This window comes from Dreissena polymorpha, chromosome 11 (assembly GCF_020536995.1).
Source record: "Dreissena polymorpha isolate Duluth1 chromosome 11, UMN_Dpol_1.0, whole genome shotgun sequence".
Classification (NCBI taxonomy): Eukaryota; Metazoa; Mollusca; class Bivalvia; order Myida; family Dreissenidae; genus Dreissena; species Dreissena polymorpha.
In genome coordinates, this window is record NC_068365.1 from 27,451,931 (window position 1) to 27,524,019 (window position 72,089).

The 72,089-nt window shown below is 35.9% G+C and overlaps 1 protein-coding gene and 2 long non-coding RNA genes across 3 annotated transcripts; 2 read left to right on the forward strand and 1 right to left on the reverse strand.

Moving 5' to 3' along the window:
* Positions 1–31,642: 31,642 nt before the first annotated feature.
* LOC127850512 (uncharacterized) lies at positions 31,643–33,543 on the forward strand. Its single transcript, XR_008035329.1, has 3 exons — positions 31,643–32,278; positions 33,008–33,147; positions 33,363–33,543. It is a non-coding gene; the product is annotated as an uncharacterized LOC127850512 (long non-coding RNA).
* A 352-nt stretch (positions 33,544–33,895) lies between these two features.
* On the forward strand, positions 33,896–37,045 carry LOC127850511 (uncharacterized). Its single transcript, XR_008035328.1, has 3 exons — positions 33,896–33,987; positions 35,068–35,249; positions 35,899–37,045. It is a non-coding gene; the product is annotated as an uncharacterized LOC127850511 (long non-coding RNA).
* Positions 36,984–41,409, reverse strand: LOC127850510 (nuclear apoptosis-inducing factor 1-like). The gene is made up of 8 exons (XM_052383598.1): positions 41,196–41,409; positions 40,330–40,396; positions 39,755–39,850; positions 39,360–39,423; positions 38,601–38,645; positions 38,189–38,239; positions 37,938–37,994; positions 36,984–37,433 (listed from the first exon to the last, which is right to left on the reverse strand). Exons 1-8 carry the CDS (start codon positions 41,351–41,353, stop codon positions 37,249–37,251), a joined length of 723 nt encoding a protein of 240 aa, XP_052239558.1. The 5' UTR covers positions 41,354–41,409; the 3' UTR covers positions 36,984–37,248.
* Between the last annotated feature and the right edge of the window lie 30,680 nt (positions 41,410–72,089).

The window sequence follows — 72,089 nt, forward strand, 5'->3', positions numbered from 1 at the left end:
GTGGTTGCTCAAGTATTGAGTTCCACCAGTTTGCTCCACAAATCCTATAACCAAGTACGGGTGTTTGCCTCAAAAAGGTTACTACGTCTTGTCTAAGCGTTTATTCCGACCTATGTATTCCATACAGGCGTAGGTGATATGAAACAGCTGCAAACTGACAGTTTCCGTTCCCAATAGGATCCATTACGACGGGCAATCCGAATTCCGATCTCAAGTTTTCAAGCTGAGACAATTTTGTTGCAGCTATGCAATATTGTTTTCGATGTAACCGTTTCTTGTTGGATGCACCAGTTGATGTACACGTATATTGTGTGAGGTTGCTTACGTGGTACCATTTTTCTTCCGAACGGGCAGATTGTCCTGCTCGAGCAGATTCGGGGACACGATATTTAATTTTGTACATGTTTGTTTTCATAGATCGCTTCTGTATCACCCCATCTACTGCCCATATTCTCCTATTTAATAAACCTTTTTTCTTATAGCGTAACACCACTGAGTCTCCAATATTATAAATCGGTGTTTTGTTTGCCTTCTCTTGAGCTCTGTCGTTTCGCCTATTACACTGTAGTGTGGCGACTTTTGCGGCATCTCTTAGTTTCTTTATTTAGCTTTGAATTGTCATTATAAGGATCCCTTCCATAGTAAACTTCATGCGGTGACTTCCATGCTAGACATTCTTTTGGGTCATTGTTTAGTATACGTTAATACTCTGGTAGCTGTTTTGCCCAGTTTATACCAAAGCTATTCGCATGCGTCAAATCGTAGGCAATCTTTTGCTTCAATGTTTTATGCATCCTTTCAACTTTCCCCTGACTTTGAGGGTGATAAGGGCGACTTTTGGTATTCTTTATATTGAGAACTTTCAACAACCGTTTTACTTCCCCATCGAATTCACGTTCTCTATCATGCTGAATTATTTTTGGTTTACCGAATTCTGCAAATATGCGACTAAAATGTTTAGTGATTACATCGGCTGATTTGCTAGGTATAGCTCGTAACCACACAACCCGACTAAATATATCCATTACGCTTAGAATGAATTTACACTTTTCTTTATTGTATATACATGTAACTGCATGTCTCTGCATATCGACGAGATCGATTTGAAGTATATCGTGCACAGAACTGCTGCACACATGCTTTAGATGGGCTTTGTTCAAAAACTTTGCTTTTCTGTTCTGATAATCCGGCAGTTTAGAAATAACTTGCTTTATCTTTGCCTCTGAAACTCCAGTATATCTTCGTTTTAACAGATGATATAACCTTCTCACACCAATGCCTTTACTTTTATGGTAATTATGAGTTATAACTTTGCTGCATTTTGATTCACACAAAAGCTCTTTTCCCTTATAGTACAGTCGATTATTTTCAATCGAATAAAACTCTTTGTTTCTGTGAAATCTTCGCAGTGTAGATCGTTCTAAGGGTGTCCTTTCTGCAACCGGTACATAATAGGTCCCTTCCGATACCGCTTCGAACATGATCCTATACTCTGTATCGGACATTAGCCCGCACGTCCTCCAGCCCTTTGCTAGCGCCATCACAATCGGCAACAGCAAACATATCGACCTGAAATAAAGCGTTATTTTTATGTTAGTTAACAACAATAAACTAAAACTCTGTTAATGGTTCTATTATCTTATTACTTTTACTAATGTGTTTTATCAACGTTAAACTGTTGTAATATTTTTAGAATACCTTTTTTTTCGAAAAATCGCAAAATACGGAAATTTCAATAATTATTATAAGACCTCAATCAACAAACAATAGAGCTCACTGTTTACCAAGCTTGACATAAAAGTACACTGCTGACATTATTCCAATTAAAACGTTATGGTTACGACGTCATTTCCCCTGACCTGCACCGGCCGATTATATGAGACATTAATTGTGCGTTCCCTGATTCCATAGCAAGCGAAACATATTTTCCCCATGCGATCGCACATGTAATAAGCATTTGGTAATACGATGGATGGACAAAGTGTCAAGTAAATTCGTCAAGTACTTTTATAATGATTGAAACACTCTAGATGCTTTGGGGCTGACCCTCGTACCCCCTTATCTCAACATTTTACAGTATTGTTTAAATTAATGTATCGCGAGCCACGCGCACTGAGTTAAAGGGCGAATACTCTTATGATTTTGTCGGAGCAGAAGTCAAAATCTGCCTCCGGGGTGAATACTATCGATTGTTTCCATTGGCTTATTTAATACAGAGCGTGTGATAACGAATTGCGACGGCACGTGCGCTTCATTAAATTAGCCAATGAAAAAACTCGAAGTATTCAGTCCGGTGGCAGCATTATACTTCTGCTCCGACAAATTCATTTAGAGTAGTCGCCCTTTAACGCTCGCGATACGTTAATTGGCGACGTCGACGGCTTTTGATTTGACGTCATGGATGTCGCAAAATTTCCGCTAGAAAATTGAATAATAACAATATATGCATTCATTAATTAAAATATATTCCGCCATAGAAAAGTGATATTTCACCGTGGAGTAGGCAGGCGATGCAAAGATGTTCCATTTCTGAATTTAAGATTTCTAATTTTCGCATATAAACTTTATTAGAGTATGTTGAATCCAAATAGGAAATAGATAATGAAATCGGTCCTGGTCTCGATGTTTTAAGGAAAATACTAGTTGCGACAATCATACGTTTTTCTGATACATATACTTTTCATGTTAAATGCATTTTATAATAATAGTTAAACCATTTAGTAAATAGACGGGATTTATGTACCAATTTGAATATTTCGTTTAAAGACTATTAGCAACGTCTTAAAGATACAAGAAAATGAACAACCAATAATATTGCACCCGTGTCCTACGTTTTGAAGAAATAAAATGTTCGCCTCGGACAACAACAAATAATTTTTAGCGTCATTGTTTTTTATTTTTGTAATCGCCTTTCAAAATAAAATATCTTCTTTAACATTTAAAAAAAGTCAAAATTCACCAACAAAGGCCATGCAAATGACGTTTACTTTATGTATATGACTTTGCAAAGCTTTTAATGAAATCAGGGTATATAAAGGTATGCTATAGTTACCATGGTTTAATCACACAAGCGATCGTATATATATTCATGCCTAGTCCATATAAACGGACTCCCAGAGCCTTTGATAATTTTTGCTATGGCGGCTCTGACAGTCCATATGCACCCCTTCATAAACATGGGTGCAGTTCAGCGCAGCGAATCCGTGCGCTTCACTAAACAGACGTCGTTCGAGACAAATTGAGGAAAATAATGAATAAACTTCATAAACATGTTAAATTTACCTGAATGGCAACCTACGGATGTTATCCTTTGCATGCACCCTATAAAAACACGACGATGTTTCAACACACTTTGCTCGCTGACATGTTTATGTTTAAATTTGAAACAGTGTATTCTGTATCGAATACCACATCGTTATCGACTTTATAGGCTGGAGCACATAACCCGACGTGCAAAATATTATGTACTGCGACCTAACCAATATTGGGTCAATTTTCCAATATGGCGGATACAGCGTACAAAACAAAACCTAAGTCAATAATATCAATTATTTCTTGCTTTAATGGTACCATTTAGATAAGTTTGTGGTTTAAATAGGTAAACTTTAATAAGTTCTTGCAGTTTCAGTGTTCCTTAACCCTTGCATTGTTGATAACATTTTGCACCCATGGACAAGAGAGAGCGCATTGCAACTCGAAGCAGCCTATTGGGCTATAAAGCTTAGAGTTGAATTATTGCAACTATATTCATGCCCTAATAAAATCAAACATAAAAATAATTACCTCAAAATCAGCATCGCTGTCTTCATGGTTCTTTCTCTAGTAAGTGTGCCAAAATGAAATCCCAGATAAGTTGGATAAGAAGACTTCATGCAATTAAATTATAATCGCGAATAATGTTCGCATCTTGTAGAAACATGAATAGTCTAAACTAAATGTCAACCGTATGGACGATCTCATTTTGCTGCCATTTTAAGACCTTCGTACCGTGGCTGACATCTGACATCTGTCAATTCGTGATTTCATGTTTGTGACATCAAAGCAGGTGCGGTTCCAGGGTTTTCGAATAGGGGGGGGGGGGGCGTAGGTAAAGTTTTACAGGGGGTGGATACTTTAGTGAAAAATTGACAACCCTAAAACGGTTGATAGTAGCTTATGATATCCAATTCCATGCGCCGCAGGCAATTTTTTGGGGTTAACCAACCCTTGGCATTGATTTTAAGGCCCCAAATTTGCACATTTTAATAAAAAAAATCTTGGATAATTTTAGGGGGGGGGGGCGCACGCCGCTTCCGCCCTCCTAAATCCGCCCTTGCCAAGGTCCCAAAATGTTCAGGGGAACACCAAAACGACACATTTGTTTCACAACTGAGAATATTGGAAAATAATCTGGTGAAATTAACATAAATGGAATTAAGAAAAATGACATAAATATATTCAACTGTGCAAATATGCACATTTTAATTAAAAAAAATCTTGGATAATTTTAGGGGGGGGGGGGCGCACGCCGCTTCCGCCCTCCTAAATCCGCCCTTGCCAAGGTCCCAAAATGTTCAGGGGAACACCAAAACGACACATTTGTTTCACAACTGAGAATATTGAAAAATAATCTGGTGAAATTAACATAAATGGAATTAAGAAAAATGACATAAATATATTCCGATTTCTATGAAGAATTGTCGTTTGTATCTTATTTTTGTCAATGACAACAGTAATGTATGTGTCGCTTAAGAGACTTTTTTCAGCTACTGAACTTATCTTATCGCCGTACAAGAATATTGAATGGACACAGACCCTAGTGCAAGCCTTTCTTCAAATTTAGGTAGGAAAATCGGATAGCATGTTCAGTTAACTGGTAATTACGACCGACACGGAGTCCTTGTCATTTGAGCCTGATTACTGACGTTGGGTGTAAAGCCGTTCACAGAGTAAAGTGAGCTGTATTCGGCGATAATTTGATTATGGGTTTAGTACCTGATGCATTGCGCAGCTGCACCCGAACGACCACCCGTTTAAGAAGAGAACCCGCAATTCCTGGCAGTTTTCATAGAAAGGCATTTTCCTTTGCCGGCCCCATAATTACCCAAAGAGCTGAGCACAGATGTTGGGACCAGAGGTCCCGGTGTGATCCTGGATCGATGAATTTATCCAAGAATATTCGCCTTCTATCGCTGATTCAAAGATGGCAAAGCTGTCAGTCTCCAGCAGAAATACCGAGGCATTCACATGTTGTTCTACCCAGACGGTTCCTGTCAGACTGACCTTATATAACCAAAGTTGTCGAAACGGCCTTAAACCCAAAGCAAAAACTTACGGGCCCCTCGCTTTTCCGATTTCCGACCAATTTAAAACAAGGATTTTGTCATTTTTGACTACAGCTTAACGTTTTTGGTCGAAAATGAATAAATATCACCGCATCGGTCGATCTTCACCGCAGCTGACAATGATGGACAATACTGACCACAACTGACCATTTCGGACAATACTAACTAAAAACTGACCATTCTGGTGGAAGTCGGCCCAAATAAACCTCGTCGGTTAATCTAGATCTAACCTGAAAGTTTTAATCATTTTTACTTTAACTTTTCATTTTAACTTGACTTACAAAGGTGTGCGACATTTATCGTTAATGTTGCGACATATATCGGCAGTTGAAATTTTTAAGACATTTATCGTTAAAGTTGCGACATATATCGTCAGTAGGATTTTGCGACATTTATCGTTCCTTGCGACATTTATCGTCAACGTTGCGACAAATCTCGTAGCCTGCGACATATAACGGCGATGCGACATTTAACGGCGCTACAATGTGTTTCTCACAACCGGCACCAATACTTCCAAACGCTTATGACTTAATGTTCGCAACTTGACGTATGTAACGTTACTTATAGTAATTTATAATATTTGTGAACATAAGTTGCAGTTCTGAATCTGGTGACACCCTTTGAATACCTGTTTCATCTTTTAAATCTTTGCTTCTCGGGATGGTGTAACTATATACTTACATCATTCTTAGACTTACGTACATCTGTTATATATTATATGTATATAATAGTATGTTTTTACTGAAGAACTCTAATTTACTAGTTTATTGGAATATATTTAATGAATTTTAGACGCGCTGCATTGCTTTAAACCTATTTGAGTTTAGCCCAGAATCTACAATGAATTAAGATTGTGTGCGTATAGTTAGTTTAGTTTAAGAATTACATCAGCTAGTTAAACGGGACCCAGATTAATGTGAGAAAAAAAGACAAACTCAATAAAGTTCATTCCACGACTTAATCGACGGTGATTTCCTGAAAACATTGTTTATGAATGTATTCAAATTGGTTTTTTACGAAATATTGTACCACCAATAGTTGGTAATCAAAAAATGCAAATACCCATTTTTAATAAAAAAAGTGTTTACCTAATTCTTTATGATTAATCTCCTCATCGTCTGTGTATCCTCTTTCGGATACCCCGTCAAAAAATATTAAACAAGCCAACTTACTGCACTATTCCTACTCCCCGCTCGCTGTACGTTTGTACTCATATTCACATAGTATTAAAGAAGAACTAGTAAATAACTGTTTTGGAAGTTGTTCACTTTCTATTCTATAATTGAATTAAATGCCTCAATTACAAACTCAATAATTGGCACTGGCTTATATGTTTATATGTTTGTTGCATCAAACCTTGCAATCAATGAAAAAAACAAGATCCTAACAAAGCCTCTGTTACAACACCAACAGCGTCTTTTAAGTTGAACAAGTTATGAAGCGTTTCAATTTGTTCACTTTCAATGTCAATTACATTTAAAGTGTGTCAAACGCAACAATTTAACAGCTACCAAATGTTTAACTAAAATCATGAGTAAATTCTCACTTGAATTTCTTTAGTGGTACCAGAGATATAAACGTGTTGCACACAAACTTTTGACTTAATTTCATCTCGCAATACAACCCTTAACTGAACGTGTATACGTTCGAAAGGAATCATGATACCAGTAAATATCTTATCAAAGTTATTGATGTTCGTTAGTGAATTAAAATTAAGACCCTGAACATACATATTAATTTTGTATTCAATATCTTATGTAACCATAAGGCGTAGTTTAACCAAACATTTATCAAAATCTTGTTAGTACGAAAAGGGAATAATTCTGCGAAATTGTGGGTCAGTTTCATAGAACTTGGTAATTACCCAATGGGGGAAATCATGTGGCCATAACTGAGAAAACATGGCCGCCGATGCCTCGCTTAGATTGAAAAATTGACTGTTCAAACAGGTACATCTTCCTTAGTACTAGTACTAGTTTTTAATCGGATAACGCCTATCATAGGGCCAGCCGGAAGCGGTTTCATAGAGTATCAACCGTTTCTCTCTGGTTGGTCGGAGTGTGGAGATTACTTATGGAATATTTTGCGATTTCTTGAACCGTCAATTGCTGTTGTACACGGACTAACAATACTATCACTGTTTTCACAATAATTAGCACTTTAAGTACCAGTTGTGCATGTGGACGCATTGTAACTTACAAAAAAATGGATACATCGATTGCTAATGGCGTTATTTTCAAGGTAAAGTTGAGTTTCGATTGGTTTAAACGATTGCTGTTGAGCACGCACATGGCTGTTATACACGGACAACTTCTAGAACAACTGTTGTTGAGCACGCACATGTCAAGGAATACCGTTTTCTCCGCCGAATACGTTAAAAACAACGTCGCATGGGCATGTTCTGGTACATGTAGCGGTACATATCTTACGTGAAGGCACTGAAAATTTTAATTCGTATACGAAATTGGCTATCTGGATCATCAAAATTTTATTTTCAATAGGAATTTTATTGCTAGCCTCTTTCGGCGTAGCTTATTTTTTGTTATGGGATGCGAGTATTTTAAAATGTTTTTGTTTTTTCCACATGTATGTACATTAAAGGCTCGATATTTCGAAGATATTCGTGTTTTTTTTAAATGCAGTCTGAAACAAAAAGAATTGCATTGGTTTCTAGTAATGTATTGTCAACTCTTAATATATCGAAATCGAATATACATATCGAAATCTATGTCTCGATTTTGTTGGATATCCCGATTGTTATTATGTAAACAATACCAATTTTCCTATGTTTGTACCCGTATCCTAGTGGATACATATTTTTACAAGTTCGAATTACCAGAAGTGAAATTAAAGTTACACTCGAGTTATTGGTATTTTTTACGTAACATCCATACAACATTGAGATAACCAGTGTAGACTGTATTCGTCCGTTTGTTTGCCGGATTATGTGGGCTACCAAATTAGCACAAAAGCCAAGAAAACTGTCGTATGTAACATTTTTTAAGCATGTATATTCGTTATGTAAATTATAAATAACGAACGCGAACTACTGTTGAATAAACGATGATACCAAAAGTAAAGATTAACTTATTTATCATGCCCCTCTTTTGAAGACGAGGGGGTTAATTTTTGGCACATGTAGGTCGGGCCGTCGGTCCGTCCACCAAATGGTTTCCGGATTATAACTCAAGAACGCTTAGGCATAGGAGCATGAAAATTCATAGGTACATTAATCTTGACTGGCAGCTGACCTCTATTGATTTTTAGGTCACTAGGTCAAGGTCAATGTCACAGTGACTCGAAACAGTAAAATGGTTTCTGGATGATAACTCAAGAATGCTCAGGCCGAGGATCATGAAGTTTCAAAGGTTCATTGATCATAACTGGCAGATGACCCCTATTGACAAGGGCAAAGGTCAAAGCCACAGTGACCTGAATCAGTAAGATGGAAACTATATATATGTATGTATGTATGTATGTATGTATGTATGTATGTATGTATGTATGAATGTATGTATGTATGTATGTATGTATGTGTGTGTGTGTGTGTGTGTGTGTGTGTGTGTGTGTGTGTGTGTGTGTGTGTGTGTGTGTGTGTGTGTGTGTGTGTGTGTGTGTGTGTGTGTGTGTGTGTGTGTGTGTGTGTGTGTGTGTGTGTGTGTGTGTGTGTGTGTGTGTGTGTGTGTGTGTGTGTGTGTGTGTGTGTGTGTGTGTGTGTGTGTGTGTTGTGTGTGTGTGTGTGTGTGTGTGTGTGTGTGTGGTGTGTGTGTGTGTGTGTGTGTGTGTGTGTGTGTGTGTGTGTGTGTGTGTGTGTGTGTGTGTGTGTGTGTGTGTGTGTGTGTGTGTGTGTGTGTGTGTGTGTGTGTGTGTGTGTGTGTGTGGTGTGTGTGTGTTGGTTTCTCTCCCCCCTCGAGGTACTTCATAGAAGTACACAGCCACACTTCGAGGTACCAAAAAATAGCGAGGTACTTTTCCCTAGACCTCGGTACGTGTACCTCGCCAACCGCTTGTAAAAACCATTGTACACAATTTCCGCTCGTTTCTACGGGTACCTCGGTATAACGTTGTAGTACTGGTTTGTGTGTCAGAGTGTGACCCCACACACTTGACATCCATCTCAGAAGCTTTTTTGGTTCCCGTTTCGAAAACGAGCGCGCGCAGATAAATCTGGAAACCAGTTACTAACCTATTTACCGAGTAGATTGGTTACCTCCCCTTATCTATCGTTAATCCCTATATAGAGAGGACCTCTGTGAATCGGTCAGCAACTGGTTTAGGTGAGTTACGAGCACACAGTTATTTTCAACAGTATTTTTTCTTAACATAAAAGAAATAAATAATGACATCGTGTTTTTATGTAATAATAAATAACAGTTAATTACTCGTCATTTAGTAGATTTTCTCCTTACTTTAATCGATCATTATTTACTGCAATTCTTACAAGAAATAAACAGGACAGTCGTTTCGCGCTAGTTTTTATACGTTCAGTTGTTTACATTTTTTCTTACACAAAAGAATGTTTCTTTCAGTGTTTCTAGTGTGTTAAATTTAATAATACTCTAACACTTTGTTCTACAGTGATGTATGTTCCAGCTGGTAACAGTGAATTTATGAAGAAAATAAGGACTTTGGTCGCCCAGGAAGAAAGTGGTTTTAAAGGTGAAAATATGTGATTATTTACTCTTTTTGAAAGATTTCATTACAACTGGTTCATGTATCACTGAAGTATATGCTATTTTAATTATGCATATAGCTCCAAACTTAATATAGAATGCTTTTATAAGGAATTATTCTTTAACATTACCCCACCCACTTTGACCATTTCAGGAAGTGATATGTCCTTAAGCCTTGGGCTAGTTCTGGGTACCATAACTTAGGATTTTCGCATTTTATTAATTTTGACTGGCGCGACTTTAAAGTTATGGATCAAACCCATAAGGAAAGTCAACCAGAAATTCCCGTAAAGTTGACAGTTAACAAAGACCGGTCCAAAACAGCTTTTAAAAGCAGTTATTGGCCCAAATCAACCACATTATCAGAAAGATCCACATTTTTCACATTTAACTGATATATTCTTTCACAAAATACTATCTTAAACATTTAAAACTTATTCTCTGCTCAACATATCGAGAAAAACAGTGATGCAACAGACATTTTCCAAATGTGAATCCAGAGCTCCAGATAAGGATTTGTGAAATTAGTAACGGTACTGCCACTGACAGAAAGAAAAGGAGTAACGCTTAAAATCAATTAGTACCTGTACTACCATATCCAAAAATACAGGTAGTACCGAACTACCCGTGTTCTTGAATATTGAAGGGTGTATAACTGACTTTACAGAAACATTTGCAGCAATTATAATAAATATATGTAGCTTCTTAAACAGTTACTGTATAAGGTTTTCCATTCTGAATTATGATGCAAATACAACTACACATTAAAACTCATGACTAATACTATTTCTTCATTTTTCTTGACAAGAAAACACAAGCCACCTAGTAAGCTAAGTAAATGAACACTTATTTCACTGTCTCCTCCATTTCCATCGTGTTTTCTAACGTTTAAAGCCACCGATGCAATCAAATCGTTTAATATTGGAGCGACAATGTCTTTTTCTGGGTTTACAGATTTAATGTCAGGATGATTAGACGACACCGTATGTAGTCATTATATGACAACAAAGTGTTGTTTTGAACTCCTTTCGGTTAAACCAGCATTACATTGCGCGCAGACATATTGTTTTTGACGGATTTATAAGTTACAGGAAATCACGCGACAGAATAGGCATTAATATATGAACCAAGTCTACAACTTTTCGGAAATTTAAATTAACGAAAAGCGCCGTTAGGTTAGAGACCAACAAATAAGCCTCGCAGACGTATCGGTACGGCCAGATTGTTTTTGTAAATGCGTAAAACAGATATTAATGTCGTAATTGTACGTCCAGTTTATAAAAATAAATGCGTAACTCTTCATGAAAAAGGCGTATTTCCGGCTGTTCGGCCTTTATCTGGAGCTCTGGTGAATCTCCCGAGATTTCACGGTCATATGACGTTATTTCTATTTTTAGTAATATACCATGTGCTCAAGTGTTTTCAAATTCAGATAGACATTTCCCGGTATTTTGAATTATTCTTGCTTGTTTTGTTAAAGCGGGTATATACGATTTTGTCAAATATTTATGAATTTATATAAAATGTTTAAAAAAACTTATTATATATATATTTCAATATAAATTAAAAAAAAAGTTAAGAAGAACATGTGTCGAAAAATGCGAACTAAGCCAGATATTTAATCCTGAAATTGAAAACGGCTGTACAGCCGAATTCACCAGCATGTATACCAGACATGTACGACGAGGTGAATCTAAACTTAGTTTAACGGTTTATTTGAATTCCTGCAACGATATCTATTCATACTACACACGAACACTAACTCCGATCCTAATACAAAGACGAATGCTTCGGTTATTTTAGGAAAATATGTACGTCACAATCTGCTCGGGGCGCTTATTGTCTTTGCTGCATTTTATGAAATTCGGCTTTAATGTATAATTTGTCTTACCTATTTTGTGTTATTGTCACATATTTTATCAGTATATTACAATTAAACACAAAAAAAAATGTAAATACCCGCTTTAACAAATTGTAGTGTAAATTCAAACTCAAAAGTAAAATATTTAAAATTACCTGATTCACTTTGAAATCAGTACTTTAATCCACCAGACATAAGTTGTTATTCACAAATAATAAATATCAGAAAACGAATGTAATGTTTACCATTTCAGAAAAAATTACAAGGTCGATCTAAACGTATCCAAATGAAAACTCGTCACGTGACAAAGCGACAATGGCGTCAAAATTGTGAATTTCAGGCTGATGATAGTTATTTTCATCTATTGTAAGATGCATTTGAAACATTTGTACCTTAAAATATGCCTCCATGCAGTAATTTATATTCATTCACCAATATATGTAGAAAGTATCCAAGAAAATGAATTGTCTTTGATTTATAGCATGACATAAATATGTTACGACTCTGGTTGACTTTTGATATGGGGTCAGCTTCAGCGTACAGGTCTGTCAATACTATATAAACTGTACGCTTTTCTTTAGCAAGCCTTGGGCAAGATCGGAGTGAATCAGATGCGATGTTTTCACTCCCTAAATCAGACATGGCTAAAGTTCGTTGCATGTCGGACATTGCCAACAAAAAAGTTAAAGATGCCAACTGTGAAATCCATTATCATCTGACTTACTGTCCGGTAATTTATAAAGTGTTAAACCTCTGTTGTTTTCACAACAAGCCAGTTACCAGTTCCTGTTTTTAGCTCGGCATTTTCGGAGAAAACCCGAGGTATTGTCATAGCCAGCTTGTCGTGTCGTCTGCCATCCGCCGTCCACGTCGTGCTAAAACCTTAACATTTTGTTAAGGTTTTGAACATTGGCCCTAAAATCAAATTGCTTCCACCTACAACTTTGAAACTTCATATGTAGATGCATCTTGATGAGTTCTACACGCCACTCATTTTTGGGTCACTAGGTCAAAGGTCAAGGTCACTGTGACCTTTAAAAAAGATATAATCTGACAACCTTTCATTTATTCAAAACTTCACCCGTAGCCAAGCGTGGCACCGGTTATGCGGTGCTCTTGTTTTGGATTCGTTGCCATATGTAAACAAGTGAGTTTTTAATACCAACATTGTGTGTTGCTCAAAAAATATTTTTTGAAAATGACGCGATGTGTTAAACAATTTTACATTTTCGGTGAAATTTGGTATGAGTACTACCCATGAGTGCCTTTGACAAATTAAAATAACAACTGCTCAGTCAGATTGAACGCATTCCCCACCACCAGTCTGAAAATAAGAACATAAATTTCAATCTTCATGGTGTGAAGAGCGCCCCAATGTTTGTCACAAACTTGTGATACCTCATTGCACTGGAGTAGTTCTGTAGTCCATAAAGCGATGAAAAATGTTCAATTTTGTGGTTGTCATCATATTGAAAATGTAATAGTTAAGTTTAAATATAACCAGAAAAGATCTTGGACAAATGCACAGATGTCCTTAAATATTTCATTCAGAAACATCTATGTTACAAAAAAATGTATGCCCTCTATAACGATATTAATTAAGTCTTAGTTGACGGTGTTAAAGTTAATATTTAAGCCATAGTATTCTGTTACTTTAAAGAGGTTTACATGCCAACCCATACATGCTATTCTAGTCACAAAAACGAAAACTCGCGATTAAATCATGCAGCTGGATATTTAAGTTGAAAATGTTAAAGAAAATGGTTAATGTAAAAAAAAACACGTTTTACTATAAGCGTATGAATATTCCATACTTAAAAAAAACACACGGAACCTACTTCAGTGTACAGGTACCTACTTCTGAATGTTATCGACATAAATGCCACATGGGGGTAATAGAATATTCGATTTCTGCGAATTTTAACAATTTTATGGGTTAAAAAATTAATTTCACCACATGGTAATTGTGCATGTTGCAACAAACCACGTGCAGTAATTAAGTATAGATGTTTAACTCAGTACATGTAGTATTTTAGAATAATAAAATATATCAGAATTAATGCACAATGTGACATACGGTGTAATGGGAAAGTATTTATCCATTATTTAAAAAAGTATGTCGCTCTATGACTTACACATCGTAGAGCATGTATTTGAAAAGAGCAAAAAAGCACCAGACTCCGTTGTTTGACAAATACATTCGTAAAAAATATTGGTGAGAGGAGCTTGGGTGGGGGGGGGGGAGGGTATGGCAACACCCTCCTTGCAAGGACCTGGGCCTCGTAAGGAAAGGCTCTCACATTGTATATTGTTAGTGTCAATGCATGAAAATAAATAAAAATCAAATGAACAAACATTAAATGAAGCACTGAATTTGAGGCGAAAAATACTTTATTTAAATGCGGTTTGATTGATTATTAAATAAGATTCTTGTGGATACTAATACATTTATGATAATAATTATATTCTTCATTCTTTCTTTGTTTGTTACACACACAAATAAACGTCTACACTCATATTTCCAGAAAATTATCAGAGTTATGTGGGTTATCATCTTAACGCTGAAATTTGGCTTCTGCTTTTTTTTCTTAACACTAACCTAGTACATGTTTTACAAAGTGAGCTTTAGTGGATGGTGAGATTATAATGATCTGAGATTCTTAGGTCGGAAAGCATACAAGTTGAAAATTTTGAATATTTGTCACACAGGTTTAAAATTATATCCCTGTTAAGTCAAATGCCTGTTAAGTCTATGCTGTACTGATTATAGTCAGGTCTTGAAAACATAATTGCATAGGAATAAGAAGAGTTTACGTTTTTAGACATGTTCCTTAGATGTGCCATATAGAGCTGTGATGGCTCTCTTGTTTTTGTTAGATATGTTGTTAAAACAAACCTGGCTCATCAAAGTGCAAAACAAATTTTCAAAGGGTCTGTTACACGAATTAACTTAGAAAACAGCTTTCTAAGTAATTGTTTTTAATACTGATATTGATATTTGGGTGTTTCTTTACTAGCAGATGATGATGGGGTTGGTTCTAGAAATGAGCCAATCATTATTTCCTGAAAACAATTCTTCAAGCTCTCCTGGTTCCAAAATGAGCCCAAAGGCCAAAGCTTCAGTGGTCTGTCTGAATATTATATTAAAAGAGGTCATAGATCATGAAATTTTGCCCGATGAGCTGGCTTTGCAGACCTTTAAGACATTTCTGGTCTTTCTTCCATGTATTTCATTCATATATTTTTCATTACCTTTACAATAGACTATGGATACCTCTGTCTGTATGTATTCAGTTGAGTCCATAGCATTCTACTGTGTGTGTGTGTGTGCCTGGTACCTCACAGTGTATTAGCATGTCAAGATGTCAATCCTTATCAACTTAAAGTTTTACAATTTTTGTGAATTTGGTGGGTTTAAACCCTTATTAGGCGGTAAAACCAGTCGGTGTCCTCTGAGAAGGTGGTTACTTCAGTTATGCCTTATGAATGATCCTTTTGCATACATGCCATAATTTTTCAGACCAATTCCGGGACATTGAGTTAAATTGTCCGGGACTTTTGCCGATTTTCCGGGACATGTATAAAATGTAGCGATATTTATAGACATATGCATTTTTGGTACCTTTTTTTTCTGTTTCGCATCGTTAATTGCAAAGTTCGAAAGCCTATCCGAAATACACTTGATCTATTAACGTCAAATTAGACATTACTACTTCTGTTTAGATACAAGCCACGTGTTTTCAGTGTAAGCGTTCTAAACATAGATGGTGACGTCTGTGACTGCGTTATTGTCATTAAAACCGGTGTGTAACGCGTAGTTGTTGACACGCCTTTATTCATTTATAACATTTATATAATAATGACGTTTTTATATGCTTACTGTTTTACTCAACTTCTTTGTTGGTTGAACATGCGAACATAAACTGCTTTCAATTTTTTTCTCAGCGATGTTGGACTTCAGATGTGTGAAAAACTATCCTTTGCCCTTACACAGCGGGAAATAATGACGTAGTAGATTAAAGTCTATTAACAACCACATTAAACAATGCCGCCTTTTCGGTTTGACCGCGAACGTGAGACAATCGATATGATAACAGGACCCCTGTTAATTGATCGATTTTGACACGTAGCGTAGTCTGCCTATTCGGGTAGGCATTGTCATGGAGACGCTGCAGATATACATAGATTCGAGGTACAGTTAAGCCTAAGATAAGGTACATGTATATATGGATTTTGTAAATTCCGGGACATTTGACAGATTTCCGGGACAGCGGGACAAGTTCTTCATTTCCGGGACTGTCCCGGACAATCCGGGACGTATGGCATGTATGCCTTTTGTGAACTTCTTGATTTAAAAAAACGGTTTGCAGGAGCAGAACTCAATTAATAAACGATACAATTCAGTAACATGGCAGATAAAGAATTGAGTGATTCTAGAAATGACCCATCCAAATTGATCCAATATGCTGAAAAGAACTCTTCATTCAAACTCTCCTGGTTCCAAAAGAGCACCAGAGGTCAAAGTCTTAGAGGGGCGTCTGATTATTGACGATGCTGGAACAGCAGCGTCCAAGGTTTGATAACCAGTAAAAAAAATCTTCACAATGGCGACCTATGTAAAAGACCGAGCCAGTCCGATTGAGATAATTCGATTTTTCAGTTACTTCCCTTGGCATTCGCCACTGCGTAGGAGATTGCTCGTTGATTTTCATTGATAACATTTTCCTAGCAGAGTTGTCGTTCGTGTTGATAAAGGTAAATATCAATAGAACAGCATATCCTGGGGAAACAGATTCAATAAGTGTATCAGAACATTAATTTCAAATTAGTATTTTTACATCCATTTTATTTTTATGGACCAATCAAACAACTATATATTTTTATAGAAAACGATTTCAAACCTGCAAATTGTAAACGCTGCACTGCTATGATATATAAAGATAAAACAAATTTTTTTTTGCGTAATTGTCCGTCCCGCTAGCGCAGTGGTAAGGACGTTCGCTTTTTCACCTTTACGACACCGGTTCGATTCCCGCTGCCGGCGCAATGTTATATTTTGTATGTTTTGTGGTCACCATTCCTGACAGTTGTTTTTTTTACAGAAAATCTCATCCCCCCCCCCGCAGCATTTGACCATATAAAAAATTAAAAAGTATTTCAGTACAAAAAAAATAGCTGGAAATTGCAGCTATCATTCAAAATTCGTCACAACTGTCATCAATCTAATCTTATTAGGTAAGAGTGCTGGACACACTCCGGGTCCCAACATTATGCAGCCTCAGCGCGGAGGTAACTCATTACCTTGGAAAAACACAAATACACACACTGGGTGCAGCCTAGGCGCGTATAGACTCAAACAAGGCAACAAACTCAAGTGCGGGCACACTCATTTAAAATTTACATATTGAATATGATATTCTAACAGAAATTACACAACCACCTAAGTGTACATACCATGTTTGATATTTCGTTTGATTGTTAGATTTCAGCATATACATGTATAAGGTCATTTTGCTATTTGTTAACTTATCAATATGTTCGTGGGCGAACTCGGATAGTCAAGTGCTCATACGATTGAGCTCACATGGTCCGGCTATGTGCTCATACCTACTTTCGAGAATCATCATGAATGTATTGCCATACTTAATGAACAAGAATGTGACCCGCCTCCCAGTTTCGCTCAATGGGTCAAGTTACCCACGAGTACTACTTCCCCGTACCCCTAAACTTTTTTTTGTACCAAAAATGTTTCGTACGCAAAAAATTTTCGTACCAAATTTTTTTTCGTACCCAAAATTTTAGTACCCAAATTTTTTATCGTACCCAAATGTTCGTATCAACATACACAATTGTGGTGATATAGATAAACTTAAATTGATGTTTTATATCCATCCTCTTCAAAAGCATCGTCACACCAGTACTGCCAGTACTTTGATTATAATAAGTGAGATCAACGACCATGATAATTTGGCCTGATGAGCTGGCTTTGCTGACCTTTAAGACATTTCTGGTCATTATTTGCTCCATGTCTTTTACTGATATTCTTGTTACCTTTACGGTAGACTATGGATACCTTTGTCTGTATGTAATCAGTTGAGTACATAGCATTACTCTGCATGTGTGTTTGCCTTGTACCTCACAGCGTATTAACATTTCCAGATGTCAATCCTTAAAAATTGCATAAATATTCCAGTAGTGTGTTTGTTAGTTTAAACCTATTTAATTTAGCTTGATGGCATAGAAAGCCACAGGCTTATTGAAACGCTCTTGAGTCCGTTTCCTGGGCCTAGAACCAGTACTTGGTGTCTTTGGGGAAAATCTAAAGAACACTCCCATTGTTTGGATCGAACTTGTGACCTCCCTGTTGATAGGCAGACACCATATCCATTACACCATGGTGACCTAGTATGTATTTCTTTTGACCTTGCAGTCAAGGATATCCCATGAAAGTGCAACCACTTATTTCTAATGGGGTCCTTTGGTTTTTGCTGAAGAGACAGCAAGCAGAAGAGACAGTATTGGGATACAAGGGATCCGGTTGCGATACCATAGCTCTTTGCGAATAGATCCCTTGGTTCTTTTACGTGCTCAGTGTATAGCACCAATACACGCGAGAATTACCTGGGTTTCATACCAGTACATCTCTAGTTGGGTGGGAAACACTTGAAGCATTTCTGAAATTTCCAGTGCCCCGGCCGGAAATTGAACTGGGGACCTCTGGAATGGTAGACCAGAGTGTTACCACTCGACCACCGCACCATCTTAGTGTGTTTGTTAATCAGGGTCTCTGCTGTGGGTTTGAGTCCCACTGAAAACAGAAAATCATGTTAAAACGTTCTTTGCTTACTTAAGATGGTAGTGATATAGCACAACTGGCGAAAGACTTCGGACCGCGGACAATACGACAATAGGTATATGTAAAATAATACAGACTGTTTTTGCCTTTATTTTACTTTGATAGTTTTTTAAACTTTTAAATAAAATGGATTTAAACGGCTATTTTTGCTGGTAATGTAACAAACTCCAAGCGCGAATCTTAAAATCACTGCTTCCGCATAGAAGAAAGTTGGAAGTGAGTTAAGTCGAGGTATAACACAAACATTAATAGGAAATAAGCGCTAATCACTTTCTTTCTGATATGGCTGGAAATTGAACAGAATTTACAAATTTAACAAAAGTAACAAACAGGCATACAACAGCGAAAAATACCTGTTTCCGTACGGACATCACCATCTTGATTGTCACTATAAAGGAGGAACTAGTGTTGAATATTGCTGTATAAAATTACTTGTAATGTGTAAACAAAATCTAAACCAGGTTTTTTTTAAGAATGTGCGTATACATATTTCAAATATGTACAGATTCTTTCGTGTCTAGCCAGTTGACTTTTATTTGATCATTTACATTGTATTTCGATTCAACACTCTGTCATTGATTTGCGTGTGATGCAGCTAAGAACTGCACAGAAAAAGGCATTCATTACTTTTTATCTAATTGATACAGCTTTTGATCTTTCATCAACACCAACCACAATCTTTTTAGCTCGACTATTATGTATGAAATATATATAGTGGAACTATCCTACTCACCCCGGCGTCGGCGTCTCGTTAGCGTGAGTGTGCAAATGTTAAAGTTTGCGTACCACCCCAAATATTTTCTATGTCCCTTGTTATATTGCTTTAATAATTTGCATACTTCTTTACCAACATGACAACACCCTATTAACAAGAGCAGACATCTGTATCAAGCATTTTGTAAGAATAATGGCCCTTTTTTCACCTAGAATATGCAAATATTGATATATCTATGTTAAAGTTTGCGTACCACCTCAAATATTTTCAATGTCCCTTGACATATTGCTTTCATATTTTGCAAACTTCTTTATCAATATGAACCCAATCGTTTAGGTTTCGAAAAATGCTCATAACATATATGTCGCTTCAGATAGCAACTTGATATTTGGCATGCATGTGTTTCTTATGGAACTGCACATTTTAAGTGATGAAAGGTCAAGGTCATCCTTCAAGGTCAAAGCTCAAATATATGGCTTCAAAGCGGCGCAGAAGGGGGCATTGTGTTTCTGGCCAACACATCTCTTGTTGATTCATATACTTGTTACCTTTACAATAGACTATGGATACCTCTGTCTGTATGTGATCAGTTGAGTCCATAGAATTATACTGTGTGTGTGTGTGTGTGTGTTTCTAGTACCTCACAGCGTTTCAAAATGTCCAGATATCAATCCTTTCAGTTAAAGATTTCAATACCTCTATCTGTATGTAATGTGCTTATAGTGTGTGTTTGTGTGCCTTGTACCTCACAATTTCTTAACAGTAAATGTGTCTGGTACCTCACAGCGTTTTAATATTTCTGAATATCATTCCACATACATCGCATATACATGTACATTACAGCAGTGTGTTTGTTAACAAGGGGTTCTTTCTGCTTTGGGTTTGAGTCCCACTGAATACAGAAAATCATGTAAATGTAGGGGTATATGCTTACTTAAGATGGTAGTGATACAGCACTACCAGTATTCCCAGAAACAGAGGTAATGTAAATGGTGTGTATGTATATCTGTGAAATGAAGTGCAAGAGCTAAAGCACATTAAAAGCCAAATACAAATAATTTGTCACAGTTTACAGAGAGTGCTTTATTTCATACAGATAATGATGATGATGATGATGATGATGATGATGAGTTCGAAGAAGCTGGCTTTGAACCTTCCAGTTCTAAAAATGCCGAAAAGGACTCATCTACAGGCACATCTTGTTTCAAGAACAGACTAGAAAGTGCAAGTTTAAGGGATACGGCTGGTTTTATAATAAATGATCAGCTCTTTTGCGGGTTTTGTGGAGATTTGTTTGTGATTCCTTATCAGCTTACTTAAAAAATTACATTTTGGTGAATACCTCTATCTGTATTTAGTGTGTTTCTAGTGTGTGTGTGCCTCGTACCTCACAATGTGTGAACAGTTAATGTTATATTACACCTTTGGATTGCATTACTGAACTTTTTGATTACAATGATTAAATGCTGTGCGTTTTTATCCTTATTATGTCGTACAACCGGTTGGTGGTCTCTGAAAAGGTAGTTACTTCAGTTATGACTTATGAACAATAATTTTGTGAACTGCTTAAAAAAACATGTTTATCTGTTTGGAGGTACAAAATCCAATTGATTCAATATACAATACATTTACATGAGATGTTTCTTTTCTGGAAGATGTTGACGGGCATTATTCTAGAAATGAGCCATCATTCCAGTATGCTGAAAACATCCCCTCAAGCTCTCCTGGTCCTAAAAATGAGCACCAAAGGCCAAAGTGTCAGAGGTGGGTCTGATTATAAAAATTAATATTAAATAAGGTCAAAGATCACGACAATTTGGCCTGATGAGCTGGCTTTGCAAACATTCAAGACTTTTCTGGTCATTATTTGCTCCATGTTTGTAAGTCATATATTTGTTTCCTTTACGATAGACTATGGATACCTCTGTATGTATGTGTTCAGTTGAGTACATAGCACTCTACTGTGTGTGTGTGTGTGTGTTTCTAGTACCTCACAGCGTTTCAAAATTTCCAGATATCAATCCTTTCAGTTAAAGATTTCAATACCTCTATCCGTATGTAATGTGCTTCTAGTGTGTGTTTGTGTGCCTTGTACCTCACAATGTCTTAACAGTAAATGTTATATTACAACTTTGAATTGCATTACTGCTTTTTTGGACCACAATAAGTAAATGCGGTGGGTATGAACCCAACTTAAGCCTTAAAACCAGTCTTGGCCTCTGAGGTTGTTAATTCAGTTATTACTTATTTATGATAATTTTTATTAACTGCATGCTTTAAAAAAAACGTTTGCAGGAGCAAAACCCAATTAATTACAGAAAAAATACATTAACAAGGGATGTTTCTTTTTTTGCAGATAATGATTGAACTGATTCTAAAAATGAGCCATCCAGTATTGGTGAAATCGTCTCCTTCAAGCATTCCTGGTTTCAAAATCAGCATCAAGGCCAAAGAGTCAGAGGTGAGTCTGATTATTATAATAAATGAGATCAAAGATCACGATAATTTGGCCTGATGAGCTGGCTTTTCAGACCTTTAAGACATTTCGGGTCATTATTTCCTCCATGTCTTTGATTTATATTTGTGTTTTTTTTACAATAGACTATGGATACCTCTGTCTGTATGTGTTCAGTTGAGTACATAGCATTCTACTGCGTGTGTGTGTGTGTGTGCCTGGTACCTCACAGCGTTTCAAAATTTCCATATGTCAATTCTTATGCATTGCATATACATTACAGCAGTGTGTTTGTTAACCAGGGTCTCTGGCTGCTGTGGGTTTGAGTCCCACTGAATACAGAAAATAATGTAAAAATCTAGGGGTGTCTGCTTACTTGAGATGGTAGTGATAATCACTACCGGTATTCCCAGAAACAGAGGTTTTGTAAATACATGTAAGATGTTTTGTTTATCAGTGAAATGCAGTGCAAGAGGTAAAAACTTAATGATAGGCAAATACAAATACTTTGTCACAGTTGACAATGAGTGCTTTATTTCATACAGATAATGATGATGATGATGATGACGAAGAAGCTGGCTTTGAACCTTCGAGTTCTGACGGTGCGGAAATGGACTTGGCTACAGGCACATCTTGTTTCAAGAACAGACAAGAAAGGGCAAGCTTAAAGGGTAAGGCTGGTATTATAATAAATGACCAGCTCTCTTTTGGTTGTTGTGCAGATTTGTTTGTGATCCCTTACCAACTTACTTAAAGAATTACATTTGGTTAATACCTCTATCTGTATGTACTATGTTTCTAGTGTTTATGTGACTCGAACCTCACAATGTCTGTACCGTTAATGTTATATTAAACCTTGGATTGTATTAATGCACTTTTTTACCACAATAACTAAATCCTGTGGGTTTCAACCCTTATTAGGCTGTACAACCAGTTGGTGGCCTCTGAAAAGGTTGGTTAGTTCAGTTATGACTTATGAATGATATTTTTATGAATTGCTTGTTTAAAAAAAATGTAAAAAACAGTTTGGAGGTGCAAAATCCAATTGATTCAAGATAAAATTCATTTACATGGGATGTTTCTTTTCTGGCAGATGACGCTGGGAGTGTTTCTAGAAATGAGCCATCCAGTTGTGCTGAAAACAACTCCTCTTCAAGCTCTCCTGGTTCCAAAATGAGCACCAATAGCCAAAGTACAGAGGTGGGTCTGAATATAATATTTAATGAGGTCAAAGATCACGATAATTTGGCCTGATGAGCTGGCTTTGCAGACCTTCAAGACATTTCTGGTCATTATTTCCTCCATGTCTTTGATTCATATTTGTGTTACCTTTACAATAGACTATGGATACCTCTGTCTGTATGCATTCAGTTGAGTAAATAGCATTCTACTGCGTGTGTGTGTTGCTGGTACCTCACAGCGTTTCAAAATTTCCAGATATCAATCCTTTCAGTTAAAGATTTCAGTGAATACCTCTATCCGTATGTAATGTGCTTCTAATGTGTGTTTGTGTGCCTTGTACCTCACAATGTCTTTACAGTAAATGTTATATTACACCTTTTGATTGCATTACTGCATTTTTGGACCACAATAAGTGAATGCGGTGGGTATGAACCCAACTTAAGCCTTAAAACCAGTATTGGCCTCTGAGGAGGTTGTTAATTCAGTTATTACTTATTTATGATAATGTTTATGTACTGCATGCTTTAAAAAAAACTGTTTTCAGGAGCAAAACCTAATTTATGTCAGAAAAAATACATTAACAAGGGAAGTTTCTTTTTTTGCAGATAAAGAATGAACTGATTCTAAAAATGAGCCATCCAGTATTGGTGAAATGTCTCCTTCAAGCATTCCTGGTTCCAAAATCAGCATCAAAGGCCAAAGCGTCAGAGGTGAGTCTATTATAATAAATGAGATCATAGGCCATGATAATTTGGCCTGATGAGCTGGCTTTTCAGACCTTTAAGACATTTCTGGTCATTACTTCCTCCATGTCATTAATTCATATTTGTTTGTTTTTTACAATAGACTCGGTCTGTATGCGTTCAGTTGAGTACATAGCATTCTACTGTTTGTGTGTGTGCCTGGTACCTCACAGCCTTTCAAAATGTCCACATGTCAATTCTTATACATTGCATATACATTACAGCAGTGTGTTTGTTAACCAGGGTCTCTTGCTGCTGTAGGTTTGAGTCCCACTGAATACAGAAAATTATGTAAAAATCTAGGGGTGTCTGCTTACTTAAGATGGTAGTAATATAGCACTACCTGTATTCCCAGAAACAGAGGTAACGTAAATAGAGTGTTGGTTAATCAATGAAATGCAGTGCAAGAGGTAAAAAAAATGAAAGGAAAATACAAATACTTTGTCACTGTTGACAGTGAGTGCTTTATTTCATACAGATAATGATGATGATGACGAAGAAGCTGGCATTGAACCTTCCAGTTCTAACTGCAGAAATGGACTCAGCTACAAGCACATCTTGTTTCAAAAACAGACAAGAAAGGGCAAGCTTAAGGATAAGGCTGGTATGATAATAAATGACCAGCTCTCTTTTGGTTGTTGTGGATATTTATTTGTGATCCCTTAACAATGTACTTAAATAATTACATTTTGGTGATTACCTTTTTCTGTCTGTACTATGTTTCTAGTGTGTGTGTGTCTCGTACCTCACAATGTCTTTACAGTTAATGCTACATTGAACCTTTGGAATGCATCAATGTACTTTTTTACCACAACTAAATGCTGAGGGTTTGAACCCTTCTGAGTGTGTTCAAGCAGTTGTTGGCCTCTGAAGAGACTGTAAGTAAGGATATGACCTATGAATTATCATTTTGTGAATTGCTTGATAAAAAAAAGAAAACTGTTTCGATGAGTAAAACCCAATTAATGAAAGATAAAATATTTTATTCATAACAACCACCAAAGCTAAAGCGTCAGAGGTGGGTCTTGTTATTATAATACATGTGCTCATAGACCTTGATAATATGGCCTTATGAGCTGACTTGGCAGACCATCAAGACATTTTTGGTCATTAATAACCTGTCGTTGTTTCATTTTTATGCCCCCCTATGAAGAAGAGGGGGTATATTGCTTTGCACATGTCGGTCGGCCTGTCGATCGGTCCGTCCACCAGGTGGTTTCCGGATAACTCAAAAACGCTTGGGGCTAGGATCATGAAACTTCATAGGTACATTGATCATGACTTGCAGATGACCCCTATTGATTTTAAGGTCACTAGGTCAAAGGTCAAGGTCACGGTGACCCGAAATAGTAAAAAGGTTTCCGGATGATAAGTCAAGAACGCATACGCCTAGGATCATGAAACTTCATGGGTAGATTGATCATGACTCGCAGATGACCCCTATTGATTTTGAGGTCACTAGGTCAAAGGTCAAGGTCACGGTGACCCGAAATAGTAAAATGGTTTCCGGATGATAACTCAAGAGCGCATACGCCTAGGATCATGAAACTTATTTGGTATATTGATCATGACTCGCAGATGACCCCTATTGATTTTGAGGTCACTAGGTCAAAGGTCAAGGTCACGGTGACCTGAAATAGTAAAATGGTTTCCGGATGATAAGTCAAAAACGCATACGCCTAGGATCATGAAACTTCATGGGTAGATTGATCATGACTCGCAGATGACCCCTATTGATTTTGAGGTCACTAGGTCAAAGGTCAAGGTCACGGTGACCCGAAATAGTAAAATGGTTTCCGGATGATAACTCAAGATTGCATACGCCTAGGATCATGAAACTTATTTGGTAGATTGATCATGACTCGCAGATGACCCCTATTGATTTTGAGGTCACTAGGTCAAAGGTCAAGGTCACGGTGACCCGAAATAGTAAAATGGTTTTTGGATGATAACTCAAGAACGCATATGCCTAGGATCATGAAACTTCATAGGTAGATTGATCATGACTCGCAGATGACCCCTATTGATTTTGAGGTCACAAGGTTGAAGGTCAAGGTCACGGTGACCCGAAATAGTAAAATGATTTTCGGATGATAACTCAAGAACGCTTTTGCCTAGGATCATGACACTTCATAGGTACATTGATCGTGACTCGCAGATGACCACTATTGATTTTCAGGTCACTAGGTCAAAGGTCAAGGTCACAGTGACAAAAATCGTATTCACACAATGGCTGCCACTACAACGGACAGCCCGTATGGGGGGCATGCATGTTTTACAAACAGCCCTTGTTTTCCTTTACAATAGACTATTGATACCTCTGTTTGTATGTGTTCAGTGGAGTAAATAGCATTTTACTGTGTGTGTGTACCTTGTACCTCACAGTGTTTTAACATTTCCAATTATCAATCCTTATACCTTGCATATACCTGAGAGCATTACGTTTCTTAACCAGGGTGTCTGGCTGCTGTGGGTTCAATTCCCACTGAATACAAGAAATCATGTAAAAATGTAGGGTATATGCTTACTGAGATGGTAGTGATACAGCACTTCTGGTATTCCCAGAAACAGCGGTAATGTCAATAGCTTGTCTGTATATCAGTGGAATGCAATGCAAGAGGTAAAGACAAGATAAAGTGCCAAAATTGAATGCTTGTCAAAAGTGACGGGAGAATGCTTTATTTAATACAGGTAATGAAGGTGATGGTGACGAAGAAGCTTGCTCTGAACCTTTAAGTTCCAATGCACTGTTAGAAAAAAGGACACATCTTCACGCACATCTGGTTACAAGTACAGAGAAGAAAGGGCATGTAAGGGGTAAGGCTTTTATTGTATTTAATGATCAGCTCTCATTGGATTGTTGTGGAGATTTGTTTGTCACCACTACCAACTTACATAAAGTGTACATTTTGGTTAATACCTCTTTATGTATGTTCTGTGTTTCTAGTGCATGTGTGTGTGTGCCTTGTACCTCACAATGTCTGTTCAGTAAATTGTATATTACATCTTTGAACTGCACTTTGACAGCAATAACGAAATGCTGTGGGTTTGAACCCTTCTGAGTGTGTTTAACCAGTTGTTGGCCTCTGAAGAGATGGTTAGTTAGGATATATATTATGAATGATAATTTTGTGAACTGCTTGATTAAAAAAATGAAAACTGTTTCGATGTGCAAAACCCAATTAATGAAAGATAAAATGCATTATTCATAACAACCACCAAAGGCGTGTCGGAGATGGGTCTGATTATTATTATACGTGTGCTCATAAACCTTGATAATTTGGCCTTATGAGCTGACTTGGTCTTCAAGACATTTTTAGCTCTGCTGTTTTCGAAGAAAACCCGAGGTATTGTCATAGCCAGCTCGTCCGCATCGAGTTAAAACCTTAACATTTGCTCTAAAATCAAAGTGCTCAACCTTCAACTTTGAAATTTCATATGTAACTCCACATGAATGAGTTCTACACGCCACACCCATTTTGGGTCACTAGATCAAAGGTCAAGGTCACTGTGACGTCAAAACAAAAATTAAAACCGAGCCGAGCATTGGCACCCGCTATGTGATGCTCTTGTTGGCCATAATAACCACCATGTTGTTGTTTCATATTTTTATTTCCTTTACAAATGACTATGGATACCTATGGATACCTATGTCTGTATCAATCCTTATACCTAGCATATACCTTAGAGCATTGTGTTCGTTAATCAAGGTGTCTGACTGCTGTGGGTTTGATTCCCACTGAATACAGTAAATCATGTAAAAATGTAGAACATATGTTTACTTAAGATGGTAGTGATATAGCACTTCTGGTATTCCCAGAAACAGCGGTAATTCAATAGCGTGTCTGTATATCAGTGGAATGCAATGCATGAGGTAAAGACAACATAAAATGTCAAAATTAAATGCTTGTTACAAGTGACGGGAGAATGCTTTATTTAATACAGGTAATGAAGGTGGTGGTGACGAAGAAGCTTGCTCTGAACCTGTAAGTTCCAACGCACTGTTAGAAAAGGACACATCTTCACGCACATCTGGTGTCAAGTACAGAGAAGAAAGGGCGAGCGTAAGGGGTAAGGCTGGTTTTGTATTAAATGATCAGCTCTCATTGAATTGTTGTGGAGATTTGTTTGTCACCACTACCAACTTACTTCAAGTTGACATTTTGGTGGATAACTCTATATGTATGTACTGGGTTTCTAGTGTGTTTGTTTGTTCATGCCTTGTACCTCACAATGTATGTTCAGTAAATTGTATATTACACCTTTCGACTGCACGTTTTGACAACAATAACTAAATGCTGTGGGTTTGAACCCTTCTGAGTGTGTTCAACCAGTTGTTGGCTTCTGAAGAGATGGTACATGTAACTTCGGGAGTGACCTATGAATGATAATTTTGTGAACTCCTTGATTAAAAAAAAGAAAACTGTTTCGATGAGCAAAACCCAATAAATGAAAGATAATATACATTATTCATAACAACCACCAAAGGCTAAAGCGTCTGAGGTGGGTCTGATTATTATAATACGTGTGCTCATGGACCTTGATAATTTGGCCTTAACGCTGGGTTTTGCAGACCTTCAAGACATTTTTGGTCATTAGTTCCTCCATATCGTTGATTCATATTTTTTATCTTTACAATAGACTATGGATACCTCTGTCTGTATGTGTTCAGTTGAGTAAATAGCATTCTACTGTGTGTGTGTGTGCCTTGTACCTCACAGCGTTTTAACATTTCCAGATATCAATCCTTATACCTTGCATATACCTTAAAGCTTTGTGTTTGTTAACCAAGGTGTCTGGCTGCTGTGGGTTCGATTCCCACTGAAAAGAGTAAATCATGTAAAAATGTAGGGTATATGCTTACTGAGATGGTAGTGATACAGCACTTCTGATATTCCCAGAAACAGTGGTTATGTCAAGAGCTTGTCTGTATATCAATGAAATGTAATGCAAGAGCTAAAAACAACATAAAATACCAAAATTAAATGGGTGTCACAAGTGACGGGAGAATGCTTTATTTAATACAGGTAATGAAGGTGGTGGTGACGAAGAAGCTTGCTCTGAACCTTTAAGTTCCAATGCACTGTTAGAAAAGGACACATCTTCACGCACATCTGGTTACAAGTACAGAGAAGAAAGGGCGAGCGTAAGGGGTAAGGCTGGTATTGTATTAAATGATAAGCTTTCATTGGATTGTTGTGGAGATTTGTTTGTCACCACTACCAACTTACTTTAAGTGTACATTTTGGTGGATACCTCTATATGTGTGTACTGGGTTTCTAGTGTGTTTTTTTGTTTATGCCTTGTACCTCACAATGTCTGTTCAGTAAATTCTATATTACACCTTTCGATAGCACGTTTTGACAACAATAACTAAATGCTGTGGGTTTGAACCCTTCTGAGTGTGTTCAACCAGTTGTTGGCTTCTGAAGAGATGGTACATGTAAGTTAGGGAGTGACCTATGAATGATAATGTTGTGAACTGCTTGATTAAAAAAAAAGAAAACTGTTTCGATGAGCAAAACGCAATAAATGAAAGATAATATACATTATTCATAACAACCACCAAAGGCTAAAGCGTCTGAGGTGGGTCTGATTATTATAATACGTGTGCTCATGGACCTTGATAATTTGGCCTTAAGCGCTAGGTTTGCAGAACTTCAAGACATTTTTGGTCATTAGTACCTCCATATCGTTGATTCATATTTTTTTTATCTTTACAATAGGCTATGGATACCTCTGTCTGTATGTGTTCAGTTGAGTAAATAGCATTCTACTGTGTTTGTGTGTGCCTTGTACCTCACAGCGTTTTAACATTTCCAGATATCAATCCTTATACCTTGCATATACCTTAAAGCATTGTGTTTGTTAACCAAGGTGTCTGGCTGCTGTGGGTTCGATTCCCACTGAAAAGAGTAAATCATGTAAAAATGTAGGGTATATGCTTACTGAGATGGTAGTGATACAGCACTTCTGATATTTCCAGAAACAGTGGTTATGTCAATAGCTTGTCTTTATATCAATGGAATGCAATGCAAGAGGTAAAGACAACATAAAATGCCAAAATTAAATGGGTGTCACAAGTGACGGGAGAATGCTTTATTTAATACAGGTAATGAAGGTGGTGGTGACGAAGAAGCTTGCTCTGAACCTTTAAGTTCCAATGCACTGTTAGAAAAGGACAAATCTTCACGCACATCTGGTTACAAGTACAGAGAAGAAAGGGCGAGCGTAAGGGGTAAGGCTGGTATTGTATTAAATGATCAGCTCTCATTGGATTGTTGTGGAGATTTGTCACCACTACCAACTTACATAAAGAGTGCATTTGAGTGGATACCTCTTTATTAATGTACTGTGTTTCTAGTGCGTGTGTGTGTGCCTTGTACCTCACAATGTCTGTTCAGTAAATTGTATATTACACTTTTCGACTGCACGTTTTGACAACAATAACTAAAAAAGAGGCCCATGAGGGCCTGAATCGCTCTACTGCTTTAAACACTGTCACTGTGACCTTGACCTTTGACCTAGCAACCTGAAAATCAATAGGGGTCATCAGCAAGTCATAATCAATGTACCTATGAAGTTTCATGATCCTAGGCCTAAGCATTCTTGAGTTAACATCTGGAAACCATTTTACTATTTCGAGTCACTGTGACCTTGACCTTTGACCCAGTGACCTGAAAATCAATAGGGTTCGAGTCCTCATTAATATAAAGACACTGAGCAAGTTTGAAAAGAATGGGATGAAAACTGTGGACGTTATCGGATAAACAAGATTTTACTATTTCAAGTCACTGTGACCTTGACCTTTGACCCAGTGACTTGAAAATCAATAGGGTTTGAGTCCTCATTAATATAAAGACACTGAGCAAGTTTAAAAAGAATCGGATGAAAACTGTGGACTTTATCGGATGAACAAGTTTTTACTGTTTCGAGTCACTGTTACCTTGACCTTTGACCCAGTGACCTGAAAATCAATAGGGTTCGAGTCCTTATTAATATAAAGACACTGAGTAAGTTTCAAAAGAATCCGATAAAAACTGTGGACCTTTTTGGATAAACAAGTTTTTACTATTTCGAGTCACTGTGACCTTGACCTTTTACCCAGTGACCTGAAAATCAATAAGGTTTGAGTCCTCATTAATATAAAGACACTGAGTAAGTTTGAAAATAATCGCATGAAAACTGGACTTTATCGGATAAACTAGACAACGTCTAACACACACAGACACCATGCCATCCCATAAGCTCTTCTGCCTTTGGCAGTAGAGCTAAAAAATCAAAATGCTTCTACCTACAACTTTGAAACTTCATATGTAGCTGCACATTGATGAGTTCCACACTCCACGCCCATTTTTTGGTCACTAGATCAAATGTCAAGGTCACTGTGACCTCAATTTTTTTTTTAACTGCACCCGCAGCCGAGCATTGGCGTCCGGTATGCGGTGCTCTTGTCTCAGGACCTTTAGTTAGACCCAAAGGTGAAGGTAAGGGTTGGCGATCTTAATTTCCTATGATATAACTTGGTCATTGTTTCAACATAATGGCCAATTTGGGAAGCATCCATTAGCACTACTGATATCCTTAAGGAGCCCGTCTTATCAACGATCGTACGCCAAAGATAATCGTAAGAAACGGCTAAGATCGTCGTACGATTTTCTTAAGATTTTACAGTGTCTTATGAAAATTCCCATCTTACCTAAATCTTACGATTTTGCCTAAAAAGTTACGACTACCTCTTGGCACTCGCAAATATTGCGATATTCGTAAATATGGCGGAATTTGTTGCGTTGTTTGATGTAAACGAGCAAAACAGAAGCAGACAAAGGGTTTTCCGTGAACGTGTGAATATTTTGGATGAATTAAGAGACGAAGAAATCATCGCACGATACAGACTGAGCAGAGAAGCGATTACGTACCTGAATGAAACATTGAGGGTAGATTTAGAACCGAAGACAAAAAGATCAAACTCACTCTCATCTCTTACTCAGGTACAGACTAAATTATTTTACGGGTGCATGTAAAGAAATGTTCACTGCATTGTAACCAATTGAACTGTTGGGAATCGTCTTTGATAAACATGCGTTTTGTAGATATGGATCAATTTGTGTTTGTAAACAAAATAAAGTTTAGCTAAAGAAACTTCAGCGTACAGTTTACATAGTATTGACAGGCCTGTATAAAGTCGCGCCAGTCAAAAATCATAAAAAGCGACATTTAAAGTTATGGTAGCCAGAACTAAATAAAGTTATGTTAAGTATCATCAAACGATCCGGCAAAAATGTTCATTATCTAGCGCCAAGTAACAAAAATGCTCTTTATGTGTTGCATCTCATACAGGTACTGTTGTGGGTTATGCATATATATTATGTCTATAAACGGCATAAAGACATGAACTATTTAACTGTGTTATTCGGACGGTGTCAAACTCGGATTCTAGCGATACTATTTGAATATTTCTTGGCAAAGGTGAACGCATCATCATATATTCCAACCATTTCATACTTTTCATTTGATTTTACTGCGGTATCAATGTATTCTTATAATACGATATTGAAATCGTAAGCAATTCACTCTACATTTTGCCTAAATGATTGATTATACAATATGCTCATGAGGTAAAATGTATTTGTGAGTTGTTACTATCAACAAAACAATGGAGCTGTGGACACTCAGATAAATTGAATAATGTGTAGCTCAGGAAATAAAGTAAACAGGTAAGTACATTAAACAAATTATGAATGTTACATGTAAATGATATACATATGGTAAACTATTGAACAACAACAATGTGCGGGGCACATCAATATACTAAAACGTACCTGGAAGTTCTAATGCTAAATTGGTAGCTGTCGTCAATTTTTTTAATTTAATTATATTCACATTTTGTGTTAAATGGCCTTTATATTATCAGAACTCGTACTCAAACAATCATGTTTATACATTTTTTAAATATATATGTTTGTTTAACATAAACAGTATCATTTTACAGTAATCATTTGAGTGTTTGAGGACATCCGATTAAGGGCGGGAATACAACTTGGATACAGTGAGTCTAATACCAACCGTGTACGTTTAAGTATATTGACCATACCCGGGGTACATGTAAACATACTATAAGAGTACACGGGGTACATGTAAGTAGTACCCGAGCCAACAATGACCAATCATGCCTAAGTGACTTGTTTCTTTTTTTAGGTTCTAATCGGGCTTCGGTTCTTGAGCAAGGGTGATTTTTTTTCTGAGGTTGCAGATATTCATGGTGTCAGTAAGCCTACAGCAGCTCGATGCTTCCATGTTTTCATTGATAGCCTGAATCGTCGTCTACATAATATCAGGTGATTAGGCGTCAAAAAAGTATTTTGTTTGCCAATATCGCCAATTATGAAAATGACTGTCCCGTAATTCATGTAAGCTAATCATACAACTTAAAAATATTAAAGTTTAAGAAAGAGTTATATATTCACTTTAATATAAGTACACTTATATATACATAAATGTATATAAATATATATAAAGAAACACACTATGTTGATCAGCTGAATCATTTCAGATTCCCAACTGAAAATGGCGCTATGGCACTCTCAAAACAAGACTTCTACAGGCGGTGTAGGATTCCAAACGTTCTCGGTGCTGTTGATGGGACTTTGGTTCCAATTCTAGGCCCTTCCGAAAATGAAGAGGCATATATTTGTAGAAAGGGGTTTCACGCCATCAATGTGCAAGCTGTTTGTGATTCTGGATTGAAGTATGATTTCTTTTCTTCACTATAATCATATACTTATATTTTACTATTTTTTAAGCAATTGAGACATATTTTTTGTTATGAACTTTAAATAATTATCGTTTTGATGATTGTGCTGTTGAGAAAATCAAATGCATGGTTAACCTTTGATGATCATTGTTAGTCCTTCTTGCACCGTGTTGTCACCATGTGAACACTGAAAATTAATCTTTCCTTGCAACTTTTAAAAACTAATTGCAAAAGATTTAAGCAATTTGTACATTTTTATGTTTTAATTCTATATAATGTTCGTTATTTTGTTATAGGCTATAAGTCACATTTGTACATGGATTGAAAATATGTTAGTATTATTGATTACAGTTTCATAGATGTAGTTGCAAAGTGGCCAGGTTCGCAGCATGATGCTTCCATTTTCAACACCTGTGGTCTAAAGGTATAAACTCTAAAAACACAAATTCAATTGTTCATTTTGTCACTGTATGTTAATTCATTTGTTATCTCCACGCTTTTAGGAGAAAAAGTGGGGATTATGTGGTGATATCCGTCTGTCTGTCTGTCCCTACGTCAGTCCTGGCCGCTATCTCCTCCTACACTATTAGAACAAGAACCTTGAAACTTGCACACATGGTCCCTACGAGCATATGTGCGGCGGTGACAGTGATGTTATTATGATCTTACCCCTGGGTCAAAAGTTATGGGGGTTGGGATGGGACCGCGTCAGAGATTTTCCTGCATCCGAGTTTCAAAAAAGGCTCATAACTACTGTGTCCCTTCAGATATTTATTCTGAAGATCATTTCATTTAACATTGTAGGCCAAATTTAAAATAAATTACATTAACAAAGGAACAATAATAAACACTAATGCATATTAATACTAACTGTCAGTTAATGTATTTACAACAGGTTACATTTATAGTGTATATTGATGAACAGACAAAGGTGAATTTAAATGCCCCTTCCACATTCTTCGAATTGCAAGGCCTTAAAAAAGGAAGTTTTATTTCAGACTTCAGTTTATAAGAATATATGCTTTAACCATAAAATAAATTGTACTGAAATAATTGTTTTTTCATCTTGCACTCTTTGTACCATACTTATGGTTCTTCAAAATCCTATCTACATGTATTCAGCAACACTAAGGTTGCATTTGATATATACAAAATTATAAATTTTCTTTGCTGTCCATGGATTTATTATACCCCCACAAACGAAGTTAAGGGGGGTGTATAGGAGTAAACTTGTCTGCCGGTCGGTAGGTCCGTATTAAGTGTCCTCTCTCTAATTCAAGTCACAGGGTCACTTAGTGCGTTTTAAACATTAAACACCAGTGTCCGTTGTTTTTTGTGAAGAAAACATGCGAAATATTTTGTGTCATTGCAGAATGTGGGGGTATTCGTCATGTTTGTGACAAAGCTCTAGTTATTTTTTGTTGCAATTCACACTTTGAAATGCATACATACACACAATAAATTAAGCCAATTAACCTACCAAAATGATTTTTTATGCATTTAGGAACACCTGGAAAGAACACATGCAGGAATTTTGCTTGGGGATAGCGGATATGGCCTGAGAAGATATCTTCTCACACCTAAACAAAATCCCATGACAGAGTCTGAAAGGCGTTACAATAATTACCATGCCAGGGGAAGAGTGGTTATTGAAAGAGCGTTTGGTGTGCTGAAATCTAGATTTCGGTAGGTGCATGCATTTATATTAAAATTTACAATTAAAGAAAACCTGCAAAACTTATGTGAATGATCATTATCTTTATTAATAATATATTTAAATAACGTTAGCAAAATTTAACATCATTATCTATGAAAATAACATAAGTTACGCAATTCATTCATACAGAAACAATTAAAGGGACTGTCAACCACGAATGACGAAAAAAGAAAAGTTAAAAAATACCGTATTTGTTTACAAATATTAGTTTATATTGATAAAAATATCACGAATGGTATATTACATTACTTGAAAAAGTTGTTATTGTCATTATATTCTGTAATAAAATTTTGCAATGTGAAATCAAAAGTACATCGCGAAAATAGTTTACATAACGATATGCACACTATAAATAACGCAAGTAGATTGATCATTATATATATATATATATATATATATATATATATATATATATATATATATATATATATATATATATATATATATATATATATATATAATATATACAATTCATGATGATCAATCTACGGGCGTTACTTATAGTTAACTGGTAGTTACCTGGTAGTCATTTGTGGTTGACAGTCCCTTTAAGTTTTTACCATGTTTCATAATTAACTAAGAAACTCATTTTTATGTAAGCATAACTTGTTTCAACAGATGCCTACACAAATCTGGTGGTGTACTTCCATTCAACCCTACAAAAAGTTCTCATGTTGTTGTGGCCTGTATGAAGCTGCATAATCTGTGCATAACGTTCAACGTGAAGGAACCACAAGATGCAGTCCATGTGAATGAGCTGGCAAATGAGGATGTCTTAAATGAGCATGATGACAATGCGCATTCATTTAGACAGGCAATCATTAACATGTTTTGAATGACTGGTTATAAGCACGTTGTAATTTTGTATAGCTGTAGTTAAACAATTCAATTCAAATTGATATGAACTGTTTTGTTTACATAAAAGTTTACTGTATTTATGCCCCCCTTCGAAGAAGAGGGGGTATATTGTTTTACACATGTCGGTCGGTCCGTCCACCAGATGGTTTCCGGATGATAACTCAAGAACGCTTAGGTCTAGGATCATGGAACTTCATAGGTACATTACTCATGCCTGGCAGATGACCCCTATTGATTTTTAGGTCACTAGGTCAAAACGTAAAGGTTACAGTGACTCGAAATAGCAAAATGGTTTCTGGATGATAACTATAGAATGCTAACGCCTAGGATCATGAAACTTCATAGGAACATAGAATATGATTGGGCAGATGACCCCTATTGAGTGTCAGGTCACTAGGTCAAAGGTCAAGGTCACAGTGACTCGAAACAGTAAAATGGTTTCCGGATGATAACTCATTAATGCTTACGGCTAGGATCATGAAACTTCATAGGTACATTGATCATGACTGGCAGATGACCCCTATTGATTTTCAGGTCACTAGTTCAAGTTCACAGCGACTTGAAAGAGTATAATGCTTTTCTGATCATAACTCAACAATAATTAGGTCTAGGATCAAGAATATTCATAGGTGAATTGATCATGACTGGCAGATGACCCCTATTGATTTTCAGGTCACTAGGTTAAACAAATTATTCAAACAATGGCTGCCACTACAACTGACAGCCCATATGGGGGGCATGCATGATTTACAAACAGCCATTGTTATAGTTACACATTTTTCAAATGACCTTTCAAAATATGACATTTAGTTATTAACTTATAATGAGTGATCTTGTGATAAAAAAAGAGTTGCCATTTTTTTATTTAAAAGTATTATGCCAGCAAATATATAACTTTAAACCATAATTATGTATGTGTTTGTTTTTCTACTAACAACAACTCATTATTAATGAAAATTATTTTGTATCAAACCTGTGCACATTGTGCCACAAGGCCTAGAGCTTAACTATTTGGCATATAACATTGTGTATATGCACTTGGGCACTTGCAACAGCTAAGAGGCATCTGTTGTAACAATCTTTTAGGCAGCTTTAATTTATAATAAAATATCAGTTAAAAAAACTTGACATAACATTGTTGCTGATCATGGCATCAGTCAGCTTGTTAACAGATGCTGTTAGCTGTTGCAAGTGCGCAGTCTGTTCACGATGTGCACAGATCAGTTCTTTGAGTAGGAAAACTTTTTCTTCTTCAAGTTTGACGATCATGTCCCGTTGACTGCTTGCTGATACATCTGTAAAGTCAACAATTCCATTACAAGATAGTCAATGATGGCCCTATGAAGGTCACATGAAAATTGTTTTATTTCTACAGACAGAAACTTTTTTGTAATCAACAGCAGAATCATTAAAACATGTTAAATGCTACTGGAAACTGTCATGCCTATAAAATGATAAAGGCACACAACAAGAGTATGCTAAAAATACACATAAACACTGCACAAAACCCATATATTTCTTTTAAATAAATTAAATTGACGAAGTCATCTACATGACTCCGTGTAGGAATCACTGAAGTACATGTAAGATAACAAACATGTTCAATTTAATGATAAAAAACAAGTCTGACAGAATGTTGGACGGACAATCAAGTCGAAACAAAATATATCCATTTTTTTAGGCTGAATTATAAAATCCATTTTGATTTGTTGCATAAAATGTGGTTATCAATTCCTAAAAAACATCTTTTATCTAGAACTGTATTTCAAATGTAAAATATTACATTAATTACTATTTACCTTCCATTTTCTGTCTTTTCTTTATTTTTTCAGACACTGATGCTTTTCTTTCTGTTTCTACAAATTAATTAAATGTTTTTATTAAAAACATGTACATAAACATAACTGATTTGTTCGAATTGTCAAGTTAGAAGGCAAACAGTTGTTAATCATTAACATGTTAAAGTACTACATGATTAATTTTGCAATTATATATACCATACATTCTCTTGCAATTCTATTACATGCTAATACTTGAAAACAAAATTTACCTGGCTCATTGGATACTTCTCTTGCTGGGCATGATGCCCCTTGGACTGGTTCTGGAAATAAAATTGAAATTGCAAATTGTTTAATGCACAGGCAAGTTAATCAAGTTTATGGTTTAAAATTTGCATTATATATATTTTTTATTTTCATAAATATTTTTGGCTCTCATTGGGGGAAATGTAAGTGGAAAAAAATATAAAACAAGAATTTTTGACTATAAGGTAGAGATCATCAATATTAATATCATAAGTATGAATCAATTTTTTTTACATATGTTCATTAATGACAACTGAATAAACAATGTACTTTCAGTGTTGCATACATATACCCGTTATAAAACTTCAAAAAGTGTTATTGATATTCTGTACCATTATTATTATTTTTCATTGTATCTTGTTTAAATAAGAAACATACCACTAATACTGTTAGATATTGATGGAACATCTCCTTCTTGAGCATCTACAACAAACAGTTCAATTAAAATGCATATGAACAATTGTATGAAAATACCATTACATAATAGAAATATTAAACCATAAATTAATCAATAATATGCATATTCTAAGTGGAGAAAGGGCCATAATTCTTACAAAATACTTGATACAATTGTCTGCTCTTGTTTATAGGTTTGGGTCAGGTTAATAAAGAAGTATGCAAAATATAAAAGCCATATGTCAAGGGACATAAGAAATATTTGAGGTGGTATAACGCAAACTTTAACATGGATTTATCAATAATATGCATATTCTAAGTGAAAAAGGGCCATTTGTCTTACAAAATACTTGATACAATTGTCTGCTCTTGTTTATTGGTTGAGGTCATGTTGGTAAAGAAGTATGCAAAATATTAAAGCCATATATCATGTGACATAGGAAATATTTTAGTTGGTACGCAAACTTAAACATTCAAACGCTCACGGGAACGCCGAACCCGGGGTGAGTAGGATAGCTCCACTATATATATTTCATATATAATAGTCTAGCTAAAAATGAAACATTTATCGCCAGTTTGAGACACAATATGATATACAATTCTTGAACTAATACAATAATCCAAAACATAATTTACAATTGCAATTAAATTTGTGTACAATAGACCCTATATCATAGGCAAAGTACTCAAGATTCATATATTATTAAGAAATTTGCTAAGTATAGTAAATAGCATATTTACCAGCAAATATATCAATAGCATTCACTATTCCATCTATTGAACACTTCGGGATAACTGTTACAACCTAAAATTATAATTATAAATCAATAACTTAATTTCTAATTTTCTTTTGATATCATATAGAGTGTTAGATTCAACGGATACATTAAAGTATTAAATGTATAAAAATATGTCATATGACAAAAATTCAATTTAAAGAAATGTTAACTTAAGTATTTAAGTAATGGTAACACAATGTCAATGGAATGATTAAAAAAGGTTTTAAATAGAAATTCTTATTAAATAATCACTTCAGCTAACATAATAAATGTTATCATTTCGATAGATAAAAACTATATAATGTTTAATGTCATCATTCCTGAAATAATTAAGAAAGAAAGAACATGCATAAATACCTTCTCTTCCAGGTTTGTCAGACCACCTGGATAGGGCCCACCGCCTGTTCTGCCCAGCTCTTTTTTCATAGATTGTGCCTTCTTCTTTGCACTAGACTGAAATAACAAAATAATTATCAGAGTGATGTTCTAACTGAAAAAAATAATGACCCCATGTTATATCACATTCATTATATATTGAACCAATATGAATTATTATGGGTCATTTATATACCATAAACTATTGTTTTATTAAATAAAGAATCTTTTGAATTAAAGCCTAAGGGTTAATCAATGACATTGCCAATAATAATTCTATACTATGTATTGCAAAAGTAACATCTCAGAAATTCTTTTTTTAAACATTCTAGGTTTTTAAGATTACATAACATTGTTTTTGCATGTTGTAACTCTAGGAGTATGACAATTTTTAGCAAATTCACCAAAAAACTTATATCTTGTATTGTGTTTGTCCATTTGTTCTTGCCAGTAAAAAATGACTAAAAAATGTGTGTTTGTGTATATATATTATATATATATAAATATGTAACATATTTTATTGAAATTAAGCATGAAGTAAAAACTAAGATGTATACCTTTGTGTCAATCCATTTCTTTTTCACTTCATCAGCAGTGCGCTGACACATTGATATGCTGTTAATCCTATCAAAAGAGCAAACAAAGAAAATAAAAACACAGGAATTACACATTTGATACTTTTTCATAAAATTTAAGTGACAAAATTCAACAAACATAATAAAAATTTTGGTATCTGACAAAAAGTTAAATGAAAAATATCATACAAGATGATATATGATGCATCATAAACTATCTTTTCAAATTAGTAAAACCTACCACATAATTCACTGATAATTAATCCACTATTTTCACACAATGACCTAGAATTTATTCTAGGTCTTTGATTCACAGATACAAATCATTGAAGCGCCTTTGTCATTCGTTCATCATGTACAACTACAGTAAATTATCGAGCCTGATGTAGCATTTTATCGCATAGTGAGGAGGAAACTAATCACAAGATATATCTAATATAAAATGTTTACCATTTGATTAGAATTATCATTCCTTATAATTCTAAAAAAAATAATAATAGCCATATGTGGGCTTGACACTAAATTCTACAGTTTGGTCTCCAGAGGGAACCCTGCCTATTAAAATTGGAGCAAAATCCTGGGAAAAACTGGTGTCCCTCACCAAAATTTGGGGGTCTCGGTTTCCCCGGACACTGTTTGTGTCGATGCCTGCAAGTAACTTTAGGCTAGCAAGTAACCTGTAAATGTAATATTGACTATGGTCCCTTTTTAAATGGTAATGAGACTATAAACGATGAAACCACTATCAATTGCAAAACACGTTTTGTTTTTAAATTGTAATAGGAATTATGTGATTAAAAAGGAATTGGAGTGTTCATGACAGTATTCAAATCGTATCTATACGATACCTTTCTGCTGTCTTTTCCCAGAAAATGGCTTTATCTTTTGCCGATATTTCGTTGCTAAATTTTAGGTTGATCTTCCGGCCAGTTTCGCTGGTGCACTGTTCTATTAAAATCTCTCTTTCTTCTTCTGTCCAGTTGATTTTCCTTTTCTTTTCTGCCATTGTCAACTATGTTCGTCTGGTTGTTATGACAGTTACTCGCGTAATACCTTCATCGTGAAGAGTTAAGCGATGACTTAGTGCGCATGCGTTATTTCCTTACGATTCGTAACTTGTCAAGTTCGTACGACGTGTTTGATAATACAGTCGTACGGTAAATCTTAAGGTGGTCGTACGCTCTTTTGTTTCGCTGCGATTTTATAAATCGTACGATCGATGATAAGACGGGCTCCTTGTTGTCCCCTACAAGTAAAACCGGAGGGGACTTATGGTTTACGCTCCGTGTGTTAGTCTGTCTGTCCGTCACACTTTACTGGATCCTGCGATAACTTTAAAAGTTCTTCATATTTTTTTATGAAACTTGAAACATGGATAGAATGCAATATGGAGAGTATGCACGTCATTTCATTTGGTTCCTAGGTCAAGAATTCTGGTTGCTATGGCAACAAATTTATATAAAAAAATCACTGACAATGGTGGAGTTTCACCGGTAGGGGACAATATTGCTTGGCAATCTCTTGTTATAAGATAGTGTAGGAAGATTATTTTTTAAATGAACCTCTTTCAGACCCTGAATCTTCTGACACAGACCATGATGTGCCAGTAAGACAACCACATGCAAAACCTGGGCCGTCCACAACTGTAACCATGTCGGGTCATCCCAGTAAGTAGGCTTTGTTTCAACAACAAAACGGTATTCCTGAAAGTCACAGTATAATGTTTTTGTTTAAACATTCGTAATGAATGTACAATTAACACAGTAATTGAAATAAGCTCACTCTACTTTGACACAATTTAACTTTGCCAAGAAGCTTCATAGGTGTTCCTAGCTTATCTTTAAATCGTTACTTCAATCTTGCTCATAACTCAAAATCTGTAAGACATATCAAAATGAAACTTAATAAATGGACACATTTTAATGTGTGGACATTTATTACTAAGTAACTATTACTCAAAGTATCCGGTTATATTAAGCATAATTATTTTTTAGATGTCTTCAAGAGAATTGAGAAAATGTTCAAGTGATATCACTTCAGATCTTTTGTTTCAATAGAAAGTCACATTCTGAATAGTATATTGTGCAACTTTTCATTTGATTAATTACAAGCAGCATTTCAAATAAAAAGATCACCTTTAAATCATGGTTCATCTTCTGGAACAGTTTTGAGATGAACTTTTTTATAACTTATTATATTTCTGTGATGCTTGTTGGTGGTCATCATGGAACAGAAGAGGCAATTGAATATGATTTTATTACTTTTTCAGAGAGGCTTCAGAAACTCGGTGAAGACCAGAGTCATCTTTTGAAGACGCTGTTCAAAACGAATATTGCGTTGAGGAAGGAGCTTAAGCGTGAAGACTGTGAAAGAGTAATGCAAAAATATGAAATTCTACACGGATTGTCATGGAAAAAAATTAAAAAACACGATTCATAACTGGATTACTGCTGAAAAGTGAAAACAAAAATGATTTTATAGCTTTTTAGCCCACCTGCGCACAATGTTCTCATGGTGAGCTTTTGTGATCGCTTTTTGCCCGTTGTCCATCTTGCGGCATCAACATTTGCCTTGTTAATATTCTAGAGGTCACATTAATTGTCCGATCTTCATGAAATTTTATTTGACGATTTGTCCCAATGATATCTTGGAAAAGATTACAAATGGTTTCGGTTGGTTGAAAAACAATAATTTACACGCCATATACTCCATACTTAAATCAATATTGTTATATGCAAAGCAGCAATGCTTAAAAGAAATAATACAAAATTGGGAGGGGGCATTACTCGTATGAAAACAAGATGGTGGTATTTGTTATAAACACGTGTAAAACAGTTGGATTTTTCTGGCCAAAGACAACTATTCATACGACCAACTTCTTAATTTTAGCATAGCTCGTCATATTGATTTCCATTCAGATTTACTTCAGAAAAAATCTATTTCATATCTCTGATGCCAGAGCTATACATATGTTTATAAGAAGAGTAAATCTGAGATCCGTTTTCATTTATGATATTTGAAATGGCATGTTTAGACGAAGATTCTCTACAATTTTCTACATAAATATATATATATATATTTTGTAAAAATGGTTTCGGTTGGTTGAAAAACAGTAATTTACACGCCATATACTCTATACTTAAATCAATATTGTTATATGCAAAGCAGCAATGCTTAAAAGAAATAATACAAAATTGAGAGGGGGCATTACTCATATGAAAACAAGATGGTGGTATTTGTTATAAACACGTGTAAAACAGTTGGATTTTTTCTGGCTGAAGATAACTATTCATACGACCAAATTCTTAATTTTTGCAAAGCTCGTCAAATTGATTTCCATTGTAGAATTTACTTTAGTTCGGAGTTGCGAACCGAATTGACCATGTTTTTGTTAGCAAGTAACACTGTACAACAAGGTCTATTTTTTCTCCACTCTCAATAAACATGTTTTACTTACTCTGCAATAGTTTATGAGTTACTAAATTCCTTTGAAACATTGGACCATTTTCTTTATTAACAGATCATACTTGCACAATTGTTGTTATGTTTTCTTTATGGTTAAGGCATTGTGACATGTATATTAATTTGATTTTTATGCCCCCCGATAGAGGGCATATAGTGATCGGACCGTCCGTCTGTCTGTCTGTCTTTCCGTCACACTTTGCGTTTAGGTTTCGCATTTAGGTTTCAAAAAATGCTCATAACTTCTATGTCCCTTCAGATAGCAACTTGATATTTGGCATGCATGTGTATCTCGTGGAGCTGCACATTTTGAGTGGTAAAAGGTCAAGGTCATCCTTCAATGTCAATGGTCAAATATATCACTTCAAAGCGGCGCAGAAGGGGCATTGTGTTTACGACAAACACATCTCTTGTTTCCAGATGATATTGTCTGAACTTGACATTAGTTCTATGTGTGATGATTAAAGCATTGTGTCATGTATGAAGATATTTTGCTTAAATGTTTTCATGTTGTGGTATTCACTCTTCTATATACTTTGTGTCAGAAGAAATTAAGTCTTTGATTTTTATAATATACAATTGTAATTAGATTTTTTCCTGATGATATTCTGAACTTGACATTTGTTCTAGGTGGGAGGGTTAAGGCATTGTTTCATGTATGAATATATTTTGCTTAAACGTTTTCATGTTGTGGTATTGACTCTTCTATATAATTTGTGTCTGAAGAAAGTAAGTGTTTGATTTTCATAATATACATCTATAATTTGATTTTTTATACGCCCGTTTTTCAAAACGGGACGTATTATAGTTTCACCCTTGGCGGGCGGGTGGACGCCGCCGGTGGGTGGACGGGCGGTTTCCACAGCAGTTTCTGCTCTCTATTTCAAATAGTTTTCATCTGATCTTCACCAAACTTGGTCAGAAGTTGTATCTAGACAATATCTAGGTTAAGTTTGAATATGGGTCATGTCGAGTCAAAAACTAGGTCGCGGGGTCACTTAGTGCATTTCAGGATTAAGTATGGTTTCCGCTCTCTAACTGAAGAAGTTTTCATCCGATCTTCACCAAATTTGGTCAGAAAGTGTATCTAGACAATATTTAGGTCAAGTTCGAATATGGTTTATGCTGGGTCAAATACTAGGTCACGGGATAACCAAGTGCATTTCAAGGATTTAGCATGGTGTCCGCTCTCTTAATTGAAGTAGTTTTTTTTGTGTACATGATATTTAGGTAAAGTTCAAATATGGGTCATGCCGGGTCAAAAACTAGGTCATGAGGTCACTTAGTGCATTTCAAGCATTTAGCATGGTGTCTGCTCTCTAATTGAAGTAGTTTTGATCCGATCTTCACCAAATTTGGTCAGAAGTTGTGTCTAGATGATGTCCAAAACCTTCAAAAGGGCGTATCCTATGACAGTTTGGCACTCTTGTTTCCAGATGATATTGTCTGAACTTGACATTGTTCGAAGTGTAAATACATTTTGAAACTACTTTTTGTCATAAAAATGTTTGGGAGTATTTTTTGGAGGAATAAACTGTTTTAAATCGACGTTTCTTGTGGATTATATTTATAGATATTAATATCTTTAAACTAATATTCATGAGTTAGTCCGTACACACATTAGAATACGCATTAAAAAGCACAAAATACTGTCGAATGAAATTGAAAAAGGCCTAAATAAACAAAAAGATGGTTTAGCGTAACGCAACTGACCCACGAAAAATTGCTGCCAACCAATTTTCGGGGGCCTTCCTGGATTAAATTTTGAGGCTATACACTTAAAGGCAAAATAACAAAAAAAATTGGACCGATCGACACACCTCCAAAAGTCTTCTTTGTGATACACCAAATTTGTTAATTGAATTAGGCATAATTTGATTAAGGTATACATCTGTGTGATGAAGAATACGTAATAAAAACATTGTTTGATGGTACCTCTAAATGATAACCTGATACATGTGTGCTCTGTGTGGGACATCCCGAGGTATGCACCTCACAATGTATGTAGAATACTCGTATCTTAAAATGCATAATATTGAAAAATACAATTGATGCATGGGTTTAAGTTACCAAAACTGTTGCCTGTCTATATTTATCATTCAAATATTTCATCAAATAGGGGTAGACCTCGGTGTGTTGGTACGGAACAAAGGACCTCTCCATGTGATATAAACCAGTATGTGTGTGTGTGTGTGTGTGTGTGTGTGTGTGTGTGTGTGTTTTTGTGTGTGTGTGTGTGTATGTGTGTGTGTGTGTGTGTGTGTGTGTGTGTGTGTGTGTGTGTGTGTGTGTGTGTGTGTGTGTGTGTGTGTGTGTGTGTGTGTGTGTGTGTGTGTGTGTGTGTGTGTGTGTGTGTGTGTGTGTGTGTGTGTGTGGTGTGTGTGTGTGTGTGTGTGTGTGTGTGTGTGTGTGTGTGTGTGTGTGTGTGTGTGTGTGTGTGTGTGTGTGTGTGTGTGTGTGTGTGTGTGTGTGTGTGTGTGTATATGTGTGTGTGTGTGTGTGTGTGTGTGTGTGTGTGTGTGTGTGTGTGTGTGTGTGTGTGTGTGTGTGTGTGTGTGTGTGTGTGTGTGTGTGTGTGTGTGTGTGTGTGTGTGTGTGTGTGTGTGTGTGTGTGTGTGTGTGTGTGTGTGTGTGTGTGTGTGTGTGTGTGTATGTATGTATGTATGTATGTATGTATGTATGTATGTATGTATGTATGTATGTATGTATGTATGTATGTATGTATGTACTTGTAATCACTCTCACCTACGTATCAATACTTTATTTATCTGTTTCACCCTAAATATATTTGGGGAGCATGCGTGTTTTACAAACATCCCTTGTTGCTTTTAGGATGACCAAGAAGAAGTCTCGCATTTGCAATCAGCAGCCAAAACGCCGCCGTTTATTTGCAACTGCTGCTACAGCTTTTACAAGCAATTCAACAACTTGCACCGATACTCGCGGTTTGAAGAGGAAGCACATTCTTACTTCCCTCAAAGGTTATCGTGGAACGCCCATCAAAAGTCCGTACAAGTCACCTCTCTATAAGGCCCGCAAGATCACAATCAAACCAAGATCCAGCAAAGCTTCGTCTAAGCGACTTTTTGAATTGACATTTGATGATGAAGGCAAAACCTTTGAAAGCTGCACAGAATTGTGGCAAGAGGTCGAACAAATGAAGAAAAAAGACATAATAGATGGAATAAAAAACCTCAATAAAGAACCAGAATGGGAGATGGTTTGGCGAGAAAATATTTCACAGAATGTAATAGAAGCCACGAATAGAAACGCTAGGCTGCCACAATACCGTGCATCAAAGCAATGTACAACAAAACAGAAAAAAGACACTACAGTTGTTACAGACTGTCCGACTCTTGCTGACAGTATACCGTCTGTAGTACAAACTTTAACAGCGGAGGTTGAAGATGTCCTGTCTGCCTCAGTTGCAGATTCAAATGAACAGGAAATATTTGCATGCAACATTAATGAAGATGGATGGGCGGACGAGATGTCTTTGTTACAGTCAGAAGATGTCGATGACGTTTGTGATCAAACAAAAACCTACAGCGTAAATGAAAGAGCTGAGATGTGCTCTACCGAGGGCGTTGAGAAAGGAGAATGTAGTGAGAAAACTATGCAGTCAAGTAGCATAAGCCTGAGCGACCTTAGCTGTATCCTCAAGCTTTTCAAAACGACAAAGGACTGCAACAAAAGCAACAAATGGAATGCCACGACTCCCCAGAATCTTATGTCATATTTTCAAACAAGCCAAAGTTTGAACAGATTTCTTGACATTGAGTTGAAAGGTATCGTCAGATATTTGAAGAAAACAAGGGGAATAAAAGTGAAGGAATCCTGCACTAAACGGAACAAAGTACACGGCATCGCATCAGAGCTTAAGCTTCACATTGATGAAACAGAAGTGAATCGAACGACAAAGTCGGGAAAGAAACAACTGAACCCCCTTGCAGAGCTCTCTCTGAATACACTTAGTAAAAGTGTCAGTAAACATGAACTTAACATATTACAAGCCGAATATGTTTGGCCTGACAATTACAAGAAGTGGTTTGAAGGTATCGAACATGTAAATGTGAATGGACATAACTATGACTGGTTGTACAAGCCTGAATGGAGTGTGTCTAGACAGCAGTTCGAGGTGCGATGTATAGACTCAACACACTTGATGACAAGAACACGACGACACTGCTGCAAAGGAGGCATCGAGGGTCTCTCTAACGCAAGTTGGATAGAAGTGGCAAAAACAGAAAAAACTTTCTTGACAAAGATAATGGTCCAAGAAGTGACAGATCCAATGTCTATCTCAATGGAAACAACTCATTTTTCTGAAGCTGTTGAAACAGTGATGAGAAATAATGGCGACATAGAGAGTGCAGAGTTATGTAAAGATGTTCGACAATGGTGGGAGTCCGAAGACAAGTCAGGTGTCTCTGCAGCTACCAGACAGGTTCTAAGACAAGGACTAAGGCAACGCTTACTTAGCAAAGCATCATTCAACAGATTCCCGCCTCCTACTATGTATATCAATGGCTGGCCTATACAGTTATGGGAAGCATTAATAGCTAATATTGATTCAAAGGCTTGGCTTTACTGGTTGAGTCATAGTGAATCTTATAATGTCCGGGCCTTCAGTTCAATGATTGGCGAAACCTTTTTCGCTGAGCTTACGCTGAACGACAAGAGTGGTCACGGAACTGTCTCGTGCAGAGAATGTGGAGCGTTCATTGGAAACACGATCGAACAAGTGCAGATTCGCCTTAATCCAAAAAGGTAAATACATCCACTCAATAAAGTGTATCAATTTGAACCAATTAAATTGTTCTTTAATAAGATGATAAATCAATTATGTAACTTCTTTATATTACAGATGCAAACTTCGACGTTCGCAAATGCAACTAGAATTTGCAATCGTCAAATGTTTGACGTAATAAACCTAACACCTGCTTATCGAATGCTAGCCTTTTATCTGATATGTGACAGTAAAATTAAACACAAAAGCTAACAAAAATGTACGCTACAGACAGAGTAGACATGTACATTGTACATTTTTTTGTCCTAAAACATTTCAGATGACTCCTAAATACAACTAGCCAAAAATATTGTATAATGATTCGATCTAAAAATGGGTATGTTTTGTTTCGTTTTTGAAATCGGTTACTGTATCGCTCTTCAAGTATGCCAGATCTTACACATCTTTTCAACGTACCTTTATTTCTTAATATTTAATAAAACGTTGCAGGGTCTGCTCGTATACCACAAGTCTAGCTACTGTATACAACTACGTCGGGAATGCAGATGCTGAATGTAGTAATGGTGACCAACGCAAAACAGCCGAGTGCAAGAGATCTACTGGTATGCTGCCTGACAACATACTTACAAAGTAGGTTTACAGCTTTAATTCATTTAGCCCTTGTGACGCATTAAGTCATCGTTTGGCAAATAAGCCCATCCTGATTAGACAGCTCCTCGTGATCTTAAATATCACCTCCTGTAATACTTCAAATAAGAACATCGAATATTGAGTCTGAGTCTCTAGTACTCGAAGCGTTAGTTAAAATGAGCCCAATTTACTTCTATGAGTTCTCTTACCGGCTATTCGTATGTATTTTAATTTCAAGTAGTTTATTACGAAGCATCCTGTTATATAAAAAAAAAGTGTGAAAAGAGTTAAAATAAAAAATAATTCTTTCTTATACATATTTATTTAGTTTCAAACGGGTGGTCCGGATATCGTTTCTTAATTCATTGTAAGAGACCATGCGTTTGACAGTGAGGAACGTGGTCGTCTTCGAGGCAGAAAGAAGATGGCTACAGTGTCAACGGACAGAAATTCTCTTCAAAAAGGATCATTTGGCGTTAGATGGGAGGGAGCTCGGACAAACCAGTCGAAACTGCTACCGTCACAGAGAATTGGCATAGACATTGCAGATAGGGTCCCTAATTCGTAATTGCGAACACTGTCAATATAAACTTGAGTCCCTTCCTTTTATTTACGGATATGGTTATAAAGTTTAGGAACTGCATTTTACACTTTTTATAAAGACAAAAGCATTTACAGCATTAAGTATCAAAGTCTTATCAAAGAGGCAAACTAACTCCGCGGCCCAGTGAATGTGAAAATGCTGAATGAAAATACATGTTCAAGGCAGATCCAGGGCAGCAAAAGCAGTCTCGGTATTAATCCCCGATAAGCATCATCACTACTAAGACAATATTATAAAGTGAAGATTCAATTGCAGTATATTACCCATTTGACTCGTGGGACATGAAAACTGTTGTCGTTGATTAAGTCCTATACAAAGCGTCTTTTGGACGTGCTGAAGAGTAAAACTAGTACAGTTCCAGCTTTGTTATTTCATGATGGTGTTTAGACGATGAACCAATATGAAACCAGCATTGCAACACAGGCATGTTTTCGGATCAACGTTCATTAATTACCGAGATGACGGTTTTGGGGAATTGAATGTTATTTTGAATTAATGTGATAGCCTTTTGACATATTGTTCAATTACTTGTATTTAAAATATGCATAAACTTTTGGCTATGCATATAACATGCTGTAAGATTATATAAACTCATCCATAGAATATTCATAGAAAATGTTTATACCTTATAAATATTAACTATCTGAAATGTCAAAAATATTTAAGTGGTATGTTTTTCTGGAAAAAAAAATATTTTGTTAGGTTACGCGTCGGCAAAACATTATCTGGTTAGTCAGCTTCTACAGGAGCTGTCTCATGAAGATATATTTTTGTTGCAAAGGACAACTCAGATAGTCACCAGGACTGAATGAGTTAAGTGCATGCGTTTATATTTATGCACTGAAAATAGCCCTTAGACCTGGGCATTGCTTTAGGATATATTTTGACAACAGCTGGGGGTTTGCTTTAGCTGGGGTTTACATGACATTTTTATTTTGTTATTTTTTTTTTTAGCTTTTTTTTTCAAACCCAAAGTACATATATAAGTGAATTTTCTTTATTGAAACAAACATACACCAATCTAGAGTAGCCAATCTGAACCACTCTAGGTCAGCGTTTGTTTGTAATGAATTGGGCACACTGATAATGCGCCAAGAATAAATATTTCCTTTGTGACGGCAAAAATGGTTTATTACTTGTGTCGTGTTCTGAGAAAACTGGGCATGATGCATGTGCGTAAAGTGTCGTATCAGATTAGCCTGTGCAATCCACACAGGCCAATGAGGGACGACCGTTTTTGCTTAAATGACATTTTTCGTTTTAATGAAGTCTCTTCCTGTTTAGGCGGAAAGTGTCGTCCCTGATTAGCCTGTGCGGACTGCACAGGCTAATCTGGGACGACACTTTAAGCACATGCATTATGCCCATTTTTTACAGAACATGACTCATTTATTCATTAATTCTTAGGAGATAATCTACTAACAATACTATGCTGAATGTACAAAATATTTCTTTATTATAAAAACAATAAAACTTCCATTGGCGAAAAATTGGTTGAAATACTTATATCACAAAAATAATCACAGAAAATTATCACAATATCATTAACAGCTTGTAGGTTTATCCTACTGATTAATAAAAATAAAAACTATTCTACAATTGCAGCATCCTTTATTGATTGTACAAAATATTTCTTTATTATACAAACAATACAACTTCAATTGGCAAAAGATTGGTTGAAATACTTATATCACAAAAATAATCACAGACAATAATCACAATATAATTAACAGCTTGTAGGTTTATCCTACTGCGTAATACTAATAAAAACTATTCTACAATTGCAGCATCATTTGCTGATTGTACAAAATAGTTCTTTATTATACAAACAATACAACTTCAATAGGCAAAAGATTGGTTGAAATACTTATATCACAAAAATAATCACAGACAATAATCACAATATCATTAACAGCTTGTAGGTTTATCCTAATGATTAATAAAAATAAAAATTATTCAACAATTGCAGCATCCTTTATTGATTGTACAAAATATTTCTTTATTATACAAACAATACAACTTCAATTGGCAAAAGATTGGTTGAAATACTTATATCACAAAAATAATCACAGACAATAATCACAATATAATTAACAGCTTGTAGGTTTATCCTACTGCGTAATACTAATAAAAACTATTCTACAATTGCAGCATCATTTGCTGATTGTACAAAATAGTTCTTTATTATACAAACAATACAACTTCAATAGGCAAAAGATTGGTTGAAATACTTATATCACAAAAATAATCACAGACAATAATCACAATATCATTAACAGCTTGTAGGTTTATCCTAATGATTAATAAAAATAAAAATTATTCAACAAGTGCAGCATCCTTTGTTGATTGAACAAAATATTTCTTTATTAAACAAACAATAAAACTTCAATGGGCAAAAGATTGAATGAAATACTTGTATCGCAAAAATAATCACAGACAATAATCACAATATCATTAACAGCTTGTAGGTTTATCATATTGATTAATAAAAATAAAAACTATTCTACTATTGCAGCATCCTTTGCATTTTAATAGTACGGATTCAAATCTAAAGAGAGAAAAAAAGTTCTACATAAGGCATAATAAAAAAGAGTTTGTTTCTTGTATCCTAGCTTGCATTTGGCAAGTATTCTTAAAAGAAAAAAGAGGGCCTAGATCGCCCTAAGCGTTCAACTTAGTCCATGCATCAAAACCAGATTGAATAACATTAAACACAAGTCAATTATTGGTGTCTCTAAAAATATGATATGTTACAGGAAACAAATAATCTATTATTTGTGCCTTATGTAGACAAAATGTAAATGTATGAGTTAAAGACCATTATTTATTAGTACATTTTCCTTTTGCCTGAGAAGACTGCATTAGTGTTTATATGCCTTTCCACAACTACAAATGTTTTGTTTACTTGCTTCATGCACAAGGATGTGGTTATCCAGCACATGCTTATAGTTACTTTCAAAATCGCATATACTGCATGCAAATCTTGGCTTTTCCCTATGATGACGGGATTCATGTCACCTGAGGTCGGCTTTTATGGCGAAACTCTGTTGGCAAGTTTCACACCTGTAGCTTTTTTCCTCACCATGACTGGAGCACCTTAGTCAATAGAATAAAACAACAAACAGTTAAAGTCTCATCAAATGAGTGTGAACAGTCCCCTTATTATAGTAAGTAAGTGTTGCCAGTATGAAAGTAATGGCTTTGATACTTTAGGAATAAAGTGGAGCTAGACACAAAACTTAACCGAATTTTCTATTTTCTAAGTGAAAAAAAGGCCATAATGCTTTAATAAAATCCAAACTTGTTTCTTTGATTGAAAAAACTTTTGCTAGAGAGAAGTGTTTGTATCTAGCTTTAAACACTAAAACAGCTTTTTTTACTAATCAGATATTAGATAATTACATCATTTGGACTGGTCTTCCTATGGTATTTACATTTCGCAGTTGGTACGTTATGCCAGAGCATGTTCGTGTATTAAAGATTTTAATGATCGTAATCTTATATTAACTAAAAATTGCTTAAACAAGGCTTTTTGTATCATAACCTTAGAAATAAATTTGCTAGATTTTACTCTAAGTATGGTGATCTAATTTCAAAATATAATGTTTCTTTAAAATGGCATTTTAATGGAATCTCCCATCCATCATTTTACGGAGATGTTTTGAACCGTGTCCGCAAATTAAAATATGTTAAACCAATTGTTCATATTTAACTTTTCAATTTAATTAACAGGTTTTTATAAAAAAAGAATACGATGCTTATGTACTTAAAAACACGTGTTTGATGGTTTTCGATTCACTATATCTTTCTTCCCTTAAAATTTGGAATCATTAGTGATATTATAGGCATTTTTCACTGTTGAATAAAATTGTGTCATTGTGTCGTATGAACAAATCTGCATGAAAACTACATTATAGGCATTTTTCACTGTTGAATAAAATTGTGTCATTGTGTCGTATGAACAAATCTGCATGAAAACTTCATTTGGACTCAAATCGTACATCAAATCATTTCTGTCTTCAGTTGTCAAAACACCTATATACTGTTTGATTCCATTAATGTCGCTTTAATGGAATTACCATTTTTATTCATTTGCTTCTTAATATTTAATCACCTTAACTTGTTTTATAAGTAGCACAGCCCCATTAATATTTTTATTTAGTACTGCCCCTGGAATTTGTTCACGTCATTATGTCATTATGGATTTTTGTGACGTCATACGACCGACTTTCCCAGTTGTAATCTACATGCATAGGTCATTGGGTTTATAACGTTCCATTTTATTTATATTTCCTCTCTGATAGGCGTTTCTTGTTTGATTTAATTATTTTTATTTTTTTTAGCAGTCACATAAACAACCAAGCTATGTAATATGGAATTTTTACACCCATTATTGCTGCTTCTTCCTGTATTTGCGCGATGATTATCTGAGATATTAACTCCATGATACTATATTCTCAAATCTTTTTCTATAAAGAAGGAATGTAGTTGACAATTGTTAATAGTTTCATTTGATCGTTCGCCAAAAAGTTGTAACTCTGTTACTCTTGTATCTTCAATGCAATTGAGTAATTAAATAGTAATTAAATTGAATGCGTTTTAATTCCCTTTTATTATTGTTTAATTTGAGTTACAATGCTATGACGTTAAATTTTATTTACACTTAAATGTATTATAAATATTGCTGGGCCAAGTGTGAGGTTGAGCGCTCTATAACCAGGTTTAAACTCCAAATGCTTTGCATTGACCGTTCCAAGGCGGTGACCCCAGCTTTATTCATATTTTGTGTTTATGTTGGTTTGTATTGTGCTGTTTTGTACTGTTTGGGCAATCGGTCACTTGCCTTAAATAAAGGACCAACTAATTGTTTTTAATGAAAATTCAATACTGCTCCAGCAGCTGGAGTTTCACTTCTTTATATTGCATTGCACAACAGTTTGATGTGTGCTGCGTGGATGCAGTAGCGTGTATCCCCGTACATATCTTCGATGTTTTTATATTTTCAGCCTTCAGAGGCTGGTGGCGGTATTGTGTTTTTATTATTTTTTAAGAAACCTTGTTTAAGACCTTTCTTATACTTAGATTCTTATACATTCTCTGTACTTATAAAGTAAACGTGTATGTTCATCAATTTAGAGTTCTGCAGGTTATACTGAATTTTTACAGACCATTATCTGACAAGCTGCCTCTTACTCTTTTATGTATGTTGACTTGGCAATGTGTATTAATGTGATTATAAGATTGGTGGTTTCGCCAAATAAATAACCTATGGACAGATTGATTACAAAAAAAACCAAACGTTATTCTCTCACCATTGAGAATTCCGATTACACGTAGTATTCATTTGCCGTTAAATTATAGACAATTATTTTTTCTAAACCTACAGTCAAATTAAGTTTACTTCGAACATCTTTCATTGGAGGTACAATGCGGCTGGGTTCTAGTTCGCAGCGTAAGTTAGCTCCGTGTAATCGGTATCCTACAATAAATGAGTGCAACTCCAGGAAGTGTTTATGTTGCAAGTTTTTAAATATGTCCTCTTTTATTCTTTCATCGGTTAATAACCGCAAATTTTCAGTTAATATTAAATCCGATGTCTCATGAAGTTCTATGCATGTGGTTTATGTTATTACTTGAAATGTACCCTGGTGTGGTGCGCAATACGTTGGGCAGACGGGAAATAAACGTTCCCATGGCATAAGGAAAAATGGTAACTTAAGGCGTAAATTTAAACGTCTGCTTTCTTTAAATGATTGCTACACATTATTACAAAATGGGGGTAAACATAAATTACTAAGTGCACTTTGCTCTCTTTCTGTTTCTTCGTTGGCGCATATTGATAAGGAATGTAAACTTATTTTACTTCAATCTGACCCTCTATATGAATGTGCTTGTATTATTGAATCTTTCACTGACTACTATCTTAAACCTTTTATTGAAAATGTACTTAACAAAACTAGAAATCGTATCAAAATTGAGTTTTGTAACAAAGGTCTTGATTTAATTGACCTTCCTAAAATATTCAATGATAAAAATGTACGTCGGTTGATTCCCCCTTATTTCCGCAATACTGAATCACCACTTATTTGCTACAAATATAGTAAACCTGTAAGAAGTATCGTTTTTAATTATAATTCTATTTCCACAGATATAAATGTAATAAGAAATTATCCTACATTATGTGACTGTACTAGCTCTAAATATATATATGGTCCAGTTGGACATGTTATTACTGGGGACCTTAATTTCATTCAAAATAAAAACCTTAGAAATTTGCTACGCAGAGGCCCTAAGTACAGACTGCCTATTCCTGTTGATTTTGATGACTGCATTAAGAATATCGTAACATCCTTACATGATTATTGCACTAAATGGTGCAGGAAGGAAAATGCTGAAATTACTGCACTCAATGATTAGAAAACAAAAATATTTAGTATGGCCATGAATAAAATATGTTTTTATGATACACATCCTTTGGCCCTACCACATTCACCTAAATTTAATAAACAAAATCTCTGTAAATTTCTTGAAGACTTAACATCTAAATTCGTCTTAGTTCCTGCTGATAAGGCTGCTAATAATGTTATAATAATATGACGAGTGTTTTATGTTCAAACTATTTCACAAGAACTTTCACAAACTACATCATATTGTGAGTACAATAAGCAACCTAATGAAATTATTACCGACCATATTGCCCAATGCATAAAGTTAAATGTAATAGTCAATATTACTGACAAGAAATTGCCATCACTTTACTGGATTCCTAAATTACATAAGACGCAATATAAAAGTCGTTTTATCGCTAATTCAGTGTCTTGTACTACCAAACAATTATCAGCGTATCTTACATCTGCATTGAGTGCTATTAGATATCACATAGCTAAATTTTGTAATAAAGTTTATGAAAATAGTAATATTAACCTATTTTGGTCAATAAAAAACACCTTGGAAGTAATTGATAAAATTGAAACTAAAAAATATAAGGTGTCACAGGTAAGTACTTATGATTTTTCTACACTATATACAACGCTTCCTCGCGCTTTAATAAAATCCAAACTTGTTTCTTTGATTAAAAAAACCTTTGCTAGAGAGAAGTGTTTGTATCTAGCTTTAAACGCTAAAACAGCTTTTTTAACTAATCACATATTAGATAATTACATCATTTGGAATGGTCTTGACTTTTGTGCAGCACTTACTTTTCTTTTGGATAACTTGTTTGTTGAATTTAATGGTAAAATATTTAAACAAATAATTGGCGTTCCTATGGATACTAATTGTGCGCCACTTATAGCTGACCTTTTTTTATATTGTTATGAAAGCGACTTTATGTTAGAATTATCTAAAACTAAGCAAGTAGATTTTATTAATTGTCTTAACCTTACTAGTAGGTACATTGATGACATACTTAATTTAGATAATCCATTATTTGAACAATATATTCACAAAATCTACCCAAAAGTACTAGTCTTAAATAGATCGTGTATATCCAATACAGACGCTGCGTATTTAGACTTACATTTAACTAATAATAATAATTTGATCAAAACTAGTTTATACGACAAACGGGACGATTTTAACTTTGAAATTGTGAATTTTCCGTTTCTAGATGGCAACATCCCTAAAGGACCTTCCTATGGTATTTACATTTCGCAGTTGGTACGTTATGCCAGAGCATGTTCGTGTATTAAAGATTTTAATGATCGTAATCTAATATTAACTAAAAAATTGCTTAAACAAGGCTTTTTGTATCATAACCTTAGAAATAAATTTGCTAGATTTTACTCTAAGTATGGTGATTTAATTTCAAAATATAATGTTTCTTTAAAATGGCATTTAAATAATGGAATCTCCCATCCATTATTTTACGGCGATGTTTTGAACCGTGTCCGCAAATTAAAATATGTTAAACCAAATGTTCATATTAAACTTTTCAATTTAATTAACTTGTTTTTATCAAAAGGATACGATGCTTATGTACTTAAAAACACGTGTTTGATGGTTTTCGATTCACTATATCTTTCTTCCCGTAAAGTTTGGAATCATTAGTGATATTATAGGCATTTTTCACTGTTGAATAAAATTGTGTCATTGTGTCGTATGAACAAATCTGCATGAAAACTACATTATAGGCATTTTTCACTGTTGAATAAAATTGTGTCATTGTGTCGTATGAATAAATCTGCATGAAAACTACATTTGGACTCAAATCGTACATCAAATCATTTCTGTCTTCAGTTGTCAAAACACCTATATACTGTTTGATTCCATTAATGTCGCTTTAATGGAATTACCATTTTTATTCATTTGCTTCTTAGTATTAAATCACCTAAACTTGTTTTATAAGTAGCACAGCCCCATTAATATTTTTTATTTAGTACTGCCCCTGGAATTTGTTCACGTCATTATGTCATTATGGATTTTTGTGACGTCATACGAACGACTTTCCCAGTTGTAATCTACATGCATAGGTCATTGGGTTTATAACGTTCCATTTTATTTATATTTTCTCTCTGATAGGCGTTTCTTGTTTGATTTAATTATTTTTAATTTTTTAGCAGTCACATAAACAACCAAGCTATGTAATATGGAATTTTTACACCCATTATTGCTGCTTCTTCCTGTATTTGCGCGATGATTATCTGAGATATTAACTCCATGATACTATATTCTCAAATCTTTTTCTATAAAGAAGGAATGTAGTTGACAATTGTTAATAGTTTTATTTGATCGTTCGTCAAAAAGTTGTAACTCTGTTACTCGTGTATCTTCAATGCAATTGAGTAATTAAATAGTAATTAAATTGAATGCGTTTTAATTCCCTTTTATTATTGTTTAATTTGAGTTACAATGCTATGACGTTAAATTTTATTTACACTTAAATGTATTATGAATATTATTGGGCCAAGTGTGAGGTTGAGCGCTCTATAACCAGGTTTAAACCCCCAATGCTTTGCATTGACCGTACCAAGGCGGTGACCCCAGCTTTATTCATATTTTGTGTTTATGTTGGTTTGTATTGTGCTGTTTTATACTGTTTGGGCAATCGGTCACTTGCCTTAAATAAAGGACCAACTAATTGTTTTTAATGAAAATTCAATACTGCTCCAGCAGCTGGAGTTTCACTTCTTTATATTACAAAATATTTGAGACAGTTTTCTGCTCTTGTTTATAGATTGGAGTCATGCTGGTAAAGAAGTATGCAAAATACGAAAGCAATATGTCAAAGGACATAGAAAATATTTTAGGTGGTACGCAAACTTTAACAGAGATTTAACAATAGTATGCATATTTTAAGTGAAAAAAGGTCATAATTCTTACAAAATGCTTGATACAGTTGTCTGCGCTTGTTTATTGGTTTGGGTCATGTATGCATAATATAAAAGCAATATGTCAAGGGACATTGAAAATATTTGAGATGGTACGCAAACTTTAACTGTCCAACGCTCACGCCGACGCCGAGGTGAGGAGGATAGCTCCACTATATATATATATATATATTTATATATATATATATATATGCAAATAAAAGTTTCATTTTCTTAAAGAACAAAGTTTAATTTTTTGCTGCAGACATTTGTTTTAAGTCTTGTCGCATTCGTTTTTGACCTATCACTTCTTGAAGATAGATAATTTAGCTTAATTTCCCTAACCGTGTTTGAAGCCATACTTGATATCATGAGCCAAAACAACAACTTTTACTACCAAAAGATTTACCGAGTTCTTGTGTTTAAGACACGTTACAAATAAAACCGCCATTTATCAACCAATCTTACCTGTGCCGTGTTAAATTGGCCGACTGAAGAACGTTCTGCCACAGCATTTGTATGGCACTTTTCCTTCATGTCTCCTCTCATGGTTGTTTATTCCGGACCTAGAGGAGAACGCTTTGCCGCAAGTCCGGCAGATATAATTGGCATCTGCCATAATCTGGAATGATATGCAGTAAATACCTTAAGGCCCAAGTCAATTTATATTCTCATTTACCCTGTCCCTAATCTGGTTGCTATACTAATGCAACTGACATAGATTTCAATATGTATATTCGATTTCGATATATCAAGAGTTGACAATACATTACTAGAAACCAATGCAATTCTTCTTGTTTCAGACTACATTTTTAAAAAAAACGAACATCTTCGAGATATCGTGTCTTTAATGTACATACATGTGGACAAAAAAAAAACATTTTCAAATACCCGCAACCCATAACAAAAAGTAACTACGCCGAAAGAGGCTAGCAATAAAATTCCAATTGAAATGAAATTTTGATGATCCAGATAGCCAATTTCGTATACGAATTAACATTTTCAGTGCCTTCATGTAAGATATGTATCGCTACATGTACCAGAACATGCCCATGCGACGTTGTTTTAGACGTATTCGGCGGAGAAAACGGTATTCCTTGACATTTGCGTGTTCAACAACAGTTGTTCTAGAAGTTGTCCGTGTATAACAGCCATGTGCGTGCTCAACAGCAATCGTTAAAACCAATCGAAACTCAGCTTTACCTTGAAAATAACGCCATTAGCAATCGATGTATCCATTTTTTGTAAGTTACAATGCGTCCACATGCACAACTGGTACTTAAACAGTGCTAATTATTGTGAAAACAGTGATATTATTGTAAGTCCGTGTACAGCAATTGACGGTTCAAGAAATCGCAAAATAGTCCATGAGTAATCTCCACACTCCGGCCAACCAGAGGGAAACGGTTGATACTCTATGAAACCGCTTCCGGATGGCCCTATAAAAAATAGGCGTTATCCGATTAAAAACAAGTAAGTAATAAGGAAGATGTATCTGTTTGAACAGTCAATTTTTCAATCTAAACGAGGCATCGGCGGCCATGTTTTCTCAATTCTGACCACGTGATTCCCCCCATTGTGACCCCACACAGCGAATCCGAACACATCTTTTAAGTTTCAATTGATTACATGCAGAGGAAACAATTTTGTGGGGATATTGCACGTTTGCCTTGTTGTGGGGATATTGCACGTTTGCCTTAATCAAAACATTTTACAGATGCTTACAGTAACGCAGAAAACTGGGTGAGATTTATAGATCGGACTATTTGGTAATACATGTATTCGAGCGCATTGTGCTAGGAAGCTTATTTCTCTTCTTAACTATTTGTATTTCAGATTCAATGTAAAAATGTATAATACAAGTTTTTACCTCCACCGCCCACAAACAAGTTGATGTCTACTTTATTCACAATGGATATCTGTAGTTGTGGCTGTCTGTGGACACAAACTTGTCCGACAATATACTGCTACACTTGTTAACGTACAACAATCAGATCTGCACATAGATTCCCACTCGGCTTCGATATTGTCAAGATAAACATTATGACTAATTTTCATCAAGACTAAGTCATAATTGTGGCCGTAAGTGGGGAAAAAGGGTTTTACCTGGTGACTTAGATTTTTGGACGTTCGTGATCCAGATTTAAATTCAACTTAGAAAATGTCAAGATAACAATTCTTACCAAGGTTTATCAAGATTGAATCATACGCAAGGCATCTTTAGTGGTATAATATTCTGACAAAGATTAATCAAGATTTAGTCATACGTGTGAGATGTCTATGATTTGAATAGGTTTTGGACGCACATGATCCAGATTTGAACTCGACGTAAGTATTGTCCGTATGAACTTTCTGACCATGTTTGTCAAGATCGCATAAAAAAGGTGACCTCTAGTGATACCGAGCTTATACGTTAACGCCGTACGCCGTACGGCGCATACCGAGCGACGCCGGACGCCGTACAAAGGGTGAGTTCAATAGTTCAAATTTGATGTTGACCTTTCAAATAATATTTGTATAGTATCGCATGAATTAGATTGCACAATTTTAGCCCATCTTTATTAGCTCAAACGCATCAAATTGAAAAATATCAACAATTCTAATTGGATCCCATGCAACAGAATTCGTTATTTAATACTATTGTTATTGAATACCATGTCCCAAACGTGAAATACAAAATTATTATAATTGAATAACAGGTATAAATTCGTGAATTATTAAAAAAGTGCTTTGTTCGTTTTGGAACCATGCATAAGAAATATGAAACATCAAACTGTTTTTATTTGATACCTCAAATCAGAGTACAAAGTATCAATCTTTTTTACATGATATAAACATCAGTGTACGTAATAACGGTAATATCAATATAATGTAATTGGATACCACCCTTCAGATTTCGAAACATCAAACTGCTTTTAGATATTTAAGGATTTCATAGCGAAATATCATGCTAATTATTTGATATTCCACGCATATGATCTCAAAACGCCAAACTTATTGTTATTGGATACAAATAATTTTAAGTTTCAACATGCCTAACATGTGTTGTTGTATACCAGGAATTAGATTGCGAAATGTAAAACTGGGTCATTAATACAATACAATGTTAAAATTAGCGGGCACTAGAGACCACAGTTATAATCAAAAATTCACTCTGTTATACCATTTGTCCAGAAGATGTCTCGGATTAATTTAAAACTGGGTCACGTAGGGAAAAACTATTGCACTGGGTCAAAGTAAAGAAAAAGGTTTAGATATATTGTTGCGAGTCAGCCTTGACCTTCGCCTTTAGGGATGACTGGTCTTTGTCAGGCTTGGCCTTCGCCTTCAGGGGTGACTGACCTTCGTCATCCTTTTGTACTTTTTGCTAGTGATTGTGAATTGTTTTTATGTTATTATGAGCGAGTGAGTGATTGCTGTTGTTAATGACTTTAACTTAAAGGATTAAGACGACAAAGAGTTTGAAAATAGTAATGATTTTTAGTGAAGAAAACTCGTTAAGATATGGCGATAATAGTATAATAAAACGTATACACAGTTTAGTGAAGTGTAGCCTATCAAAACGTACTATTATCGAAAAGAGACTAACTGGCTCAAAGTGCGTTACAAAAATGATGATCAAATATATTTAATTCATTAAAGTATATTATAATATATTCTTTACTTAATATTGTTTATATTATTATCTATAAGTTACCAATTAAATAATAAGTTTGAAAGACGCGCACCTTTTTGCCAAGTTTTAATTTAGAAGTTCTTGTCTAAAAAAAACGAGATGGAGTTCAGGCTCTTTTAGAAATGTTGGAGTCCCGAATGAACGCGCTCGGGCTATTTATACTCGTCACGGTGCCACATTGTGGCATGCCACATGCCATACACCCCAATGTGGCACCACAATTTTTGTAGAACGCCACAGCCCTTGTGGCATGACGAAGCAAATCGATACTACTGTGGCAGTTAGGTGCGCGTCGTTTACAATAGCATTTCAAAGGCCAATGTATTATTTTCTCGTAAAAACAACATGTTTACAAAAACATGGGTTTAAATTACACATGATAAGTTAATTAAGGGTTTTGAAGACGAACCTCAACTCGTTTTCGGGAGAAAAACATACTTTCGCTACTTAGCCGATATTGACAGTTAAAACAAGATGGCTGACACGAAAAAGTTGGAAATAACGCTAAGAAAATATGAACAAATTACATCATCACAAAGTATTTAAAATGAACCTACTGCGCTGTTGTGTAGATAAGTATACATTGCGTTGAAAAACACTAACATTTAACAACAGAATCGTCCATGAGTTTGGAATCGAGCGTAACATAGTTCAAGAAAAAATGTATGGATACGAAGATTCATAACATAGCTTAAAGTTATATGATAGTGGAAATACAGAAGGCAAACCTAAATATAACTGGCAAACATATGCATTAATAAGGTTGTTTCGTGACTATAAAGAAACGACTACATTATTCTTGTGGTTCAGCCAGTGCAAACCAATAGAAGTAAATATAAAAGACTCAACAACATAGTTTCAACTCAAGTCAATACAAGGTAAGTGATTTTGATCATGTTCAATTTAATAATGCTTGTTTGAGTTTTTTACTGTCGGCATATTTGAGTTCCCACTCTCAACATTACCCCCTCGTTGTTTATGGCTAAACTCCGATAGTCATAACTCTAACAACTTTGTGAATCATAAATATTTGGAAAAAAAAACAATTTAGTAACAATAAAATCGTTAACTAATCTTATTAACAAATAACAATTTTACAGTGTCCTCATCTAAACACTGCAATTTTACAGTAAGCACTACACTTAAAACCGACGCATTCAGAAATGCTATCCTGGAACTGAAATTTAAATAAACAAGGCTTAAACATTTTAAACTTTGCAACAATCACAACTCAGTTTTGAAATTATTACAATCTGACATACAATTTTTTAAAACAATAAGAATTGTGAACATCATTATTCCATAGATATCAAACAATTTTAGTTACTTATACACACGACTAGACATCGACAAACATTTAAACTTTAAAATAATATCAGATTTGATACATATATTTGACATTTTCCAACCTATTGTAGTTCTTAAAATGTTAAATGTTTAGAATACTTTAGATGTTTAAGCATAGCTGACTATAAGGTTATAATGAATAAATAAGCCCATACATGTGACAAGGTGTGAAAAATGAATAATTTTAATTAATCTTATGGAAATGACTATTCTTAATGGTTACTTATTATTTATAAAACTGATGATGATAATATAAGGCAAAATTTATCTCCTACAATTATAATTTATCTTCTAACATGATTGTTTTCTTTGTCTTCGAGAAGGTGCTGTCTCTTCGGTGCGGACTCCTCAGGCCTGCCCCGCGGTCTTGAGTCGGCGGCGATGCGCCCTACGGCCCTTTCGATCCTGTCCATGGTCGAGGTCATCCTGGTCAAGCCACTACCATCAACGTGACCATATCGTCATATATGCCAAAAGAGTGAGGGGTTGAGAATCAAAAGTGAGAGAGCAGTTAAGGAAATGTTAGCTTTTGTTGTAGCCTTGTGCGTGAGGAATTGGTAATGTGATGAGGTCTGGTGCGTGCTCGGAGTAAATAATCTCGTCATGTCTATGTTCTTGATGATGTGTGCGTAAACAAATAGCTACATGTTAAATATATGCTTGTGAATGAGTGTTGCTTTGCGAAACCAAATTGTTTGCTGCTTTAATCAACCAGGCTGGCCTCTTATTTCCTTCATATTTCTTTAACTTGTCATGGTGAACCATCTGTGACCCACCTTTCCCATTCAGCAGTATTTTGTTGGTGACAGGTGCCCATCGGAGCTTTTGCTTTCTTCTGTGGTTTTTTGTCGCATGCACAGGTATCACAAGCTTTTATGTATAATTTCACGTCTTCCTTCAGATTAAACCAGAAGAACTGGTGCAATATTTTTAGAGGGTTTTCTTTATTCCGAGGTGCCCAGATACTACATTGTCATGTGCCAACCGCATCAACTCTTGCTTCAACTCAACTGGGACTATAATTTGAGTATATTGCCTTGTCCCGTTCTTTTTCTTGAAACGCTTACATAGCACCCCATTTTCGAGATACAGTTGTTCCCAGAGGGTCCAGTAAAATCTGGCAGCAGCACTTTCCCTTGCCATGTCACCAACTGCTGGTCTCTCCCCTTTGATTTGTGCTTGTTTAAGGATTTGGATGTCAGGATCCCTGTCTTTGTATTTTGGACATTTCTTCTGGGGTAAATTGTTAGAACCAGGCCTTAACTGTACTTCTAGTGTCAAAGGTCCTTAATTTTCCGGTTTCCTTTTCAGCAAGCTAGGCCACAAAATCTTCAGACTTCATCAATTCTGCTCTTCGCCGACACTTCGAGCATGGACCACAGGGTAGAGGTTCGCTGGTATCTTTCCTGTCACATTCACAGTCGCTTGGTACTTCACACCTTGACAAAGTGTCGCAGCGTGGCTGATGTTTGCCAGGTCTATTTTAAATTGAAAAATGGAATGCTGCTTATATTTCAATCCATCTGGCTATCTTTCCATTTGGCTCTTTCATACTAAACAACCACACTTGAGCCTGGTATTCTGATCTTACTATGAATTGTCTGCCCATCAAATATTGCCGGAAATACTGAACAAAGTACTCAACGGCAAGAAGCTCTCTCTCGGTTACACAGTAGTTTCTTTCAGCCTTGTTCAAACCACGGCTGGCATATGCAATCACCCGTTTCTTATTGTCTTGCATCTGAGACCGAACCGCGCCAATTCGAACACCTGACGCGTCAACGTCAAGATAGAAGGTACCTCCATCTTTAAGAGGGTAGCTCATTACATTGGAACTTGTAAGTTGCCCTTTCAGTGCCTCAAATGCTTGTTGACTAGCCTCTGTCCATGCAAATATGACATCTTTACGTGTCAGGTCTGTCAATGGTTTGGCAATTTTTGCAAAGTTTTTCACAAAACGACGGTAATATGATGCTGTTGCGACAAATTGCTTCACCTGCTTTTGATTAACAGGCTGTGGCCAGGATAGTATTTTGGATACATTCACTGGGTTTGGCCGAACACCGTTCTTGGAGACCACGTGCCCTAAGAAAACGACTTCAGTCTTTAGAAGGTGACATTGTCAGGACTTAGTTTCAAGCCGTTCTCTACTATCCTTTCCAAGTCATCATAAACCCTCTCAATGTTTTGCTGAAATGTAATTGTATAGACAATAATGTCATCCACATATATAAGACATGTTTGCCATTGCAGACCCTGAAGTACGAGCTCCATCGTTCGCTGAAAAGTGCTGCCACTGTTGTTCAGTCCGAAGAGCATACGCGTCATTTCATAGAGTCCGTACTTGCAGGTAGATGCTGTCTTCGGGATATCCTCACTTTTCACAGGTATTTGAAAATACCCGCTTGTTAGGTCGAAACTGCTAAAGTAAGCAGAGCCTGCAATTGCATCAAGACAATCTTGAGTCCTTGGCAAAGGGAACCCATCAGTTTTGACCACCGCATTGAGCTTTCTGTAGTCTTCACAGGGTCTGACAGCTCCAGACTTTTTTGCTCACAAAGACAATTGGGCTGGCCCATGGAGACGTGCTTTTCTGTATAACCCCCTTTTTCAAAAGATCATCTATTGCAGATTTCTCCTCTTCTGCGAATGCGAGTGGCACGCGTCGTAGCCTCTATTTGATCGGCTTAGCATCTCCAGTGTCAATTGAGTGTTTTGCAACATTGGTAAGGCCTACATCACATTCGTTCTTCGAAAATGCCTCACCAAATTTGCATAGAAGAGCTGCGACAGTACGCTGTTGTTCTTGGCTCTTGCCATCAACAGATTTTTGTCCCCTATTGGTTTCACCGGAGGGGACTTATGGTTTTCGCTCTGTGTGTCCGTCTGTCCGTCGATCCGTCAGTCTGTCACACTTTTCTGGATCCTGCGATAACTTTCTAAGTTCTTAATATTTTTTCATGAAACTTGAAACATGGACAGATGGCAATTTGGACATTATGCACGTCATTTCATTTTGTTCCTATGTCAAAAATTCTGGATGCTATGACAACAAAACCCCCAAAAAATATTCTGACAATGGTGGAATTTCTGACAATGGTGAAGCCGGTAGAGGACCATATTGCTTGACAATAGCCTTGTTCATAAAGCTCTTTTAGGTGTTCCGGTATTGGTTGATCCATAAACTGATGCAGTTTTGTTTGCGTGCTGCTAACTTCAGAAACTTTTCTCAATTTACCATGTTTTTGCTTTACTTTTTCAGGTTCTTCTTCAGCGATGACGCTTACAATTCTTTCAATCAGCTCCGCTCTACCGACATCAGTATTCTGCCTCAAGGTAACTACAACATCAATCGGGTTCAAGACCCTGCCCTTGCATGTCGACAGTTTATTGATATCAACAAGGGTGGAAGCCATGACCAACTGATATTTGTCCTTAAAGTTACTGCTAGGTTCTACTATGTATTCCGCAACCATTAAGCAATCGTCAGATTCTTCTCTCTCTATGTAAACGTCTACCAGTGCTTCCGTTAACCCAGGGATTTTCACATCATCCGCCACTAAAACTCTTCTGGAGCATTTTCCTTTACCCACTTGAAAAACCGGGAACTCCTTACCATCTAACACGATCTTATTTTGGCTTAAAATGATGTTAGCCGGTCCCTGACCGCTACCCATTAGTATATCATATCCAAGTAGGGATTCATCCTCGATGTCTGCCACAATCACTTCTTTGATAAGTTTGTGTAGCCCAAGTGATATGTCAAAACTCCCCTTTCCCTTCTCAGGCACAGGAACACCTCCTGCAACTACTCAACATGCAAACCGAACCAACTTTGGCTGCATGGTACTAAGTAGTTTGTCAAATGACTTACTGGATATTACAGTTCGAGATGCCCCAGTATCCGCTGTAAAGATCAACTCCATCCCGTTAACCGTTCCATGAACGTATACTCCATCTGCTAGTGACCGCCTTAAATCTCTCAATGCTTCCCTTGGAGCTCCTTGCTCCTTCTTTACCTCCTTTGTTCGGCCTTCTTCTACATGTATTTGGACCTCCCCTTGGCCAACAGGGCTGGTCCCTTGAAGTTTAAAGCCTGTGTGTTTCTTGAGTGCTTGCCTTTTGTTCTATTTTGTTGTCATCCTTCTTCTCTGGACAATCACGCGCAAAATGTCCAACCTTGTGACAGCTTAAACATTCAACACCAGCCTTCTTCAGCTGATGCCCCTTATTATAAGCAGGTTGTTTATGCTCCAAATTATCGAGGCGCTTTAGTATTTCATTCAAGAGCTCAGTTTGGTCAACATGCTTATTTGTATTTTGTACAACTCTGTTGAAGTGCCTTTTGTCCTTCATTACTGTTTCGCTATGTGTTTCAGATGAGCCCCGTTGAGAGAACTGATCTGCTCGCACTACCCGAACAAAAATCCCGCGGCGTTCTGAGTCTTGAGACTTTCTCACTTCGATAAATGTAACGGCATAGTACACGGCCTCGTCAAGAGTTGATGGATCCTTGTGAAATTCAATTTCAAACCGTGCCTCCTCGTTACGTAACCCATCTAAAAATCTTCGCACAAGATCTTCATCCCTAGTATTTTTATCCCGACGTGCATGTGCCCTGTCATACAATTCTCGCAGATTGGCAGCATTTTCTTCAACTGACTCCCCTTGCCGTTGATACCTGGGTGCAAACTTTGAAGAAAATGACTTCGCTGTTTCGATAACTCTGAAGCGGCTATTAAGCTCACCAATCAGCAGATTATAATTGTTCATCACATCTTGAGGGAGTTGAGTGAAGACAAATTGTGCTGCTTGACCTTCCAACCGAGGTAATAGCTGGTCTATTCTTGTGTCATCACCCCATCCGTAACGCATACCTATTGCCTCAAACCTCGAAATCCAAACCTGCCAATCTTCCTTCCCTGTGAATGGGGATATCTTCACATGATCTGGGTTCACTGTTCTGTACCCGTGCCATTTATATTGACCTATACCACATGGCATTTGGCGATTCCAGCGACCATGTACTTGACCTTGGTTGCACCGTTGGTCATATGGAACCCATCTATTCTGATTTCTGTCTCCATATGGCCCATCAGCCCTCCCATAGAAAGGTGGTGCCATTGCTGATAGGTTGGAGTCACGCCTCATGCCAGCATCGACAGGTACAGTGTTGAAGCGACCTTCCATAAGAGAGTGTTGTCCATGGGGCAGTTAGTTATTCTCACCATTTTCTGGTGATTGCATGCACTGAAGCTCTTTGGCCAAGTCCTTGATAATAAGCGCCTATCTGTTTATTTTCTCTTTGCTACATTGACTTGGACAGTTGGTCTCTCCTCATGAAGGATGATCACTATCGCCAGACGCTTGCGACACAATGTCCAATTCGGAACAATCATTTCCAAACGATACGTTTTCACTACAAAGTTGTGTCTCCGCTTCACAATACCTTCTGTCTCCAGCAGTCCTGAAAACAATTTCACGATCACAATCGTCATTCATGGTTGTTGCACCAGACTTGGTCCGGATCACTGTATCAGTCGTAGTTTTAAAAACAGATCCCACTCCTGGACATCAAAAGATGTTGCGAGTCAGTCTTGACCTTCGCCTTTAGGGATGACTGGTCTTTGTCAGGCTTGGCCTTCGCCTTCAGGGATGACTGACCTTCGTCATCCGTTAGTACTTTTTGCTAGTGATTGTGAATTGTTTTTATGTTATTATGAGCGAGTGAGTGGTTGCTGTTGTTAATGACTCCAATTTAAATGATTAAAGACGACAAAGAGTTTGAAAACAGTTAAGATTTTTAGTGAAGAAAACTCGTTAAGATAGGGCGATAATAGTATAATAAAACGTATACACAGTTTAGTGAAGTGTAGCTTATCAAAACGTACTATTATCGAAAAGAGACTAACTGGCTCAAAGTGCGTTACAAAAATTATGATCAAATATATTTAATTCATTAAAGTATATTATAATATATTATTTACTTAATATTGTTTATATTATTATCTATAAGTGACCAATTAAATAATAAGTTTGAAAGACGCGCAACTTTTTGCTAAGTTTTAATTTAGAAGTTCTTGTCTAAAAAAAACGAGATGGAATTCAGGCTCTTTTAGAAATGTTGGAGTCCCGAATGAACGCGATCGGGCTATTTATACTCGTCACGGTGCCACATTGTGGCATGCCACATACCATACACCCCAATGTGGCACCGCAATTTTTGTAGAACGCCACAGCCCTTGTGGCATGACGAAGCAAATCGATACTACTGTGGCAGTTAGGTGCGCGTCGTTTACAATAGCATTTCAAAGGCCAATGTATTATTTTCTCGTAAAAACAACATGTTTACAAAAACATGGGTTCAAATTACACATGATAAGTTAATTAAGGGTTTTGAAGACGAACCTCAACTCGTTTTCGGGAGAAAAACATACTTTCGCTACTTAGCCGATATTGACAGTTAAAACAAGATGGCTGACACGAAAAAGTTGGAAATAACGCTAAGAAAATATTAACAAATTACGTCATCACAAAGTATTTAAAATGAACCCTACTGCGCTGTTGTGTAGATAAGTATACATTGCGTTGAAAAACACTAACATTTAACAACAGAATCGTCCATGAGTTTGGAATCGAGCGTTACATAGTTCAAGAAAAAATGTATGGATACGAAGAGTCATTACATAGCTTAAAGTTATAAGATAGTGGAAATACAGCAGGCAAACCTAAATATAACTGGCAAACATATGCATTAAGAAGGTTGTTTCGTGACTATTAAGAAACGACTACATTATTCTTGTGGTTCAGCAAGTGCAAACCAATAGAAGTAAATATAAAAGACTCAACAACATAGTTTCAACTCAAGTCAATACAAGGTAAGTGATTTTGATCATGTTAAATTTAATAATGCTTGTTTGAGTTTTTTATTGTCGGCATATTTGAGTTCCCACTCTCAACATTACCCCCTCGTTGTTTATTGCTAAACTCCTATAGTCATAACTCTAATAACTTTGTGAATTATAAATATTTGAAAAAACAACAATTTAGTAACAATAAAGTCGTTAACTAATCTTATTAACAAATAACAATTTAACTGTTCCATCATCTAAACACTGCAAGTTTACAGTAACCACTACACTTAAAACCGACGCATTCAGAAATGCTATCCTGGAACTGACATTTAATAAGCAAGGCTTAAACATTTTAAACTTTGCAACAATCACAACTCAGTTTTGAAATTATGACAATCTGACATACAATATGTCAAAACAATAAGAATTGTTAACATCATTATTCCATAGATATCAAACAATTTAAGTTTACTAATACACATGACTAGACATCGACAAACATTTAAACTTTAAAATAATACCAGATTTGATACATATATTTGACAATTTCCAACCAATTGGAGTTCTTCAAATGATAAATGTTTAGAATACTTTAGATATTTAAGCATAGCTGACTATAAGGTTATAATGAATAAATAAGCCCATACATGTGACAAGGTGTGAAAAATGAATAATTTAAATTAAGCTAATGGAAATGACTTTTCTTAATGGTTACTTATTATTTATAAAACTGATGATGATAATATAAGGCAAAATTTATCTCCCACAATTATAATTTATCTTCTAACATTATGGGTTTTTTTTTGTCTTCGAGAAGGTGCTGTCTCTTCGGTGCGGACTCCTCAGGCCTGCCCCGCGGTCTTGAGTCGGCGGCGATGCGCCCTACGGCCCTGTCGATCCTGGCCATGGTGAAGGTCATCCTGGTCAAGCCACGGTCAACATCCCTTATGTCCCTGGTGTTCCGGTCGATCGTCTCAGCCACTTTTGCGAATCCGGCCTCAAGGATGGATGCGATGGCGTTAAACGACAGTATCTGGTTTGCCTCTGATGGCCTCACATCGTCATCAAGGAAGAGGGTGTCAGCAAAATGGAATCTTGGCGAAACCTGTCT

Coding starts and splice junctions, on each gene's coding strand:
- LOC127850510 (XM_052383598.1), bottom strand. CDS start 41,353: ATGGCAGAAAAGAAAAGGAAAATCAACTGGACAGAAGAAGAAAGAGAG. Junction 38,646..39,359: donor TGCTATTGATATATTTGCTG/GTAAATATGCTA, acceptor TGTTTGTTGTAG/ATGCTCAAGAAGGAGATGTT. Junction 38,240..38,600: donor AATATCTAACAGTATTAGTG/GTATGTTTCTTA, acceptor TTTTATTTCCAG/AACCAGTCCAAGGGGCATCA.